This window comes from Salvelinus sp. IW2-2015, linkage group LG2 (genome assembly GCF_002910315.2).
Source record: "Salvelinus sp. IW2-2015 linkage group LG2, ASM291031v2, whole genome shotgun sequence".
Classification (NCBI taxonomy): Eukaryota; Metazoa; Chordata; class Actinopteri; order Salmoniformes; family Salmonidae; genus Salvelinus; species Salvelinus sp. IW2-2015.
In genome coordinates, this window is record NC_036839.1 from 31329926 (window position 1) to 31400831 (window position 70906).

General features: G+C 45.1%; 3 protein-coding genes across 9 annotated transcripts in view; all 3 read right to left on the reverse strand.

Annotated features, from left to right (window-relative positions):
* Window positions 1–7387: 7387 nt before the first annotated feature.
* Window positions 7388–8339, reverse strand: LOC139028556 (uncharacterized). The gene is made up of 2 exons (XM_070446313.1): window positions 8245–8339; window positions 7388–8123 (listed from the first exon to the last, which is right to left on the reverse strand). Exons 1-2 carry the CDS (start codon window positions 8337–8339, stop codon window positions 7388–7390), a joined length of 831 nt encoding a protein of 276 aa, XP_070302414.1.
* Window positions 8340–11073: 2734 nt separating this feature from the next.
* Window positions 11074–42447, reverse strand: LOC111978180 (LIM and senescent cell antigen-like-containing domain protein 1). 7 transcript variants are annotated; one of them, XM_024008146.2, is made up of 11 exons: window positions 42183–42447; window positions 21640–21799; window positions 20797–20863; window positions 19375–19495; window positions 16955–17104; window positions 15136–15286; window positions 13557–13649; window positions 13126–13174; window positions 12941–13016; window positions 12069–12242; window positions 11074–11207 (listed from the first exon to the last, which is right to left on the reverse strand). In XM_024008146.2, exons 1-10 carry the CDS (start codon window positions 42218–42220, stop codon window positions 12113–12115), a joined length of 1035 nt encoding a protein of 344 aa, XP_023863914.1. In that variant the 5' UTR covers window positions 42221–42447; the 3' UTR covers window positions 11074–11207; window positions 12069–12112. The 7 variants fall into 7 exon arrangements, with proteins under 7 accessions (XP_023863914.1, XP_023863896.1, XP_023863904.1 ...); XM_024008128.2 differs by lacking the exon at window positions 42183–42447 and adding an exon at window positions 39502–39636; XM_024008136.2 differs by lacking the exon at window positions 42183–42447 and adding an exon at window positions 36880–37313.
* A 7701-nt stretch (window positions 42448–50148) lies between these two features.
* LOC111978145 (GRIP and coiled-coil domain-containing protein 2-like) overlaps window positions 50149–70906 on the reverse strand; it is a 23431-nt gene continuing 2673 nt past the window's right edge. The window contains exons 4-21 of the mRNA XM_070448433.1: window positions 64796–64863; window positions 64550–64654; window positions 64039–64410; window positions 63759–63916; window positions 61987–63637; window positions 61723–61783; window positions 61299–61498; window positions 57281–57400; window positions 56626–56790; window positions 56210–56314; window positions 55745–55907; window positions 55201–55301; window positions 54935–55012; window positions 54481–54618; window positions 53578–53699; window positions 53315–53493; window positions 52958–53164; window positions 50149–50234 (exon numbers count right to left, since the gene is read on the reverse strand). Of these exons, the coding sequence (XP_070304534.1) occupies window positions 53337–53493; window positions 53578–53699; window positions 54481–54618; window positions 54935–55012; window positions 55201–55301; window positions 55745–55907; window positions 56210–56314; window positions 56626–56790; window positions 57281–57400; window positions 61299–61498; window positions 61723–61783; window positions 61987–63637; window positions 63759–63916; window positions 64039–64410; window positions 64550–64654; window positions 64796–64863 (3764 nt within the window). The 3' untranslated portion in view covers window positions 50149–50234; window positions 52958–53164; window positions 53315–53336. The remainder of the gene's footprint in view (window positions 50235–52957; window positions 53165–53314; window positions 53494–53577; window positions 53700–54480; window positions 54619–54934; window positions 55013–55200; window positions 55302–55744; window positions 55908–56209; window positions 56315–56625; window positions 56791–57280; window positions 57401–61298; window positions 61499–61722; window positions 61784–61986; window positions 63638–63758; window positions 63917–64038; window positions 64411–64549; window positions 64655–64795; window positions 64864–70906) is intronic.

The following is a 70906-nucleotide window of genomic DNA, read 5'->3' on the forward strand; positions in this document are numbered from 1 at the left end:
AAAGGTTGTGACCACTGTCTTAAGAGGCATTCAAGGTCTTTGTATGAATGAGCCTTGTAGAGACAATATTGTCAGAACCACCCCAAGCCACAACCACCTCCAGGTTCCTAGCAGGCAAGATGGACTCTAGGTGTGTTGGTGTCCAGTTTTTGGAGGTCTTCCTGGATGAGCCTGGGGAACAGCTGTTTGAGCCAGTCCCTCAGAGCAGGCCTCTGGGCCATGAGAAGACCACTGGAGACCCAGCCCAACACAGCTGCTGGAAGGTCCCCTCTTTGAGCTGGATGTGAGCCTGAAGACAGGAGAGGAGCAGGGTTACAACAGGGAACTTGTGAGATCAGCTCTTCTCCTGTTTGTGTAAGACCCACACAACATCATACCGTTGTCCTGTTTGATGAGGTCAGATAATTCGCTGGAGCGCCTGTGTGTGTTGATGGAGCGGATGTCGTCGTTTGCGATGACGGAAGTACCGGCCAGATGCCTGAGCCAAACAAAATGCTCAGACAGAGCGCCCTGACCACTAACGGTTACCGAACGCCTCCACACTCTCTGCAAAGGTTATGAGTGTCAGGGTTGAGGTTTAAGCAGCATGTGTCCCGCCTGGCTCTGTCTTTCACTGGCCAGCAGCTCCAGATGCTGAGGAAAACTGGTCCCTTTAGTCGCCTTGATCTTCGGGTCCCGGGACTAAATAGGACGAATTGAAAAGAAGTTTGGATACAAAACATGAAGCCACGTGGTCATTTGCTAAATACAAAGCTTCTAGTTTGTGTGCATTGACCTGGTAAAGCCAGTAGAATAGCAGAGACGCAGCCAAGGTCAATGACAGCCCTCCATGCTGTTCTTTTTCCTGAGCATCTTCAGCCAGCAGAGTGCCAGCAATGCAGGTACAGATGTCCCCGTCATCTCCGGCATAGACCTCAGACAGATTCATCTGTTACAACTGCCGCTGTCTTCTTCAGGCCCTGCATCGCACAGTCCAAAACTACACAGAACGAGAACAGGTGTTAATCCAGGTACAACAACGCACACACTGCTACTAAATCTAGTAGGACTCTACAGAGTGGACCAAACCTCTGTGGTAGAATCTAAGCATGGATTACCTTAGCCAAGTACCAGCAGTCACGTTTTCCCTGCCCTAGCTGGTTCTGAACAAACCACACCTCCCGAGGGCCTTGATGCTAGGCTGCAGTCCTTTTCCCCGACAGGGTCAGTTCTCAGCAGGCTGCAGTGGGCCAAAAGTAGCTTCTCTCTGCAGATGTCTTTAATCATCTTGCTCATTGGATGAAACCACTGGCTGGGCTAGAAATCCCGAGAACACAAATAAGCACTTTACATTGTACATGTAATTCCATAGTTGTTATATTGTAATTTTTTGTGAGCATCCTGCTGACCTGTAGAGTGTGTAAGCCACAGTAAGAGGTACCAGTTCCAAAAAAAAACTGGATCTAAAAGCAGGCCCTCTCTTCTCTTGTAGCCAGACAGTGTTTGACAAGCCTCCTCCAGCCTGCCATCAGAGGAGAAAGCTGACCAGCTTTATGTTGATATGGGCATCTGCCAGGTCTCATAGCCAAGCTCTGCTGCAGCAGTCCAAACAACTGGTTCGCGTCCCTGCTGGCCCCGTCGATTCAGTAGCCCGCTCCTATAGGGGGTAGAAGGAGAGTTGGCAAGGATTGGTTAAAGAGGCAGCTTTTTTTTAAAACAGCTGATATTTTTTAACAGACGTTTTCTAGTCCCCTCGGGACCCAGTTCTGCTGCTCAACAACTGTTCCCTGAGCAGGAGAGAGAGGGCGAGGAAGGGCATATGCATCAAACAGCTGACAACTCCACAGGCAGGTAGTGATCTTATGTCACCCTGTGTCAGTTTCTAAACAATCCTGCCAGTCACAATGCAGGCAGTCCAATTAACCTTGAACAACACTATTTCAAGGTTTAGCCACACAAAAAAAAAAAAAAAAAAAAGCCCAAAAAGCTATTAATACAGGAAATCAATACTGTGTTATAGTTCTTACCTTGAGGTTGAAGACAGGCAGGATTTGCAAGGCAACAACTTGGCAGCTTTCTCCATCCAGAACTGCTGCCTCTGCTGTCTCTCTTCTGTCTTACCTGACCAGCAGCCTCAGCACCTCAAAACCAGGTCCCCCTGGCTGGTTTCAGGTCCACGAGACCGCTGGCACACATACAAAAAGACTTTAATTGCATCTTTAACACTGTCAGATCGTTAGGTTTGCAATGGCATAGCAGACTTTTTTTTAGGGATCTAGCTTTTAATATTACAGATAAGGTATGACTTCTATCAATGTAATAATTTCCAAACCACCACCCCATTTATTTAGCTGTTTCCTTTCAAACAAATAAATTTAATAAACTGGATGACGGAACAAAGCCTAATGGACAGACTAATAGGATACTATATACATTACTCCAGTAAGTGAGCAACTGGCAGGAATATCAGCTTGCCTTGTAACATCCTACGCGCTTGTTGATTATCTCCTTCCCTCTATAAGCTGGCCCAGGACTTGGGGGTGGGTTTTTTTTGCTTTTGGGGATCTTTTCCCTTCCTCCCCTCGGGCCCCACCGTTCCCCAAAGAAAAAAAAATATTCGAACATGTCTATAAAGAGGGGACCAGACATTCTGAACTACACACACAACAGACTGAGATACACACTTCAATATGTCAATATGTTCAAGGCAAAATACGCTTTTAGAGCAAGTTCATACTCCTTAGCCTCGAAGTCTAATTTAGCAAATAAAATCCTTTGTATTGTTTTCTGTGGTAAGAGAACATATGAAGGCCCTAGTTTAAAAATAGGGTTAAACTCATATATAGTACAACAGCTAGTTAGCTAACTACTTAAGACATGGTTACCTATTGTATTTTAAGTACACTAAAAACTTAGGTAGCCAACTAACTTAGTTGCCTATATACATACGAAAATCGTCCTCGCTTCCTGAAGATTCTACAAGCTAGTTTAGCAATTTTAATATTTGAATGGATCCGACTAGCTAACTAGGAATAAAAAAATAATAAAAATAAAATAAAAAAGGCGATCATGGCTATCTTCATAGGAAAGAGTGAACAACAACTAATAAAAGGGCATGAGATGTTCAAAATATAGCCAGCCCTGCTGCCCGCGCGTTTTCACAACACGGAATTCTTCATTACGATGGATGAACTTGAGAAAGTGTCCACATTTCCCAGCGTAGTTAGCGAACCGTTAGTTAGCAATCCAAAAATGAAGGATCTGTTAGCTACTTGTTGTTGTTTTCAGATTTAGTCTGTGGCTAGCTAGTTACTTTCAATGCTTGCAGTACTGCTAGTTATCATACCAGGCCATCATGGCCGTTAGCTTAGCTAGCTAATACAACGCAGGATGAATGTAAGCGGTTGGGACTCACTCTTTGAGTGAAGGAGAGGAACTCTGTACTGAATAAATATAGCGTTCCACATTCGGCCTTACTTCGCCGCATGGCTGTGTAAAGCGTATTTTTCTTGTTTTTCAAACTAGAATTGCACAGAATGACAAAATCGGCAGGAATCCTAATTCTCCACTCTTGCCATGAGAACGTCAAATGGCAAGCGGTACTCACGTGGTGCAGATTCCAACCACGAGCTGTGATTGGTCGAGACTTAAGCCAATCACATTTGAAAAATGAACGTGTACTAGCCGAAGGCTGGATCAGTATATTGAATACAAATACAATAGCCTATACTTCATTATAGCAAAGATGCAATCTGTTTTAGTTATTGCACAAATAATCGCGTTAGTAGGCTGTAGTTATCCAGGCTGTATCACAACGGCCGTGATTGGGAGTCCCATAATGGCCGATGTAGGCGCCATTGTAAAATAGAATGTGTTCTTAACGGACTTGGCCTAGTTAAATAAAGGTTAAATAAAAATAATTACTGTGGAATCTGATGTGATGGTCATATTTGATTTCGCATGCGTTTTTCAGACAGACATTCAGAATTCCTGAAATTAAGAAAATACTTTTTTTAAAACATCAAATGCACAAAGAAAACATGTAGAAGGATTTTTTATTATTCAGAAGTCAATAAGTTGAATATGATGACATCTAAAAACAAACCAAAATTAAAGTAAAACATGCAAAGGCGAACACTAATCAAGGCTTTGAATGTAAGCTGGCATATTATATTGTAGTACGGCAGAGGAATAACATAGGGTTTTAAAATTCCATTTAGCAGTGGAATGTGAAATGTATATGCAAAACACATTTCTTCCAAGTAAAGTTTAACACGGCCGGCAAACTTAAACTCAACAAAGTTCATGTTTTCAACAAGGATATGATGCTTTTCTCTCTAACTGGCAGTTCTGTACTTCCTTATGAGCATCTAGATTAGAAGTCACACTGCCATAAGAGGATAGCTGAGCTTATATACACCTAGGAAAAAACACACTTCACACCATCTTACAGTACTCATCATCTGGCACTTTCATCTAAAGTAAAAGGAAAAATTAACATTGGCAGTTACAAGCAGATCCTAAATCAATGGAATGGTTCTTGTATCTGTGTATGTTCCCAGGTCTTTGCAATACACTTAATGATACATGTATAATGATAGAAGAATGGAGAAAGTATTTCCAGATATTAGTTTGATTCCATTACTGTTTGATAAATAGTGGGTTATTGTTTTTCTGAAAATACTTGTCAAAACGTACAACATCTGTTATCCAACAGTTTACCAAACACCCTTCAGTGACATAATGTCTTGACGATTTTTACTTGTCTGTGTGATAAAGCAGCAAAGGAAATGTGACAATTGTGAAATAATATGAATAGAACAATATACACCACACTCAATGTTGTGGACACACAAAAAGCTCTATATGAATATGCATACACATGAGTACTGAAAAGGTGACACCTTTGAATATTTCAATACATCCTGAAAAATGTACACAACCTCTTGGTCTACGAAATTTGACTTGCTCTATCTGACCTCAACTGCTGGGATGGAGCTAATTCTCTGCTCAGAAGCTGTTTAGCAGATCTGGCTCAAAAAGCGTGTACATACATTAGATACTTTCAAATACTTGGCATGTCTTGATTTAGCTTACCGGTATGCAGGGTGGGAAGAGTTTTGACATTTTGGCATAAATTCCATATCATTCCGTTTTAACCATGCAACTCCTTTAAGAACTGTTGTGGATAAGCATTTCCTCATTTTTCGTTTGTCTTTTGTTCGGTGCTTTTTTCTCTTCGTCGTTGTTTCTCGCTGTTTCTCGGTTCTTTTCTCCTGTCTCCTCGTGTTTTTCGTGCTGCTCGTCTTTTGCTCTGGTGCTTTGTTTTTAGGTTCTTCTTTCCTTTGTCTTCCTCTTCTCTTTGTGCTTTTGTTTTTTCTTCTCTTCTTTTCTTTTTTTTCTGTCTTTTTGTCTTTCTTTTTTTTTCTTTTTTTTTTTCTTTTGTTTTTTCTTTTCTTTTTCTTTTCTCTTTTTTTTTTTGTTTCTTGTTTTTTTTTTCTTGTGTTGTCTTTTTTCTTTTTTGCTCGGCCGTTTTCTGGCCCGTTTGTCGTTTGGCCTTTGGCTTGTTTTTCTTGTTCGTTTTTGTCTTCTTCTTTGTGCTTTTTCTTTTTTGTTTGCCTTCCTCTTGTCTTTTTTGGCTCGTTTTGGTTTCCCGGCTGTTCCTTGTCCTGCGCCCTCTTGCCGTGTGCTGCCTTCCGTTCTTGGGTTGTGGTTGGCTCGCGGGGCTGTTGCCGGTGCTGCGCTGCTGGTCGTGCGCGCGGCGCCGCGCGCGTTTGGTGGGGTGCCGTTGTTGCTGCATTGCTGTTTTCCGGTCGCCTCGTTCTGTTTGTTTTTCGCTTTTGGGGCCTTTTTTTTTTTTTTTGTAGTGGTTGCACCTCGTGTGTCCGGTCCGCTGTGATTGTGTGGGGGTTTTTGCTGGGGTTGCCTCTCTCTGTGTTGCGTTGTCGCTTTGATTTTGCTTGTTTGGTCGCTGCGGGGCGCCCCGTTGTCCCGCTTCCTCCTTGCTTTTTTTGCCTTTTTTCCTGGGGTCCTGCTGCGGGGCGCGGGGCCGGTTGTTTGCTGGCGGGCGCTTGTCTGGCCTGGCGCTGCCTTGCTGTGGTTGTGTTTTGGGTGGGGTGGGGGGCTGTTCCTGTTTGTCGCGCGCGGTCTTCGCTCCCGTTTGCTGGGTTTCTGTGGGCTCTCGGCTGTTTTTCTGTCTGTGTGTCTTTGGTTTGCTTTTGGTTCTTGCTGCTGCTTGCCGCCGTTTTGGTTGCGGTGCGTCTGTGGCCGGCCTGTCCCGGCTGGCGGTGTGTTTGTGCCGGTGGGGTGGTGGTTTGTTGTTTCTTGTTCTTCGTTGATGGTCGTTCTTGTTTGTGTGTGGTGTGTTGGTTCTTTGTTGTTGGTCGTTGCTGTGGCCTGGTGCGGGTGTTGCTGTTTGTTTGTTTGGGTGTTGTTGTTTGTTCGGTGTGGTGGGGTGTTGTTTTGGGGTGTGGTGGTCGTGTTCGTGTGTGTTGTGGTGGGGGTTGTGTCTCGTAGGAAAGCGGGGAGAGAAGGGCAAGAGGGGCAAAGCGGCCAGGCAGGCCATAGGGGGCGACGGGGAAGAAGCGCAAAGAGGAGGGGGAGGGGGGGAACACGGGGGGGGGACGAACATGAAGGCCAGGGGGGGAGGGCAGGGCGGAGGACGGGACCGAGGAAGCGACCAGGGAGAAAAGTAGGACAAGAAAGAAACACAGGGGAAGGAGGAGGGGGGGCCAAACGGGGGACGGGAGCGGAGAGGCACCCCGGCGGCGGCACAGGAAGGGGAGGAGAGGGAAGCAGCAGGAACAGAGCCCCCCAGGGGGGGGTGGTGGGGGGGTGTTGTGGTGGTCCTCGGGCGGTGCGGCGATAATACGTGGTGGGCAGGACAAGGTAGAAAGTGATTAGGGGGAATTTGTTTTTGCCGTAAAAACAGTAACCAGTCACACGGTGTCAGGAACTAACCGCGCGGTATAGACGACTGGAGGCTGGAGGTAGGATAGTTACTATAGTGTACGACTGTGAGCGGCAGGACCGAAAGCTAACATAGGGTGGGGGGGGTAAAGGGCAAGTGATGAGTGTGATATAAGAATCAAGGAATTGAGATGGAGTAGTGCAGGTTCAGTCTTTCTAGAGAAAGAGGAAGATGGTTTGCGGGCGATCAAAGGCACCGGAGGGGCGGGACGTTCGGTCGGTGGGATGGGCGGCGCCGCGGCGCAGGGTCGGGGCATTATGGTGGGCCAAATGCATGGATAAGATGAGGATAGGAACGGTCAAGTGGTAGGCACCAACAACATGTGTAACGGTAACCCTTAAGCTCTAATCCGGACCATGTCAATGAACTAATATGATGCGCATATTGTGGGGCGCAGATAGCAGGCTGGAGGGAGATGCCACGGGGGGTCCATGGCTGTTAGCAGGCAGGTGGTGTACGTATGAGCGCTTTTCGGTCCGTGGTGCTGGGCGGTTGCGCGTGGCAGGCCGCGGCGTCGGCTGCGGGCAGGTCGCGGGTCCAGGGTCCGCGTCTGGGCGGGTCGCGTGGGCATGGCCGCTGGGTCAGTGTTCGCTGGCGGGCGGGCGGCAGGCGCGGGCGGGCGGGTCGGTGCGGGCGGGTCGGGTGCGTGGGCGGCGGGCGGGTCGGGCGGGCTGTCGCGGCGGGCGGGCTGTCGGGCGGTGCGGCGTGTGTGGCGGCGGCGTGTGGGCGGGCCGGCGGGCCGGCGTGGCGGGCGGGCGCCGGTCGGGCGGGTCGGGTCGGGTCGGGCGGCTGGGGGGGGCGGGCCCGGGCGGTCGGGGCGCGTGTGCGGCGGCTGGCGGCTGGTGGGCGGGTCGGGCGGGCGGGTCGTGGGCTGGTGCCGTGCGGCTGGCTGTCTGGCGGGGCGCGCGCGCTCGGGCCGGGCGGGGTGCTCGGGTCGGGCTGGTCGCGGGCGGGCGGCGGGCGGTTGTGGCGCGGGCGGCGGGCGGGCGGGGTGCGGTGGCTGGGCGGTTCGGTTCGGCGCGGGGCGGTGCGGGGCCGTGCGCCGGCGCCGGGCCTGCGGCGGTGAGGGCGGGCGGCGGGCTCGGCGGTCCGGTCGCGGGCCGTGTGCGTGGCGGCGCGGCGGTTGCCGGCGCTCTGTTCGTGCCGCGGCTGGGCGGGCCGCGGGTCGGGTGATCTGGCGTGGGCGGGGTCTTGTCTGTCTGTCTGCTCCTTGGGTCGTGCTCTGCCTCGTCTTTGGTCTTAGTTCTGCGTGTCAGGCCTCTTGTCTTGCTCTGTCTGTCTGGGCTGCTGGTTGCCTCGTGTCTTGTCTGCTGTCGGGTTCCTCTTCGTCCTGTTCTCGCCTCACGTGGGCTCGCGCTACTCTGGTTACATGGGTCCCTGTCTGCTGCATGTTGTTCGTTACTGTCCGTCTGTCTGGGTCTGTCGCAGATACTTGAGAATATGTGTCTGATCAGTGGGTCTTGTCTGTCTCTGTATCTGTCGGTCTCGGTGGCGCTAATGGGCAGTCCTGGTTCTGGCTCGGACTCGCTCCTCGCTACTCAGCTCTGGGTCGGTCTGCTCTAGTCTGAGTCCTCGAGACTCAAAGTAGAGGATATATAAAGGTATTGCAGGACCGCATTCTCGTTCGTGTCGTTCTGTTTCTGTTTACCATATCGATAGAGTCGGTCTGTCTCGTGATTCTGGCATCAGTGTGCTGTCTGCTCTGTCTGTCTGTACTGTCTTTGGGTGCGTCATGGTCTTGTCGGTCTGTCGGTCGGTCTGTCTGTCTGTCTGTCTTTCTGGGTCGGACTCTGTCTGATCTGTCTGCTCGGGATCGGTCTGCTCCTGTTCTGTCTGTCTGTCTGGGTCGGTCTGGTCTGTCTTCTGGGTCGGTCTGCTTGTCTGTCTCGTCCTGTCTGCTCTGCTCTGTGTCTGCGGTCGGCTCTGCTCTCTGTCATAGTCTCTGTACTGCGCTCTCGAGAGTCTCCTGTGCCTGTGTTTCTGTGCTCGGTGGCCCGGCTCTGATTGTCATAGATGACATAGGTGCGTCAGTGTCTGGGGGCTCCGCGCTTCGGTCTTGCTCTGAGCTCTCTGCTTTACCTCGGGTCACTGGCTCTTGTCGTGCTCTGGCTGTTGCATGGGTCATGTCTTGGGTGCGGGTCTGTCTGTCGGTCTGGTCTGTATCTCGTCTGTTCGCGCTAGCTACGACTCTGGGTCTCACAGTCATGAGTCTGTTTCTGTCTGTATCTTGGTCGGTCTTGTCTGTCCTAGATGCTGGGGTCTGGTTCTGTGTCTGAGTCCTGTCTTGTCATGTGGGATATTGGTTTCCTCGTCTCCCCTGTTCCTGTCTGTCCTGTCTCGGAGTCTGGTCTGATCAGCTTCGGGCATGCGGATACGGTGCTTGTCATTGTTCACTGTCTGTAATGCTGTCTTCTGGTTAGGAGATTGCTTAGATCTGTCAGTCCTGGCGTCGGGTATGGTCGAGATAGATCTTGGTAGGTCTGTGCCGTGGTACTGTCGATTCTGGCTTCTCTGTGGTTATCTGTCTGTACTGCTACTGTGGTCGTGTCTGTCTTCTGTCCTGTCTTGGTCGTGTTCATGTCTGTGCGATCGTTGATCTGGTCGTGTCTTAGAGACTAGCGGTCTGTTCTGTCTCTTGTCTGTTCACGGTCGGTCGGTCGGCATTGTCTGCTCTCTGTCTGGTCGGTCTGTCTGTCTGTTCTGTCTGTCTGGGTCTGTCTGTCTGTCTGTCTGGGTCTGTCTGTCTGTCTGTCTGTTTCGGTCTGTCTGTCCTTGTCTGGTCTGGTCTGTCTGTCTGTCTGGGTCTGTCTGTCTGTCTGTCTGTCGGTCTGTCTGTCTGTCTGTCTGGGTCGTCGTCTGTCTGTCTGTTGGGTCTGTTGTCTGTCTGTCGGGTCTGTCTGTCTGTCCTGGTCTGGTCTGTCTGTCTGGTCTGTCTGTCTGTCTGTCTGGGTCGGTCTGTCTGTCTGTCTGGTCGGTCTGTCTGTCTGTCTGGGTCGGTCCTGGTCCTGTCTGTCTGTCTGTCTGGTCTGTCTGTCCTGTCTGTCTGTCTGGGTCTGGTCTGTCTGTCTGTCTGGGTCGGTCTGTCTGTTCTGTCTGTCTGGGTCTGTCTGTCTGTCTGTCTGGGTCGTCTGTCTGTTCTGTCTGTCTGTCTGGGTCTGTCTGTCTGTCTGTCTGGTCTGTCTTGTCTGTCTGTCTGGGTCGTCCTGTCTGTCTGGTCTGGGTCCTGTCTGGTCTGTCTGTCTGGGTCGTGTCTGTCTGTCTGTCTGGGTCTGTCTCTGTCTGTCCTGTCTGGGTCTCTGGTCTGTCTGTCTGTCTGGTCTGTTGGCGGTCTGTCTGTCTGTCGTGTCTGGGTCTGGGTCTGTCTGTCTGTCTGGGTCTGCTCCTGTCTGTCCTGTCTGGGTCGGTCTGTCTTTGTCTGTCTGTCTGTCTGTCTGGGTCTGTCTTGTCTGTCTGTCTTGGGTCCGTCTGTTGTCTGTCTGGGTCGGTCTGTCTGTCTGTCTGGGTCTGTCTCTTGTCTGTCTTCTGTCTGGGTCTGTCTGTCTGTCTGTCTGGGTCTGTCTGTCTGTCTGTCTGTCTGTCTTCTGTCTGTCTGTCTGTCTGTCTGTCTGTCTGTCTGTCTGTCGTCTGGTCGTCTGTCTGGGTCGGTCTGTCTGGGTCGGTCTGTCTGTGTCTGTCTGGGCCTGTCGTCTTGTCTGTCTGTCTGGGTTGGTCTGTCTGTCTGTCTGGTCTGTCTGTCTGTCCTGTCTGGGTCTGTCTGTCTTGTTCTGTCTGGGTCTGTCTGGGTCGGTCTGTCTGTTTCTGGGTTGGTCTCCTGTCTGTCTGGTCTGTCTGTCTGGTCTGTCTGTCTGTCTGTCCTGTCTGTCTGTCTGTCTGTCTGTCTGTCTGTCTGTCGTCTGTCTGTTCTGTCTGTCTGTCTGTCTGGGTCTGTCTGTCTGTGTCTGTCCTGGGTCGGTCTGTCTGTCTGTCTGGTTGGTCTGTCTGTCTGTCTGTCTGGGTCGGTCTGTCTGTCTGTCTGGGTCTGTCTGTCTGTCTTGCGGGTCTGTCTGGGTCTTCTGTCGCTGGGTCGCTGTCTGTCTGTCCTGTCTGTCTGTCTGGGTCTGTCTGTCTGTCTGGGTCTGTCTGTCTGTCTGGGTCTGTCTCGGTCTACTTCCGGGCCACTGTCTCCGCCAGCTTCTTCAGCCTCTTCTTAAGTTCCAGAGGAAACTTCTCGTAACACTTCTTACACACCGGCTTCATGTCAAACTCCACAAACTTGTTCCTGTAAGGGAGAGACAAAGATACTGTATGAGCAGGGTTCTGACTTTCATTGATCTATATCAAGAGGTGAAGGTGAAATAAAGAGTCCTACACTCTAGCACTACTTTCTCTCCTGCTCCCTCTCTTCCAATTCTACACCCTCATGTTCTTTCCCCCTCTCCCTCTTGCTCCTGGAAAGATGTCCTTTGAGCATATTCAACTCTACATTCTACATATTCAACTCTAGTGTTTAGGCTTTAGCAGGGAGAGCACATGTGAAACACATTGGCGTCTGAAAAAAATCAGACAGCAAGTCAAACATCCAGTACACAGAGACAGGAAAGGATTAGTGTTTTAACCATAAACCAGGAACTGGTGAACAAAGCCTTATCTTTACACTGATCTGAGGAAATACACACTACCGTACTGTACATGCCTCTAGCCTCGACCAGCTGATCAGAGAGAACTTCTGGTCGGATTATTACAGCATTACGTTAAACCAAGAGTGTGTCTGGCCATATAGAATAACCATTTCCTGCAGAGTTTCTAAATATGGTCAACATTGCACGGGAAACCGGAACTGACGCAAAGAACAGCTTAGGCGATTTTACCAACCTGTACCGGTAATTATTTATGATCTGTAGCTAATTTCTACTTCTGTTGATTGTTCTTACTCTAAAAATGATAAATTACAGTGATGGTGAAAGTGCTGTAATCAAAAATGCGATTCAAAGTTATTGTTTAACACATATTTGATCTCTGTGTCTAAAACCTTCAACTGACTTGTCAGAATGGACGAATGAAAAACAGATAGGAAACATGAAACCATAAAAAGTAAAATCACAACACATGAAAAAGAGAATGAAAGGAGACGAAAACTAACCAATGAATGGAAAGTGGAAGTGAGGAGAAAGGAAGGACAGGGGTTTACAGACACATGGGCATTTTCTTCTTCTTTTCTTTTTCTTGTTTGGCAAGACGGCGCTTCATGTCGTCTGGCAGGCGCTCGTAGCAGTGTTTACACACAGGCTTCAGATCCACCTCTACAAACTTATCCCTGGTAGGACCAGGAGGGAGGAGGAGAGGAGGAGGAGGAAGGACATGGACAGACAAACAGGGACAAGTGAAACAAAGGGACAGAGAGAATATAGGAATACACAGGTAGGTGGAAAAGCTATAGGTACAGTGTAACAGGTATAGTAGAGACAGATGAGAGACAGAAAAGGACAGTGCTAATGCTTCAGAAACCCTACAGTCTAAAAATTGTCTTACATGGTTTTAGACTGTGTGGTGTTGGGTTCTAGTTTGAAATACTTGCTATACTAGAAGTTAATGGTTACATGTATGAGGAATGTATATGGTGGTGTCAATGGAGACTGGATAAGAGCCATGGGCCTGGAACGTTACTAAGTAAGGGAAAAGGCAATCACATGGTTGCGGTCACTAATAAGGGTAGCTGTGGATTAGCTGGTGGGCCGAGGTCAGGTCATATGAAGGGAGAAGGAACAGTTTATTACCCACATCCCTTAACTTCCTGCCTAGCAACAAAGATGTAGTGTTCAGAGAAAAGCAGGGGACTCCGCCTAAAGGAGAGTATATATACTTGCTGGTGCTGGTGGAAACATGTATTTGTCTTATGCAGCTGTGTGACCCAGTGGATGAATGAACTTGGTTTGAGATTTACTATGTTATTTAGAATCTAACAGTGGGATCACAGGATGTTTTTGCTGTGTTAACACAGTCAGCCTGACTTACTTTAGGGTGAGCTTGGTGTTGCAGGTGGCGCAGGAGAAGCAGTTCACACACCATGCTTTGTTCAGGGCTGACACCACTGGAACACACAACACAAACACGCACTTCATAACAAGTAATGCATACACTAACATGACATACAATATTTTTAATATGACAATATTAGATTATGAAATATAATATCCTACCATCACCCTCAATGACACGGTTGCAGTGGTAGCAGACATCTCCAAAGAGCTGTAGAAGAGGGGAGGAGTCAAAGGCCTCACAAATCACTTGTTTACAAATGACAATTTCTTTACTGTGTTTTCAATAGAACCATGCAATTTACTTAAATGTCTACAGTATTTTGATGCATCAGTACCAATAATATAGAGATAAATACTGTACATTTATACATCTACCACTAGATGGCCCCATAGAACTAAACAAGACTGGAGGTCTCATTCACATTACATACAGCAAGATGCAATCATTCTCCTCAGGCTCATATTCATGTTCAATGATTTGTTCAAAGATAAATAGAATACAGTGCCTGGATTGGATAAAATTACTGAGTAGAGATGTGATTGTGTGACTTCTCTTTCCTTGGGCTGTGTGCAGCCTTCCCCTACATTACCTGGTTGTAGTGAGTCTCACAGTAGGCCAGTCCTTTGCGTTCGTAGTGGCGATGGCCCAGGAAGGGTTTCTCACACTTAGCACACACAAAATGCTGCAAACACACACAACATGGCCCAACACAACAGGTTAGTACAGACAGACCAGCACAGGTCAGCTCAATCCAGTTCCGTCTAGCTCAGTTCAGACCTATTAAGAGTCAGACCAGACCAGTCTAGTCTGAGATTAGTGGGTTCAGAGGGCAGCAGCAGGGCAGGAGCACCCCCATGTGAAGCACTCACCCCTACAGACAGACAGGAGCCTTGTGTGTGTGAGGGGGGTTCCACCAGGGTGCAGAATGGAGCACAGACAGAGCAGGACAGGGTGCAGCCAGAACAGGTCTCCTAACTAACCCCTCACCATGTTAAAGTGTTTTTCACAGTAGGTGTGGTCCCCACGCTCATAATACGGGTGGCCATGAAACGGACGTTCACACAGAGCACACACATGGTGCTGCAGGAGGGAGGGGAGATAGCAAGTAGGAGAAAAGTAGAGAGGAAAGAAGGCAGCAGAGATATGAATAGAGGAGTGGCAGAGGCAAAGAAAGAGGAAGGATGTCCTCCATTCTGAGATAGTCCAAACATGACCACAGAGATGATATGAGAGCAGGGTAGAAATACCACAGAGGAGGCTAGAATAACATTCATTCCACATACAAACTCCCTTGAAAACATTTCTACTTTGATGTTCTGAGGAATTATAGTTATTCAGAGACAATGAAAGAAAGCAGGGCATACCGAAGAATATAAAGTATTCTGCTTTGTAATAATCATGTCATGGCTACAAAATACTATAATCATATACAATACATTTTTATCTAAATGTTCTGTTCCATAACATTGCAACCTTCAGAAAAGTAGTGATGTGCAGTTTGTGAACGATTCGTTCTTTAACTCTTTTTACTGACTCAAAAGCCATGATTCGTTTTTCAGAGTAACTTGTTCATTTGCCATTGGTTTGACCTTCTGGCCGCAATGACTCCTACAGCAGGATTGATACACACACCTCCGGTCCTGCGGCTCCAGAGATGTGCTCCAAACTACAACTGTCTATCATGTGCGCGCAGGAAAATAGATAATGTTGCAGGCAGCATAGAGAAGAAGGCATGTGTAGAACTGATAATTGATCGCATTGTGCACGAATTAATGCAATACATTGATTATTGAGTGTTTTGATGAACACAGCTTTGTAAACATGCACAGCCTTCCAAACTCAAGAATGAATCGTTCCGAGGGGCTGCTGCAGTACGGGAATGATATTGTGCCCATCTCCCTCGCGCACTCAAGTAATTGCCTTTCGCCAAGTGTTGTTCACACTATAGTCCGGTTGCGGCTTGTAGAATCATGGTTCTCATTTGAGTTTTTCAGGTCATTGTTCGCCGGTAAGGGGGTCCTGCGTGGTCTGAGCATTACTGAATCCAATTAATGAAATGAGTCGAAAGATTTGTTCTTATAACAAGTTGAAAAGATGAGTCAGTATAAAGAGCCGAACTTCCCATCACTACTGAATTGGTCCATATTGTAGGAGTGATGTCATCATACCTCGACGTGCCACTGCTTGCCCATGGCATTGACCACGCGGCCCTCGATGGGTCTCCTGCAAGCGCCACAGATGGGAACACCCATCTTGTCATGGCAGGGCAGGCAGTACAGCTCTCCCTTCAGCTCCCTGGCATCAGCAGTCAGCTCCTTACTATAGGGGAGAGGAGGGACCATTACATCATCACTAACTACTTCACTCTTTTCCATCGTTTTAGAGAACAAAGATATTGTTTTAGCTAGTTCCGTTTTGAATACCGACAGTGATCAATCAATTAATGTTAGTGACCTGAGACAGCAGGTTACCCAGGTAGAATAGCTCAAATTAAGACTAAAAGCAAGTGATACAATCTAAAACCAGTAGATATTGCAGCCCCTGAGTAACGGAGTAGTGAAGAATTGTAACATTGGAATGCTGCTGACCACACCTCTCTTCTCAATTTGTGATATTCAATGTGTTAGTATGAGTCATCACTGAGTCAGCTCCTTGCCTAATCTGGTGTTCCCTGGTGTGTGTTTGTGCATGCGTGTCTGTGTGTGATGCTGACTATGCTTGTTTTGTTTAGCATCCTGCCAACAGTGTGCCCCTGTGTCTTGGTGAGTCCTACTTTACTAGGGGATAGTAAGTGCACTGTATTCAAAACACAAACCCAGTGGCAGTGATGCATAGGGGAATGAGTCGCCTGCACTGACTTCCTGACTGAATACTCATTATCACAACCTCTGCCTCAAGCATGGGACAGGCTGACAGCTGTAGGTTTGTTTAAGAACAGACAGTCTTACAGGAAAGGTTTGGTTAGATTGGAGGTGCCTCTCAAGAGCTACTCAGATAATCATTCTTCTATCGTCACTCACTCCCTCTCTGCTCTTCCTCCCTCTGCTCTCTTCCTCCCTCCCTGCTCCTCCTCCCTCCCTGCTCCTCCTCCCTCCCTGCTCCTCCTCCCTCTCGTCTCTCCTTTGGCTGACTTTACAAGGGTAAACACTAGTGAACCCAACCCGGAGAAGTCCCACACTGCTACAGAGAACAAACCATGTCTATAACAGCTCGAGTTTCTACCACTGACAGGCTACAGTACGTGTATAGGTTGCATAGACGTTAGTGTAGAAGTTGTTTATACTAGGTTGTGTAGCAGTTGAGTAAAGATATGTTAGTGGTTATATAGACCACTAGGTTTGTGTAGTGAGTGTGTTAAGTTTGTGTGGTGATTTAGCTTGTATGCAGGTTGTATAAATATTGTGTTTTGGTTGTGTAGTGGTTGTATATAAAGTTTGCGGAGTTGTTTCAAGTGGTGTAAAGTACTTAAGTAAAAATACTTTAAAGTACTAAAGTCGTTTTTTGGGGTACCTGTACTTTACGATATATATTTTTGACAACTATTCCTTTACTACATTCCTAAATAAAATAATGTGCTTTTTACTTCATACATTTTTGCTGACACCCAAAAGTACTCGTTACATTTTGAATGCTTAGCATGACAGGAAAATGGTCCAATTCACGCACTTATCAAGAGAACATCTCTAAATGGATGCCGGAGTGTTGGAGTGTGCCGTTGGCTATCCGTAAATTAAAAAAGAAAAAATAATTGTGCTGTTTGGTTTGATTACTAAAAGGAATTTGAAATAATTTATAAGTATATTTGAGCTATTACATTTACTTTTGATACTTAAGTAGATTTAAAACCAAATAATTAGTAGTATTTTACTGGGTGACTTTCACTTTTACTTGAGTAATTTTCTACGAAGGTATCTTTACTTTTACTCAAGTATGACAATTGGGTAATGTTTTCACTACTGGTTGTTCCTATATTGTTCGCATGTGTACCCGCAGTTGTTGCAGTTGAAGTGATCGGGGTGGTAGGGGTCGTTCTTGAACAGCAGCGGCTGCTCCTCGATGATAGCGTGGCACTTCTGACAGATGTACTTCCCCAGACCACGGGCCTTCTCACGGTTATGACACGGGCGACACAGGTGTCTGAGGGAGAGAGATACATGTTAATAAAGAATGAGATCAGCCTGACCGAGGCTGAAATTATGTTGCTACATTCAGTGGCGTGTATTCATTGATGTCAAGGGAAGCCAGGCTTCCTCAAAATGTACCAAGAAAAAAAATAAGTTTTTTTTTGTCTCTGTGTTTCAAAATTATCCTTCAATTCGCAAGAGACAATGTATCTGACCAGAGAAGGCATCTGAGCGAGCGAAACAGCGCCCATCTGTTTCTGTATGTGTAGGCCATCTATCTGATGCTGTCTGGTCCAAAAGAGTATGACATTGTTGCCGCCCAAAGCACTGAATGCAAGGGAAGCCAGCGAGCATTTCAAATCCAATCCAATTGTATGTCACGTGCACCAAATACAACAGGTATTCACCTTACCGTGAAATGCTCACCTTACCGTGAAATGCTTACTTACAAGCCCTTAACCAACAATGCAGTTCAAGAAAAAGAGTTAAGAAAATATTCACATATTAAAAAAAAAAGCAACACAATAACGACGCTATATACAGGGTGTAACGGTACCGAGTCAATGTGCCGGGTACAGGTTATTCAAGGTCATTTGTAAAGTGACTATGCATAGATAATAAACAGCGAGCAGCAGCAGTGTAAAAAGCCAGTTTGGATTTGGCTTCACTCCAGTCACATTGCATCGAAGGCATACGTCACTGACAGAAACTTATTGTGCATCTTGTTGTGTTGTTGTCCATTTCGTTGTGTTGTTGTTCTCCGGTGGCTAGCTAGCTAAAATTGGCCCTTTCCCGAATTAGCCATGGACGAAGATATGGATTTAGACTTGTGGCTTTACTTAATTCTCTGTACTAGCCAATGATTATAACATCAATTCTGATCCAACCATAAATTCAAAAATTGTGCCCCTGGCCTAAGAAGATGGAAGTTCAATATGTAGCTAGATGTAGAAGGCTAATGTTAACTAGCTAACTGGCGAGCGCTCGCCAGCCTAACTTATTTTCATGGGAAACAGTTTTAGCTAGCTAACTAGCCACCGGAGCACAACAACACAACGAGATGCACAACTAGTTTGTCAGTGACATATGCCTTCGATGCGATGTGACTGGAGTTTAGCAAAATCCAAACTGCCGTTTTACACTGCTGCTACTCGCTGTTTATTATCTATGCATAGTCACTTTACAAATTACCTCGACTAACCTGTTCTCCGGCACATTGACTCCATACCGGTACCCCCTGTTTATAGCTTCGTTATTGATATGTAATTTCTTGTTTTATTTATAATATATATTTTTTTACTTTTGTTTATTTAGTAAATATTTTCTTAACTATTTCTTGAACTGCATTGTTGGTTAATGGCTTTTAAGTAAGCATTTCACGTTGTATTTGGTGCATGTGACAAATACAATTTGATTTGAAATGCTCGCTGGCTTCCTTTGCATTCAATGCTTTAGCCAGGTAGCCTAGGAAAACAAAAACATTAACCGTGTACTGTATGACAGAGTGATAAACCGTTTCTTCAACATGAAAGAAAGGAGGATGGCATTTGCCATTTCTCTACAAGTAAGGTGAGTCAACATGTTTTTTCTACTTGCACGAATGCGCACACACACACACAGAAATCAGAACCATGGTCTGCAGCATCATATTTAGCTTACGTTGATTGGGCTAAATATTTTTGTTGTATATTTTAGTTGTCATGGTATTAGACTAAGCATAGGTGATTATAAGATGTTAAAAAGGTGCTGGAATAGTGAAGGCAGCTCCAGTTCTTTTTGCGACTTGCGGAAACTCTCTGTGGTTCTAAATCAATAGTCGTTTAGTGGTCTGAAAATGTCAGAAACATTAACTTAATTGACCATGCTGTAGCTCATGTAACTGTTTGTTACATACAATATGCTTTGTGGACTTCACTGGACAGAGGTTGCTTTCCAGTTTTGTGATAAAACAAAGGTATGGTTGAATTAATTTTCCCATTGTGTCTTCTTATTGTCTCGGCCTTAGACCTATATATCACAGTCACAAGGCATATGAACTAACAGGTTATAGAGCAAACAACACAATTGTCACAACACACAGGTTTTAATATGGCTTTTTCTTCTGGCTTCCCCAGTGATTATACCCACGCACCACTACTGGCTACATTAAAACTATTGTGGGGTGTAAACAGTGTGTGGGATTTCTCCTTGCTTTCTAAAAGCTATGAAGTGGAAAGGTTGCTGTCCCCTGGTGTTAGATCAGTAATGGCTGATCAATGATACAGCCCAAGTCTCTGGACTGACCTGCCGGCGTTCTTGACGAAGCCTACGTCAGCCAGTACGGCCTGGCAGAGGTCACAGCAGAAACAGTCAGGGTGCCAGCTGTTGTTCATCGCCTTGATCACACGACCAATGATAAACTCCCCTGGGAGGAGGAGGAAGAGAAGAAGGAAGTCAGGGACAACACACTGGCAAGACTACAACATCCCCCGTGCACTCACATATCCACCTGTTAATGTTAGGGCTGGGACAATACCAGTATGGCAATAAACGTTAGTATGGTGGAAAGGAACATTTCTTTTGGAAAACAGCCCTAATGTTGGAAACAAACATAATTTTTACCCCAAGCTAAAGCACACACACCATTTTACATACAGCAGGCTTTTAAAATGACCAAAACGTTTGGTCTGCTTTGTGTTGTCATTTTTGCCAAGTAAAAAAATATTGCGATACTGGTACCGTCCCGGCCCTAGTTAATTTAGAGAGAAAAAACTATTGGCGGTAGAAGTCTACACAGTTGTGTCTAGAGCTCAAGGTGAAGGAAGCAGGGTTAAAAGGAGACCAAACATGACCTTCACACAACACAAACATGTGTGTAATGTAATATATATACATATATATATATATATATATATATATACACATACACACACATACACGTTCAAAAAGTCTAGGCAGAGTTCCTTCTAGGCAGAGTTCCTCTGTCCAGTGTCTGTGTTCTTTTGCCCATCTTAATCTTTTATTGTTATTGGCCAGTCTGAGATATGGCTTTTTCTTTGCAACTCTGCCTAGAAGGCCAGCATCCCGGAGTCGCCTCTTCACTGTTGACGCTGAGACTGGTGTTGCGGGTACTATTTAATGAGGCTGCCAGTTGAGGACTTGTGAAACTTGACACTCTAATGTAGTTGTCCTCTTGCTCAGTTGTGCACCGGTGCCTCAACTAGTCTAAAGGCCAGTTTTATTGCTTCTTTAATCAGGACAACAGTTTTCTGCTGTGCTAACATAATTGCAAAAGGGTTTTCTAATGGTCAATTACCATTTTAAAATGAGAAACTTGGATTAGCTAACACAACGTGCCATTGGAACACAGGAGTGATGGTTGCTGATAATGGACCTCTGTACGCCCATGTAGATATTCCATAAAAAATCTGCCGTTTCCAGCTACAATAGTCATTTACAACATTAACAATGTCAACACTGTATTTCCGATCAATTTGATGTGATTTAAAAGGACAAAAAATGTGCTTTTCTTTCAAAAACAAGGACATTTCTAAGTGACCTCAAACTTTTGAACAGTAGTATATATATTATTTTGTTTCATTCACACCTGCACTGTTGGAGCTTAAGAATTTGACTGTACACTGTAACTACATCTGCAACCCTGTGCATGTGACTACATAAAACTCTAATCTAATGCTGCTGTGTAGGTGCAGCTCCTGTACTCACCACATTGGTGGCAGCAGGGAGCAAACAACATCTGGAAGTCGTGCTCGCAGTACTTCCTGCCCTCAAACTGCAGGAAAAAAAGTTAGTTTCAATATAGTTTAGGTGTAGTCTGGATGGGCTGCCGGGAAGGCAACTGTTGTCTTACAGCCAGAAAATACATGATCATCTTATTTTAGTAGTCACAGTCTATGTGTTTCTGGATCAATCAATACAGAACATAAGCATCAGAACCAGTCATTGATTAGAACATACGGTATTCATAGATACACCTGTGCCTCTACAGATCTGTCTGTGGCTTTGATCTCCCTTTCAGGGAAGAGCTCTGGGATCCCTAGGGTCAGCTGGATGTGTCTGGCCTCCTGTCTATTCTGCTGGCCACTGACCAGCCAGACAAGCCTCTAATGGGCCAGTAATGCATTGGGCGGAGTGCTGTGAGTTTGGGAGTTGATCCAGCTAATACACTATACCTAATATTGAATTTGTAACAGGAGGGAGGCTAATGCAATAATTGTCTCTAAGACAAGGGGCTTAGGGTTTATTTCAGGCTGGACAATGTATAGGATGAGATGGGTGAGAGGGAGAGGTAGAGCAGAAGAGAGGGGCTGATGGTGAGAGGGCATAGACAGTATGATGGTGAGAGGGAATGATGGTGAGAGGGAGAGAAGAGAGAGAGGGTATGATGATGAGAGGGAGAGAAGGGAGAGAGGGTATGATGGTGAGAGGGAGAGAAGGGAGAGAGGGTATGATGGTGAGAGGGAGAGAAGGGAAAGAGGGTATGATGGTGAGAGGGAGAGAAGAGAGAGAGGGTATGATGGTGACAGGGGTAACGTAAGAGAATGTCACCTCATAGAAGAGACCTTCGGGGAACTGTTGGAAGCACTGAGCACAGACGAAGCACCCCTCATGGTACAGCTCCCCGTTGCTGTTGACGATCTTCTCCGCCGGGGCAAAGCCACTCTTACAGCGCTCACACATCGCATTGGCCAGGGCATTGGCCATGTTGCTGAGAAAGGTGAGAAAGGGGGCGAGAGTTATCTTGAAATATCCCTTTTCTCTTTTCTAAAAAAAGGAAAGAACAGGTAATTGAGTAACGTGACAATGTAGAACCCTCTTGGCAAGGTTTTGTCAGCAGCCACACCACGGCTGAAGCACATCCATCACCCATCGTACAGAAAGAATAGTTTCTCTCTGACACAACACACCCAGCTGGAGGCTGTATTCAGGGTTTGGATATCAGGGTGGGGGGAAATGAGTGAGCTGAGATCACACACATTCCTTCACACACACACATATGGATTCTCAGGTCAGTTCCCACAGTAACCTCTGGTGTTTGTTGGTCCGTCTCTGCACACCATCGCTTCAGGCAGAGAAGGAAAAGCAGGACAATCTAGATGCTGTGTTTTGAGAAACAGGGAGAAGCGCCCTCCCATCTGTCCGGAATTAACACATACTGTATCAACAGAGATGCACGCTGTACAGTCACAGCACTGAGTGAGTGAGTGAGTGAGTGAGTGAGTGAGTGAGTGAGTGAGTGAGTGAGTGTGTAGCCCAATCAGAGCCAATATTGCACAAACCCTGCCAAGGAACACCAGGTTCAAAAACTGTTTAAATTGGAACTTGCAGCCATAGTGAAGGGTATGTGAGAGACTCTGTGTACAGTATGTGTCTGCAGGGAGGAGAGAGGAGAGAATTAGTTCAAATAAGGGCATCTCTGTCCATCTCAGAGCTACAGGCCAGCCTGTTACTCCTGGTCCCACACAAACTCAAGCCCACGTTCATGTCACTAGACTTAATGGGTAACAGAGGGGTTTTTCAATGACAGCCAGGGAGTTGTCTCTCCAAACAGCCTGTTGTTATTAGTCAGACTTAACGAAATGAAAGGAGAGAGAGGCAGGAGGTGGAGGAGGGAGGGTTGCTTTGTTTAAAAGGTCAGAATTCCAATGTGTGTCCAGGAGAAACACACGAACCCAAACTCACACACTACATGACCAAAACTAGGTGGACACCTGCTCATCGAACGTCTCATTCCAAAATCATGTGCATTAATATGGAGTTGCCCCCCCCCCCTGCTATAACAACCTCCACTCTTCAAGGAAGGCTTCCCACTACAGTTGAATTCGGAAGTTTACATACACTTAGGTTGGAGTCATTAAAACTCGTTTTCAACCACTCCACAAATTTCTTGTTAACAAACTATAGTTTTGGCAAGTCGGTTAGAACATCTACTTTGTGCATGACACAAGTAATTTTTCCAACTATTGTTTACAGACAGATTATTTCACTTATAATTCACTGTATCACAATTCCAGTGGGTCAGAAGTACACTAAGTTGACAGTGCCTTTAAACAACTTGGAAAATTCCTTTAAACAACTTGGAAAATCTAAAGCCATGATGTCATGGCTTTAGAAGCTTCTGATAGGCTAATTGACATAATTTGAGTCAATTGGAGGTGTACCTGTGGATGTATTTCAAGGCCTACCTTCAAACTCAGTGGCTCTTTGCTTGACATCATGGGAAAATCTAAAGAAATCAGCCAAGACCTAAAAAAATAAATAAAATGTAGACCTCCACAAGTCTGGTTCATCCTTGGGAGCAATTTACAAATGCCTGAAGGTACCACGTTCATCTGTACAAACAATAGTACGCAAGTATAAACACCATGGGACCACGCAGCCGTCATACCGCTCAGGAAGGAGACGCGTTCTGTCTCCTAGAGATGAACGTACTTTGGTGCGAAAAGTGCAAATCAATCCCAGAACAAAAGTAAAGGACCTTGAAAATGCTGAAGGAAACAGGTACAAAAGTATCTATATCCACAGTAAAATGAGTCCTATATCGACAACCTGAAAGGCCGCTCAGCAAGGAAGAAGCCCCTGCTCCAAAACCGCCATAAAAAAGCCAGACTACGTTTTGCAACTGCACATGGGGACATGGTGAAGCATGATTCATTACTCCAGAGAACACGTTTCCACTGCTCCAGAGTTCAATGGCGGCTAGCTTTACAACACTCCAGCCGATACTTGGCATTGCGCATGGTGATCTTAGGCTTGTGTGCGGCTTCTCGGGCCATGGAAACCCATTTCATGAAGCTCCCAGCAAACAGTTATTGTGCTAGTTCCAGAGGCAGTTTGGAACTCGGTAGTGAGTGTTGCAACCGAGGCCAGACTATTTATACGCGCTACGCGATTTAGCACTCGGCGGTCCCGTTCTGTGAGCTTTGTGTGGCCTACTTCGCAGCTAGACGTTTCCTCTTCACAATAACAGCACTTACAGTTGACCGGGGCAGCTTTACCAGAGCAGACATTTCGGAAAGGTTGCCACGTTGTTAGAAAGGTTAGGAACTTTGAAAGTCACTTGTATGTAGATATAAATGCAACATGTAAAGTGGTGATCACGTTTCTTGAGCTGAAAAAAAGATCCCAGAAATGTCTCTACCATAAGCCGACTCCAGAGAATTTGGCAGTACGTTCAACCGGCCTCACAACCGCAGACCACCTGTAACCACGCCAGCCCAGGACTTCCACCTCCGGCTTCTTCACCTTGCGGGATCGTCTGAGACCAGCCAACCGGGTCAGCTTCTGCACAAACTGTCAGAAACTGTCTCAGGGAAGCGTATCTGCGTGCTCGTTGTCCTCACCAGGGTCTTGACGTGACTGCAGTTCGTCTCTTAATCGACTTCAGTGGGCAAATACTCACCTTCGATGGCCACTGGCACGCTGGAGAAGTGTGCTCTTCATGGATGAATCCTGGTTTCAACTGTACCGGGCAGATGACAGACAGCATGTAGGACGTTGTGTGGGCGAGTGGTTCGCTGATGTCAACGTTGTGAACAGAGTGCCCCATGGTGGCGGTGGGGTTATAGTATGGGCAGGCATAAACTACGGACAACAAACACAATTGCATTTTATCGATGGCAATTTGAATGCACAGATATACCGTGACGAGATCCCGAGGCCCATTGTCGTGCCATTCATCCGCCGCCATCACCTCATGTTTCAGCATGATAATGCACGGCCCTATGTCGCAAGGATCTGTACACAATTCCTGGAAGCTGAAAATGCCCCAGTTCTTCCATGGCCTGCATACTCACCAGACATGTCACACATTGAGCATGTTTGGGATGCTCTGGATCGACGTGTACGACAACGTGTTCCGGTTCACGCCAATATCCAGCAACTTCACACATCCATCGAAGAGAAGTGGGCCTGATCAACTCTATGCAAAGGAGATATGTCACACTGCATGAGGCAAATGGTGGTCACAACAGAAACTGACTGGTTTTCTGATCCACGCCCCTACATTTGTTATAAGGTATCTGTGACCAACAGATGCATATCTGTATTTCCAGTCATGTGAAATCCATCGATTAGGGCCTAATGAATTTCAATTGACTGATTTCCTTATATGAACTGTAACTATGAAATTGTTGCATTTATATTTTTGTTCAGTGTATATGGCACTGCCCTCGTCTCAGAGAGACACCTGACCTTCTTTCTCTCAATCTTCTGTCCCTCTCGTGTCTTTCTTCCTCCCGCTCTCATCATATAGTAACTGTATATCCTACAGCAGGATCAACACTACAGTAACTCACTACATTCCAGAGCACACAGAACGTATTGTCACAAGATGTGGAATCAATGCAGAGGTTCAGTCAAGCTATTCTACAGCTCTCATCACACTGTCTGATGTAATGTATGTACGTATGGGGGCCATATTGTCAGGACCCTGATGTGACATCAGACAGAAGGAAGGACAGACGCCCTGTTCTGGCCCTGCTGGAAGGAAGTGACAAAAGCCTCAAGCATTTCCCCCATAGACAGAACGACTATTAAGTCAGTGCTGAACTACTTGGTAAATACTTCATGATACTAACTTAGTGAGTTTGTGTCACAGGGAGAGAGAGGGAGACAGAGCGGTATCATGATGTTTCACTGGGTTTTGATCTTATGACCCCCCGTTGTCTCTAGTGCTCATGTTTATAAAATGACCAGGTTGTCATCACACATCAGAGGGTGACAAGTCAGAGCTTCTGTTTTATTAACCATACTGGAGTATTAATGGCTATTCTGTCCCAATGGTTGAAAGATACTGTATGGTCTGTGCTGGAGTATGAGGCATCTAAGGATCGGACTTAGCCTACCCATATAAGTCAAAGCTTCAAACTGAAACCCTCACTTCCTTATAGACTTGCTAATGATTAGCATTCCAGACATATTCGCTGACTTATTAAGCTTGTTTGAAATGTGAAACATTTTCACTGATAATATACTTTTAATGCTGACAACATTACCCCCAATGGCCAACATTATCTGAGTAACCCTCATTCTCACTATTCACAGAGGCACAACATAAAAAAGCTCACATATATTTAGCCTGCCCTCATCCCCTAGATCTCTTCCTTTCACACACACAGACGAATGCACACACACACTGACACATAGTTATCATGCCTGCCGGCATATTTCACTTTGCATAACAAACTCCCCCAACATTAAAATAGCACAGGGTCTCTGAGCCACTGTCTACTACCTCACCATGGTACCATGACCTGGAGAATGAAACCGGCCAACTGTGTGTTCATGTCAAATAACACTTTAGAGAATTCAGATCATCAACTGTTCCTTAGACTGCTATAATACCAGAATTATTCACATCCTAATACCAGAATTGTTCCTAATCAAACTGTTCCTAATACCAGAATTATTCTCATTCCTAACATTTCCAATACGCTTTTACAAGCAAAGGTCAACGACAGTTAATTGTGATAACCTTAAACCATAAATCAACTGAGTGGGTTTAATCCCAAAATAATGTATACTAGTCAGATGTTATCACTGAATCACTTAGGTGATTTCAGAGATCCACTATATCATGTTACACACACCTCCTCCCCAGTGTGTAACATGTATCCTGGCTCCAGGACTTACAAGCGTGCGTAGAAGTCACAGAACTCCTTGTAGACTTTGACATCGCTTCGTCTCCTCTGAGACTTGGAGACAGGCAGCTCTGCCTCCCCACTGTTGGCATGACGATGACCGTTAACAGTGTGGGGTTCAGGGTCAGGGGCCGCCCCATTCTCCGGGATGGTGGGTGGCATCGGCCGACTCTGGACCTGAACCTCCATAGGACACGACTCGGTAGTCCAAATACTAGTCAGTACACGCTCCCAGTCCAAGACACCCTGCCCCAGGCCTATTCTTCAAATACAGGCTCTTTCCCAAACACTCCCAGAACAATCCAATCCAAAGGGCAGGATTACTAATCCAGAGAGATGGTCTGAGCAGCACAGACTGAGAAGGAGACTGACTGACCTGACTTCACACATATCCCTGATCTACCTCCCTCTTTTTCTCTCCCTTGCTCACACTCTCTCATTCCCTTTCACCCTCCCTCAACTCTCTCACACACCCTGTCTCTAGACGCTCTCTCTCTTGCCCTACCTCTCTGTGTCACCCTTCCTCCCTCCCTTCCTCTCTCCGTTAAGGGGTGTATCTTTCAAACTAAGAGCCCACCCAGCCAGTGGACTAGAGCAGACAGATGTGACTGGACACACACCCACACACAGTGAAGGGGAGGCTTCACGGGGTGCCTGTCAGCTCTATCTAAAAGGGGGCAGAGTATGAGTTGATGTATGAATGCATATTATTAAGTGTTTATCCTTTATTCCACTGGTCAGTAGCTAAATTGGTATCATAATCCATATTTCATCAACATACAGTTATATGCATACTTTCATCATTACACCCCGATCTGTTCTTCTTAAATAAGAATGAATGGGAGTTATGTTATTATCTTGTGTATTCATTTGTTCTCCTCTGTTCCCTCTCTTTCCTCCCTGGATCTCTGATCACAGGTGATGAGCTGAACCTGTGACCGAGGGGAAGTGTGTGTATATATATATATATATATATATATATATATATATATATATATATATATATATATATATATATATATATATATATATATAAAATTGGGTGCTATGGGGTGGGGCTTCAGGTCTCCTGGGTTCACATAGTACTTATTGCCACCAGTACAATGTGTGTTATTTTCAGCCTGAGGGTCATGGATTTGTAATAAATGTCCCTCAACGTTCGCATGAGACAACGTGGTCCTGCAATTCCTTTCATTGACACGGTTCACGCAATGGCCAGTCGTAACACACACATTCTCTCTGTACATTGTCACCTATAGAGATACATTGTGATTTCACAGTTCCAGGAGAGATACAGATGGTTTGGCTCACCACATGGATCCGAGTCAGAAACGCTACAGGCTGAGTTCAGAAACTCAGTGTTTTGCTCAAGGGAGATTAAGGAATGAAAAATGAGCTCTGCCATATGAAAATATTATGAACAGATAAAAGTAATCTCTGCCATTTCTAATCTAGTGAATAAACACTTAGAAAAATGTAAAGTATTATCATTATTATTGTTATTATTATCTGCTCTATGCCATCAGAGTGATTAATAGTTGTTTATGTGGCTAATTTCATCACATCTTACAGCTCTGACTGCCCCTCCTTAAATGAATGACACTCCTACACCACCAAATGGTCAGGAGAAGAAATCTACTGGAGACACTATTCATCCTCTGTAAGAAAAACTATTTGTCCAGCTGAAAACCTCTTCAATTACTTTAAAACCAAGGCAGTGTCCCAGCTCCAAATCTCAATGCTGTGTGTAGTAAGCCTGTGTCGCTCTAGCATGGAGCACTGTGGACATGTGTCTCTCCACAGAGTGTCAGACCATAAACCAGGAGGGCAGGGGCATTCCTCTCTGCTATTCCAATCTCCTGCGTGTTTCCATTATTCTACAAATAGATGCCCGGGAAAGTCTCATCTCCAAACCAGGTTCTGGCAGCTGACGCAAGCCCCAGTGTATGTGGGGGGCCAGCTTTACCCTCCTTCCTGTCCCTGGTGAGAGCGGCTGGTGTGTGACTTACCGCTAGCAGGTTCAGACTCATACACAACATGGGTCCTTCTATTCTCACCACTGATCCAGATAAAGAGTGGATTAAAATGGTCATAGGAAACAGACTGGGAACTACTGGTGTTGACTGACAGGACAATGGGACAGAGGGCGGGACCAAAACAGGAAACACTAAGCTGCCACCCTGATTACAGCATACGGATTATACTGAGGAGAGGAGTAGAGAGGAGTGTTTCCATGTGGTCATGTCTCTGTCGTTCAGGCCCATTCCTATTCCTACGCCTATTCCTGACTACACAGTTTACATTCCACAACAACAGGTGAAGCGTCTCGCTCGCTGACCTTTTCTGAGAGAGGGAGACAGAAAAATGGCGAGAGGAAAATGAGAGAGAAACAAAAAGGGACAGAGAGAGAAAGCATCCAGCGGGCCAAATCACTGCATTTCCCATGAAGCCCATATGAGCAACATGGAGGAGCCGGGAGCCCAAATGGAGGTTTATTATTAGAGAGAGAGAGGTTGTTATGAGTTGCACGGGGTGCATGGGGGTTGTGATCGTAGATTCTGCCAGATCCACTCTACTAAAGCTGTTCACAGGCTGTAGATCCTGTCAGAACTGGAGCTTAGATTTACATGATATCTCTCCCTGTGTATATCAGTGTGTGTGTGCGCCAGTGGAGGCTGCTGAGAGGATGAAGGCTCATTATGTCTGGAACAGAGTGAATGGAATGGCATCAAACACATGGAAACCATTGATACCATTCCACTAATTCCGTTCCAGTCATAACCACAAGCACGTCCTCCCCAATTAAAACTTCTTAAGGCTAGGGGGCACTATTTTCACGTCCGGCTGAAAAGTGTGCCCAAAGTAAACTGCCTGCTACTCAGGCCCAGAAGCTAGGATATGCATATTATTAGTAGATTTGGATAGAAAACACTCTGAAGTTTCTAAAACTGTTTGAATGATGTCTGTGAGTATAACAGAACTTATTTGGCAGGCGAAACCCCAAGGACAAACCATCCAGGATTTGTTTTTCACTCTCTTTTCAATGGGTTTTCAATGGGAATCTAGATTTCTAAGGCACATGCTTGCAGTTCCTATCGCTTCCACTGGATGTCAGTCTTTAGAAATTGGTTGATGTTTTTCCTTTGAGAAATGAAGAAGTACGGCAGTTCAGAACGAGGGTCGAGTGAAGTGTACTGTTTGTTAGAGGCGCGTGACCTGAAAGCACGCTTCACTTTGTTTTTATCCGCTATTGAACGCAGTTTATTCCGTCTTAAATTTGATCAATTATTTACGTTAAAAAATACCTAAAGTTGTATTAGGAAAGTTGTTTGAAATGTCTGGATCAAGTTTACAGGTAACTTATTAGATACTTTGTAGTCATGTTGCGCGAGTTGGAACCGGTGTATTTTCAGAATCAAACACGCCAAATAAATTGACATTTTGGGGATATAACGACAGAATTAATCGAACAAAAGGACCATTTGTGATGTTTAATGGACATATTGGAGTGCCAACAGAAGATCTTCAAAGGTAAGGCATAAATTATATGTTATTTCTGACTTTTGTGTTGTACCTGGCGGGTTGAATTATGATTTTCATGTGTATGTTTGATGGGGTGCTGTCCTCAGATAATAGCATGGTTTGCTTTCGCCGTAAAGGCTTTTTGAAATATGACACAGTGGCTGGATTAACAAGAAGTTAATCTTTAAAACGGTGTATAACACATGTATGATTTATTATTATGAGTATTTCTGTTTTTGAATTTGGCGCCCTGCTATTTTACTGGGTGTTGTCAAATCAATCCCGTTAACGGGATTGGCGCGCGAAGGGATCACTAAGAAGTTAAGGTGCCACCAACCTCCTGTGGTGTGCGCGTGCAGGGCCTGTAGTACAGCCTGTTCTGAGGCAATAGGGGAGAGTAAACAAATACAGTATCTGACTGACACACATCCAGACTGGGAGAGTGTGTGTGAGTGTTAATGTGTAAGTGAGTCAAGATGTGTGCGAATGTATAAATGTCTGTGTGTTCACTTGATATCAGTGTGTGTGTGTGTGTGTGTGTGTGTGTGTGTGTGTGTGTGTGGCCTCACCAGTAGCCTTTAATTAAGTAGGCCACCCAGAGGGGCTAGGGCCTAAAAATGTCCTCAGCAACTGTCACCAGCAGACAGGGTGGCTCTGGAGTGCATTCTCTGCATTGGGACATGGCTTTGCAGGACTCTAAAGAGATGCCATGGTAACAGAATGATGATGAGACTCCAATTCTTCACTTTAAAAGGTATTCCAAACAAAAACCAATGATTGTAAAGTTTAAAAAAACATACAACTCTATGCACCAGGACTACTTTCAAAAATGTCCACTGAAAATTGTACAAAACAAATATGCTTGAAGAACAGTATTTAACCGTCTAACAAACCAACTAAATGTCCTGAATCCTAACCTGAGATCCATGCACATTACTTGAGTATCTGAGAGAAACCCTGCCACCTGGGGGTCTGCAGTACAGCGAGAAACCCTGCCACCTGGGGGGTCTGCAGTACAGCGAGAAACCCTGCCACCTGGGGTCTGCAGTACAGCGAGAAACCCTGCCACCTGGGGGTCTGCAGTACAGCGAGAAACCCTGCCACCTGGGGGTCTGCAGTACAGAGAGGAACCCTGCCACCTGGGGTCTGCAGTACAGAGAGAAACCATGCCACCTGGGGGTCTGCAGTACAGAGAGAAACACTGCCACCTGGGGTCTGCAGTTACAGAGAGAAACACTGCCACCTGGGGTCTGCAGTACAGAGAGAAAACACTGCCACCTGGATCTGCCAGTACAGAGAGAAACCCTGCCACCTGGGGGTCTGCAGTACAGAGAGAAACCCTGCCACCTGGGGGTCTGCAGTACAGAGAGGTGACAAGAAACATTACATGATGCAGGGGTTTAGACTGCACTGTGAGAAAATGCATCTTGTTGTGGTGATGATGAGAAAAGCAGCTTTAGATGCGTTTAACATCAATACAGAGATAATACAATAATACAACCATCTGATAATGCCAAAGGAAGACTTTGCTGTGACCGAATAGGGACAGTCTGATCTTAAAGCCAATATAAACATTTATCCTCTGGGCTATATAAACTAACCCAGGCTGTGGCTACATGATGAATAACAGTTTAGACAGAGGCTTAGTTAGGTATTTTGAAGGGGAAAGTATTACAAACAGTCTCTCTGTGGTTAGTTTGTCAAGTTCTAGAGTAAATACTCTGATTGCCAACACAACACAGGATCACACACAGCACTGGTAGGATGAATAAAGGACCTACATTATTTTACAGATGTGTTGTCAGACAGGCATGGTATTACGAAGTCACACCGAATAGCAGTATAAATCACTATGGTGATGGTATTTCCTGCTGGTGAGAAATTGGTGCAACAGCACAGCTGCAAGGTCTCATTGCTCAACCAGAATACGCCACACCTGGGTCAGGGCCAGAGACAGGGTTATGCCATACCGTCAAACACACTCCCTGGCAACACCAGGCCAGGCCATCCCAAACTACCCCAGCCACAGATCTCCCAAGGCCCCCTATAAACTCAAAATCTTTCCCCAGTTGGCCCAGGCCACCTTACAAACCCTGGCTCCCAAGGAATCCTCTAAGAATCTTCCAGGCTAATTATTATTAAAGTTATTGTTTAGTTGTGATAGCCATACTGTAACACAACTGTAACTGTGTACTTTGCCCTCCCTGCCAGAGGCGAACGTTGAGTTTGACAGGTATGTTTCCTAGACAAAACTGAGGCGGTTATGTCTCAGCGAGGGCTCCGTACACAGATGAGACTGGAGCTACAGGCTAATAAGGCTGCTAGCACTAAGGAGAATGATAACGAAACGAACCCCTCTCTTCCCCTGGCTGTGTCAACAGTAGCCATGGTAGGGGAGAGTGGGGTAAGTTGAGCCATATTTTTTACATTCAGCTTCACTTCATCAAGAGAAATATAGTATTCTTTCTAACAAAGATATCTACATATATTTCAGGATGTTGTGTATCCATGGAAATAAATCAGAATTCATGTAAACATTTCAGATCTAAAAACATAGCTTGTCCAAAAAAAAGTGGTCTCTGGCACAACTTACCCCGGGTATGGGGTAAGTTAAGCCACCTACATATTTCTGTATTGAATTACAGTTTGAAGTCGGAAGTTTACATACACTTAGAGTCATTAAAACTTGTTTTTCAACCACTCCACAGATTTCTTGTTAATTTGGCAAGTCGGTAAGGACGTCTACTTTGTGCATGACACAAGTAATTTTTCCAACAATTGTTTACAGACAGATTATTTCACTGTATCACAATTCCAGTGGGTCAGAAGTTTACATACACTAAATTGACTGTTCCTTTAAACAGCTTGGAAAATTCCAGAAAATGTCATGGCTTCACAAGCTTCTGATAGGCTAATTGACATAATTTGAGTCAGTTGGAGGTGTACCTGTGGATGTATTTCACGGCCTACCTTCAAACTCAGTGCCTCTTTGCTTGACATCATGGGAAAATCAAAAGAAATCAGCCAAGACCTCCACAAGTCTGGTTCATCCTTGGGAGCAATTTCCAAACGCCTGAAGGTACCACGTTCATCTGTACAAACAATAGTACGCAAGTCTAAACACCATGGGACCACACAGCCATCATACCGCTCAGGAAGGAGACGCGTTCTGTCTCCTAGAGATGAACGTACTTTGTTGCGAAAAGTGGAAATTAATCCCAGAACAACAGTAAAGGACCTTGTGAAGATGCTGGAGGAAACAGGCACAAAAGTATCTATATCCACAGTAAAACGAGTCCTATATCAACATAACCTGAAAGGCCGCTCAGCAAGGAAGAAGCCACTGCTCCAAAACCGCCATAAAAATGTCCTCTGGAGAAATGTCCTCTGGTCTGACGAAACAAAAATAGGACTGTTTGGCCATAATGACCACCGTTATGTTTGGAGGAAAAAAGGGGAGGCTTGCAAGCCAAAGAACACCATCCCAACTGTGAAGCACGGGGGTTGCAGCATCATGTTGTGGGGGTGCTTTGCTGCAGGAGGGTCTGGTGCACTTCACAAAATAGATGGCATCATGAGGAAAGGAAAATTAGGTGGATATATTGAAGCAAAATCTCAAGACATCAGTCAGGAAGTTAAAGCTTGGTCGCAAATGGGTCTTCCAAATGGACAATGACCCCAAGCATACTTCCAAAGTTGTGACAAAATGGCTTAAGGACAACAAAGTCAAGGTATTGGAGTGGCCATCACAAAGCCCTGACCTCAATCCTATAGAACATTTGTCGGCAGAACTGAAAAAGCTTGTGCGAGCAAGGAGGCCTACACACCTGACTCAGTTACACCAGCTCTGTCAGGAGTAAATGGGCCACAATTCACCCAACTTATTGTGGGACGCTTGAACTTGAAACATTTTACCCAAGTTAAACAATTTAAAGGCAATGCCACCTAAAACTAATTGATTGTATGTAAACTTCTGACCCACTGGGAATGTGATGAAAGAAATAAAAGCTGAAAGAAATCATTCTCTCATTTCACATTCTTAAATAAAGTGGTGATCTTAACTGACCTTTTACTAGATTTAAATGTCAGGAATTGTGAAAAACTGAGTTTAAATGTATTTGGCTAAGGTGTATGTAAACTTCAACTGTAAATATTACCACTAACTTTTTTTCTATCTTTATTTCCCAAACACAATTCAACATAATCGCTTTTTTGTCTTTTAATAATTTTAAGCATCTTTTAACACAGGCTTAACGCCTAACAAACACTTTGTACTTTTTGAAACACTTTTAACATAGGCCAGGCCCTGTTGTTACCTCATCTCAGCAATAATTCCTAGCATTACACCTGTGAAGAAAACACTTACATTTGCTCAACTTGCCATAAGCTCAACTTAGTCCGTGAAATGATGACCTCTTTATAAATATTTGGTCAAATTATTAATTTGGTGGATGGTTTCCTAGAAACGAGTGCGGCTCAACTTACCCCACTCTCCCCTAATGGAGAAATGTAAAGGCTGTATTGGCATTACCTGCTACACAACAAGGGGAAAGCCTGTGGCTGTGCACCTCAAACCAACGGCACAGAAAAGTGGAAGAAAGTAGAATGTAGGTGATCTTTTTAGACATGTTAGTTATTTTTGTGCAAAGTGTACTGTATCTCACACATTAACCTCCGTGTTTTGCTTTCGTTCCCAACGTCCATAAAACCTTAGCCCTGCCCCTCTGCCCTACTGGCATAATTTCAGATTTCCATTTCCTGCTGAGGGCTGAGCGAAAGGAGGAGGGTTTGGGAGGATGTGTGGCAGCCTGGGATGTGAACCGTGTGTTTGTGGGTCATATGTGAAGGACACATAGCAGGAACACACCACTACAACCAATGATGTCACAGCAGAGAGACCAGGTGACCTCATGTTCTGTTACTAGCTCAGTTCTGCTGACAAAGCACTTCAGTGCATCATGTTTAGCAGTGAAGGCTGGTGTGTGTGTTTGTGATATGACACATGTCTGACCCTTGGGAGAGATGCAGACCTCTAATTACAGCAGGATCAGGGGCAAAGAAAGGGGGAGGATGGGTAGAGAGACAGAAGGAGAGGGAAAAAAGTGTTATTGTCACATACACCGGATAGGTGCAGTGAAATTAGTATTTTTACAGGGTCAGCCATAGTAGTATGGTGCCGCTGGACCAAATTAGGGTTAAGTGCCTTGCTCAAGGGCAGATCGACAGATTTTTCACATTGTCGGCGCAAGTATTTGAACCAGCGACCTTTTGGTTACTGGCCCAACACTAACCTCTAGGCTACCTGCCGCTCTATGGGAAGGTAGAAGCCTGGAGAGAAAGAGAGAGAGAAAGAGAGCAGGAAGAGACAGAGAGAATGGAGATGTTCTATTCCAAAATTGGTACCTTGTTTTAAAAACAGCCTCTCTTTTTCCCTTTCAACATGCCTCCCCATGCCTATCGGTTGGTATTGTTGAAACAGTGAGGACAGGGGTGTATTCATTAGTCTGATTCCATTGCAAAACGTTTTATCTGTTGAAAAATGGTTTGCAATGGAAACCGTTTACTTTAGGAACCAAAAAGAAGCACATAGCAAACGGAATAAAACGGGGAGGGACCTACCTGAATTTGTCCAATAGAAACTCTTGTTTTCGTTGCAAATGTTTTAGGTTTGGAGTAAACGGTTTCCGCTGAAAAATGTGTTGCTGTTCTAAACCCCCCTCAGACAGGATCCGCACACAACCCATAACCAAAATGTACATACACGTTGTCTAAACAGACTGTTACCATGGTTACTCCATGAATATCAGTCTGAAATAAATCGCTGTAAAAAAGACGCAATAGTCTCTATATGCCAGAATATGGAGAGTGGCCCCTTCACAGGCCTGGGATCTGGCGGTAGGAAGTGAAGATATAGGGTAACCACAGGAAAGTGTTGTTTACCCAACTTTTTAAAGCGCCGGTAAGTTTTGTTGCTTGTTTTTTTTCTTCTTCATCTCCTGATGCATTTCACATGATTAACAATATGTAAACAATAGCCGAATGTGATCAAAAGTTGTCGACCAAAGCGTGTTCCCTCGCAATCAGCTGGAAGTGCTTGTGAAATTTGCCAGCTGATTGCGTGGGACAGCCTTTGGACTGTGCTTCGGTTAAACTCGGCCATTGTTGACTTATTGTCCAAGTCGCATGCGAATTACGTCAGCATTGTAAATACAAACCGACATACAGACCAGCGTACTGAAAGTTAGGTGAAAAACACTACTCTGTGGATATTTTGTCTGTGTACCTCGTACATATGGACAAAATCAGCAGACAACAGGTAAAGTAAGTTAATTTGAAGTTTATTCAACAGTCTGACTAGCGATGGGACCGTTCACAAAAAGTGAGCCTACATGTTAGAGACAAGAGAGGAGTCTTCCACTCTCGGATATCTTTGAGGCTAGCATACACAGGCCACACAGACCAGGTTATCTGCCTCTCTACAACACAAAGGACACCAACAGATGGTGACTCATCAAGGATTAACCTTAACCATCCCCCACTACAGTACACTTTGCTGACCTGCTGCCTGTTTGCTCTGCAGTCTGGTCAAATAGAGAGAAATCAGAGCGAGAGAGAGGAGTCTCACCTGAGGCTGTTACTAGCTATGCTTTCATAGCTGTCAGGTCTCTCCTGTCTGCGTCTGTACAGGTCTGAGTTAGACAACTCCTTCAGCCGCAGAGAGTTCATCCCTCCCTCCCTCCCTCCGTCCGTCCACCGGGACACGGATACAAACTCAGTCAGTAATCCTCCTCGTGTGTGTGATCAGTAAGTTCCAAAGCTCGACAGGCCGACAACCAGCACTGACCCCCACCAGTCTCCTCTCCAAGCCCAGAACAGCAGCTCACACCTGGGAAGCCCTTAGCAGAACAGTCCACACGCTCTCCTGGAACAGCCGGCTACTACATTCCACACTCCCTCTATCTCTGACAAACACACACCTTCAGGCACACATCTAGAGGAATGACCTATCAGGGGTGTGGCTCTGATCCAACACACCTATCAGCTCCTCACTCCACCCAAATTCTCAGCCTTAAGGCAGGTGTGTATTCATTACGCCGATTCCGTTGCAAAACGTTTCTAAACGGAACAAAACGGGGAGGGACCTAACTGAACTTGTCCAATAGAAACTCTAATTTTCGTGAGAGATCCCTTCCACTGATCAACCCAACATGACGGTTAGTTGATGTTGATATGTTGTTGATAAGTTGTCTACAGTGCAGCCTCTATCTTCCTGTAGTCTCTCTCTCTGTCCCCAGTCTCTCTCTGTCTCAGTCTGCCTAAGAGAGAGGTCTCTGTGATAGAAGTGTGTTTCCTGCCCATTGTTCAGTTAATTGATAAAAGCATAAACAGTCAGTGGCCCCTTCACAGACCTGGGATCTGTAGTAAATACTAATAAATATCAGCAGAGGTGAACTAAACTGACAATATAGATGTATTCCTAAGGACTATTACGTAATAGAACTTCTCATCCTCTCAGATTTCCTCAGGATACCAAACAGCGCCATTGGAGCCCCAAGTAATGAACCAATCCAACCTGTGTGTGTACTGTGTATTCAGTTTCCTATGTATTCACACCCTCCTTAGCACATTTGTAAAACTGTACACTGAACTCTTCAGACAGGGCAAACACACACACACAGGGCCAGAGCCTTGCCCGAAGAGTTCAGAGTTTACATGGTCACTATGGTGTGGTGACAGAGTGATGGCTGCTCTGACACCACAATAACACCTTTTCCTCTTCCTGTTTGGGACTTTAGTGTGTGTGTCCATTCATGTTACTGCAGCCAATATCACAGTCCCTAACCCCACCCATATCAGACCAGTGTCAATCTCTACACCAACATGAGAACAACCCAATCAAACACTTGCATTAGGGTAAGAGAGCCATACACGACCTGTAACATCACAGCAAATAAAGAGTTGTCACAAACAAATAAACACACAGACAGAGAGGAGCAAAGAGAGTTCTACACAGAGGACCAGAGACACAGGCAGGTCCTGGTGTAGCAGACTACTAGAAAGGCTAAAACATTTGACGGTATGGGTCTCCAGTAACTAAACAATGACCCACACAGGGACAACACAACTGTCCAAAATGACAATTGAAATGCCATAGAGTGGTATACTTGCCTTTTACTCAGTGTTGATGTGATTTGTGAGTCTGCCTTCAGCACATTATGACTAAATGCCTTAATTTGATATTGTTCCTCTTGCTCAGAGAATGTTATTGGCTAATACAATGAGAGAGGTAAGTGTGTGAGTGTGTGCATGCGTGTGTGTAAAGAGAGAGATATAACTATCTTTAGGGCATGGGTGTCTCTAGAGACAACACACCCAGCAGACACACACACACAGAACATTCATTTACATGAAATTCACACATGAACGCAACTATTACATTTATATGACAAACTAGCTGCAACTATAAAATATCTAACCTGTGGGGGGAAGACGTGATGGTGGTGATGATTGCTGTAAATTGATCATAATAATAAAAGCGAGTAGGCTAATGCCCAAAATAACATTCACAGTTAGTGAGAGTCTCTTTAGTATCCTGAGAGGCCTGAGGCTATAAGGATATCAGCTGAGTACGAAAATTAAGCATGTTCAGCAGGAATGTGATGACTGGCTGAAAGACACACACTACACACACCTCCCCTTAGGGTCCTCTTAATGCTGCCTTTGTAGCCACTACATTCCAGTCCTAGTTTAGAGGGTAGAGCTGGGGTGTAGGCCGCCAGCCACTTTCTAACTGACTGACTGCAACACTGACACATTTGAGTACTGTGATCAGCTGTCCATGAGATTTACTTGGTTGATATAATTCATTCTTTCTATGGAACAAAACGTGATTTCTGCATAGATTTCCCAAGACAAACAAGAGTGGTATCAGCCAGAGGAAAGCCAAGTAAATGAATGTCCAAATCCACCAAAACATGAAAAAACTGCCACTTTCTGGATATCACAGGTACTGCAGTCTTATAGACCAATGCTGCCCTCAGATTTCCAGCCATCTGGTTGGAAATATTTTTTGACATTTCTTTCAAAGAGACATTGAATTAACATAACTAAGATGAAGAGTGGGCTACTGAGCTACAAACTCACTAATACTTTATTCAACAATCAAGATCTGAAGATCTGATACTGCAGATTGTGTAGGTTGCATGTAGAAGAAACAGAAAAATATAACAAAATATGAATGTCTTACCAAAGTATTTTGTTAGGCTGCTGTGAGGTTGCTGCTGTTGTTGTTGTCACTGCTGTGTCCCTACTGTGTCTTCTTTTACTGTGTCTGTTGCTATCTCTGCCTCTGCTCACCCACATCACTTCCTATTTGGCTGCCTGGAAGGCCTGCCTGTGGTTGGCGTGATGATGGAGCGTGTGTGTTTGTGTGTGTACATGCATGTGTGTGTGGCTGAGTGTTGGTGGCTGACTGACTCATAGGGTGCAGTCTGTTCAGTGATTGAGGACAGGGATAAGGGTGGAGAGAGCTGGCTGTATGTATCACTGCAGCCATAGTCAGGGCTAGAGTAGGGTCAGGGCTAGGGAGGGAGTGGGCTGTGTGCATTACAAAATATTGTCTTTGTTTATTGTGTGTGTCACAGGAAGATACCAGGAATAGGTTTGTGTTGGATCACTCACAATACCACACTGAGACCACACAGACATTTGGGAAGCAGAGCCACTGCTCCTCTCAACTCATTTCACCAATGCTGTTGTCTACTGTGACCACCGGAGGGCGATATACACATGAACCCACACAGACTGAATAGGAGACTGAAATGTGGGAGTGAGCCAAGTAAGTGCAAATGTAACGGTTTGGTAAACCATCGTTAATGTGATGAGTAACCTTGCCTGAGACCTAAATAGTTACATTAGCTCCAGAAATATTTCATACAATTGTCTCAATGTCATGCTGGAAACTTGTGACTAATAATGTTATATGCCATTCCAATGCAAGACAGAGACTGGGAACCTGCCTGGTAAGCCTTGATTGTGTAAACAGACATGATTCAGTCTAAATCCAGAATCGGATAAGACTTGCCATACTACTATGGCACTAGTTTATTCAGGCTCTGGACAGAAATTCTACTATATTAAAAAGGTCAAAGCTGCTAATAAATTGGGCAGGGAAAGTACAAATATGAACAATTCCAGGAAAAAAACAAGGTATACCAAATGTGTAAATGTACAAATATGTGTGACAGCTAGAGAAGCTATCTGACTGACAGTAGCTCTGATGTCCAATGTTCCCACAGAGCTCATTCCTAGTCAGGATGGAGCACTGAAAGACAGAGAGACTCAGGAGACTAGAGAGACATCCGCTCTCCACATCATGACCTCTCCTCTCTCTCCCCCTCCCTCCCTCCCCAACAGCAGCTCAGGACAGGAAATTATATACGGAGTGTGAGTGTGAATGTTTGTTTGTGGGGGCAGACAGTGCAGGGGAGACAAAATGCATCACAGAGCCTGTTGTACGTATGTTGGGTGAATGTGGCCCGGTGAATGAGTACAGGATAAAACGTTGTCCTTCCTGATAGGAGCAGAGATCCCGGATCTAAATAAAGTAACACACACACACGGGGGTGGGGTGGTAATTAACAAGCCAGGAAGTGGGTCTGCTGAAACGAATGTGTCTCATGGGGCAGAATGGAAGTACAGTAACCACTAACAACTTAATGGTGGGAGATAGTGAATATGATGATGCTGAGACAAACCTGGACAGTATGGATATGCAGCTCCTGCCCTGTACTGTATGTAAGTATACTATGGACTTAGGTCTGGACCTTTATGGCTGCATTTACATTTTCCCACTAATTGTTCTTTTGACCAATCACATCAGCTCTTTTCACATCAGATCTGATTGACAAAAAAAACTATTAGTGAAAAAAGATCAGAATTGGGCTGCCTGTGTAAACACAGCCTAAACACTGTTGTCCTAATGACCACAACAAGGTGTCAAATGGTCCCAGGCCTAGGCTACTTCAGTCTAGTCTCATATACTAGACGTAAATAGTAAATGTAAATCCGGGACACTCAAATTAGTATGATATGTTACATTTGGTATGGTTACATAAAACAGGTTACTTATGGCAAAAATGAAAGTATGGTGGTTGGTCTGGGTGGGCGTATAACGTGAACGTCTAGCAACCCAAAGGTTGCGTGTTCGAATGTCATCACTGTAAAATTTTGCTAATTAGCAACTACTTAATTTTTTTTGCTACTTTGCATGTTAGCTAAGCCTTCAACCTAACGCCTAACCTTAACCCCTACCCTAGCTAACATTAGCCTCCTAGCTAAAGTTCGTGACAACAAATTGGAATTCGTAACATATCCTACGTTTAGCAAATTCCCTAAAATATTGTACTAATTGCAATTAACATATTGTATGAATTGCAATTCGTAACATATCATACAAAATGGATGATGGACATCCACAAATTGTTGCAATTCGTAACATATCATCCGAAGTTTGCAACAAGTAGGTCTACAACTGTAAAGTACAACTCTACAATCTAATTCAGGCTTTAAATGTCAGCAAAGTAGCCCCCCTGCAGAGCAGCAAATAAAATACGTGTTCATATATCTCATTGTGAATAGGCCTAACCAGATTGATCATGATTACTCCATGTTGTTCAGTAGGCTATCCTATAAACTCTATAAACGAAAGTAGGCCGCGTTGTGATTGTTACATTACTTCAGTGGCCACACCCTACACTGCATCAACTCTTCTGTGCGCGACTCGCAGACAGCGCTGATCCAGGTCATTGAATGCAACAGGCTGCATTTTCGTTTGTCAAGAGTCAACAGACGTCGAATAATACTCTACAAACTCTTTATAGAAGCAGATTTGGTTCATCATACAGTTATTTTCTGTCCAGTGCTCACCCGTTGCCGTTGGTCATTTCTTCTACCATCCCCAACATCTTCTGTACTGCAGGAGTTTCGTCTCCACCAGCCTTTCCCCCCCAGATGTTTGCGTCTCGATGGGATGTTTTTAGATAGACTACTGTTAACAAGAGACACTTTCTTTGTAATGGCGAATGAGCCTCGCCTGTTTCTCTATCAGTGTACAGTCTGGCTACTGCGCTAAAATGTAATTTAACAGGACTAGACCCGCCCTCTCGGGAACTTCACATTTTAGTCAAGTCATCCATGTTGGGACCACAGTAGGCTAGCCTTTACTGTAAATACCGACGAGACAGATGCATATCAGGGGGTTAATATCCTACCTAGAAATACATTTACTGGAAACCGTCAACCCTCATGCACTAACTGTTCTTATTTCATTGCGCTGTTTAGGTCCATTTCCAAAATATTTTCCCGCTAAACATGGCGCGATGAAATCTTCCCGAGCAGCACCGGTTTTCCACAGAAGCACCGTTCAGTAAAACATAACATTATATTTGGGAAACTATTTCACAGGAATTTGAGCTCTAAAGTTATCATTCCTGTGTGCCATTGGGGGCTCAGTTGGGCGCTCCTCGAAAGTGTAGCCTAATTTATGTTTTAATAAGCGTTCGATCAAATTAAGAAAACATGAAATTCAACCATAAAATAGACACTAATGTAGCCTATAACTTTGAAATACATAGCCTACTAGTGCTCATTGTGCTTACGTCATGTAATTGGGAATATATTTCCTTAAAAGGAAGTATTTCCCGAATGAGAAAAACATCTGGAAGGTCTTTCTCTAGGCTATCCCTTAGAAATAAAAAGGATACATAATGAGTGTGTGTTATAATGGACATTTTCACTCCAGATCACTTTATTTAATGAACAAAAATCTTTAACACAGTAAATATTTATTTTATTTGACGTGTGTATTCACAGTTAAATAATAAGGATTGTGGTTAGGCTCCTTATTGCAGGTCTCCTCTTCATAAAATGGTAGGTCTAAAACGTAAGCTTATATTTGGACTTATTTGTCCTTTTGTAAAACACTTCTTACCCAGAATACTACAAGACATCAACTTCAACCAAACTGTGAGGACTGGAAACCCTCACCAGTGTACTACAAAAATCAGTAACCATTTTTAATCTTAGGCTATAGCCTAATAAATCTCTTAAAATAAAATGTTCCATCATTAACGCAATACTTTCCCTAACGATTCATTAAAAGTACATTCAGTTATTCCCATGTATTACTGGTCCCCCCAATCTTCCCTCATTCGTTAATAAGAAGCAGAAGCAGCTGCCTTAGGAATGATACAGAACAATGATATTAGCATATAACCCTGGGTAAGAGATGTGCCAGTTCAGATTTGCCCCCTTATTCCCAATATATGGGAAATAGGGTGCAATTTCAGATATAAAGCACTCCCATATGACTACAGAGCAAAGCAGAGACTGGTGTTTTACCCAACCACTGATATCCAGAACCATTTCTGCATGTTTGGTTAAGTTGGAAAAGACGCAGCCCCACATTGTAAAAACATGGTAATTACACAGTAAATACATAGTAATTACTATATACACAGAGTACAAAACACTGGGAAAACCTGCTCTTTCCATGACAGACTGACCAGGTGAAACTAGGTGAAAGCTATGATCTCTTATTGATGTCACTTGTTAAATCCACTTCAATCAGTATAGATGAAGGGGAGGAGACAGGTTAAAGATGGATTTTTAAGCCTTGAGACATGGATTGTGTGTGTGCCATTCAGAGGGTGAATGGGTAAGACAAAATATTTAAGAGCTTTTGAACGGGTTATTGTAGTAGGTGCCAGGCGCACCGGTTTGAGTGTGTCAAGAACTGCAATGCTGCTGTTATTTTTCACACTCAAGTTTGCCATGTGTATCAAGAATGGTCCACTACCCAAAGGACATCCAGCCAACTTGACACAACTGTGTGAAGCATTGGAGTCAACATGGACCAGCATCCCTTGTAGAGTCCATGCCCCTACGAATTGAGGCTGTTCTAAGGGTAAACAATGGTGCAACTCAATATTAGGAAGGTGTTCTTAATGTTTTGTACACTCAGTGTATATTTACATATATTTAAGTTGTTCCCAATTACAGATTATGTACCTACATATTACCAGAGAATCCTTTGGTATGTAATATTGATACATCAAAATAAATGAAATAGGTGTGAATTTGAACATGTGAATATTGTCAATTCATCACATATGTATTTATCATTTAGCAGACACTCATATCCAGAGCGACTTACAGGAGCAATTCGAATTAAGTGCCTTGCTCAAGGGCTCATCAACAGATTTTTCACCTAGTCGGCTCGGGGATTCGAACCACCAACCTTTTGGTTACTGGCACAACACTCTTAAAGCAAATTTATGCTTGATCCAAAGGCTCCCTATGTAGGGTGTGACGCAATTGCGGAACCTCCGGAGGCATGAAAAGGCCAAACTGAGCTCCGTACCACATTTCCGTGCGCCTCCCAAATGTATTAACAATGTGGAGGGCTCCGTATAGCTCCGATATGGCATGAATGGTTGACGGTAGGTGGGGGCGGGAGGTCCTGTATAAACACAAACTCACTTAATTGACAACTTCCTTCACAACAGCTCTGCGAAGCGCAAGAAGTATGAATACCTGACTTCTGCAGAGGCCATATCACCATAAATGCTGCAGGGCAAATGTAGATGTCAGATTGACCATACAGTGCCTTTTAATTGCTAGGCTACCTGCTGCCCTGTATCAGACCTATAATGAGTGAGCAATGAAAACAGATGGTCAAATCTGTAACAACAGTCATAGTTCACTTCATGAATTGTTGTAAAACTTAAGTGTTGCTTGGAATTGATTGTTACAAGCAACAAAAATCTATCGTATAAAAATAATCCCAGTAATGACTGAGGTATTGGTGAATTAACCCACCATAAATGGTTCAGTAACGTACCATCAGCTAAAAAAAAGAGTACTGGCTTACATTGCTGACTACTGGCTTTTTTTCAAGTAGATGGATGATCATCAATATATTAAGACTTTTTAATTACTCAGTTGATCAGACATATGGACCAGATGAAAGTGAAGGCAGGTAGAAAGAGGACATTGGTTGATGTGTGTGTGTTCATCTGATGCCTGACCAACTGTGTAGGTAGGAGGTCCATCCTGAGCCTCTAGCTCCTCCCACCTCCTCCTCACCTGCAGCAGAAAGAGAACGGGTTAGAAATGCAGGGAAGACACTGCAGTATCAACACAGTACCTAGTATACAGTTGAAGTCGGAAGTTTACATACACCTTAGCCAAATACATTTGAACTCAGTTTTTCACAATTCCTGACATTTAATCCTAGTAAAAATGCCCTGTTTTAGGTCAGTTAGGATCACCACTTTATTTTAAGAATGTGAAATAATAATAATAATAGCAGAGAATGATTTATTTCAGCTTTTATTTCTTTCATGACATTCCCAGTGGGTTAGAAGTTTACATACACTCAATTAGTATTTGGTAGCATTGCCTTCAAATTGTTTTACTTGGGTCAAACGTTTCGGGTAGCCTTCCACAAGCTTCCCACAATAAGTTGGGTGAATTTTGGCCCATTCCTCCTGACAGAGCAGGTGTAACTGAGTCAGGTGTGTAGGCCTCCTTGCTCGCACACGCTTTTTCAGTTCTGCCCACAAATATTCTATAGGATTGAGGTCTGGGCTTTGTGATGGCCACTCCAATACCTTGACTTAGTTGTCCTTAATCCATTTGCCACAACTTTGGAAGTATGCTTGGGGTCATTGTCCATTTGGAAGACCCATTTGCAACCAAACTTTAACTTCCTGACTGATGTCTTGAGATGTTGCTTCAATATATCCACCTAATTTTCTTTCATCCTCCTACCTCATGGTGGATTTTGGATGGATTTTGTGAAGTGGATTTTGTGAAGTGCACCAGTCCCTCCTGCAGCAAAGCACCCCCACAACATGATGCTGCCACCCCCGTGCTTCACGGTTGGGATGGTGTTCTTCGGCTTGCAAACCTCTCCCTTTTTCCTCCAAACATAACAATGGTCATTATGGCCAAACGGTTCTATTTTTGTTTCATCAGACCAGAGGACATTTCTCCAAAAAGTACGATCTTTGTCCCCATGTGCAGTTGCAAACCGTAGTCTGGCTTTTTTATGGCGGTTTTGGAGCAGTGGCTTCTTCCTTGCTGAGCGGCCTTTCAGGTTATGTCGATATAGGACTCGTTTTACAGTGGATAGATACTTTTGTACCTGTTTCCTCCAGCATCTTCAGAAGGTCCTTTGCTGTTGTTCTGGGATTGATTTGCACTTTGTGCACCAAAGTACGTTAATCTCTAGGAGACAGAACGCGTCTGCTTCCTGAGCGGTATGGCGGCTGCGTGGTCTCATGGTGTTTATACTTGCGTACTATTGTTTGTACAGATGAACGTGGTACCTTCAGGCGTTTGCTCCCAAAGATGAACCAGACTTGTCTACAATTTCTTTGGGAGGTCTTGGCTGATTTCGTTTGGAAATTGCTCCCAAGGATGAACCAGACTTGTGGAGGTCTTGGCTGATTTCTTTTGATTTTCCCATGATGTCAAGCAAAGAGGCACTGAGTTTGAAGGTAGGCCTTTAAATACATCTACAGGTACACCTCCAATTGACTCAAATTATGTCAATTAGCCTATCAGAAGCTTCTAAAGCCATGACATCATTTTCTGGAATTCTCCACGCTGTTTAAAGGCACAGTCAACTTAGCGTATGTAAACTTCTAACCCACTGGAATTGTAATACAGTGAATAAGTGAAATAATCTGTCTGTAAATCATTTGTTGGAAAAATGACTTGTGTCATGCACAAAGTAGATGTCCTAACCGACTTGCCAAAACTATAGTTTGTTAACAAGAAATGTGTGGAGTGGCTGAAAAACAAGTTTTAATGACTCCAACCTAAGTGTATGTAAACTTCTGATTTCAACTATACATTCCAGTGTTGACCTACATAGAATGTTGACGATATCTCTGCAATTTCACTGACCTCACACTGAGAAATCAATGGGTATGTGTGTGTGTGTATATATATGTGTGTTTGTTTGTTTACAGTGTGTGTACCCACCCATTGCGATAGCAGCCAGTTTATTCTTCTCCTCAGGGCTGAGTTGTAACATGGTGTGTATGACGGGGAGTAGAGCCTGTCTCTCGCTGCCTGACTGCAGGAAGATGAACTGTAAAAGGACATTCTTCAGATACTCCAGGTTGGCCACACTCTTCTCTCTCTCATGGTTACGTTCCAGACGACGCACTTCAGACTTCAACAGCTAGAGAAGAACGAACAGGTACACAAAGAAACAAGTATGAATGTGTGAGCACTGTATATGTAAGCAGTGGCGGCCCGTCATTCAGGGCAGGTGGGGCTCTGAGCCCCACATTTTTAGCAACAATGTTTTGCATGTTATTTTGGCATTAATATGTGTCACATATCAGTTTCCAAACAATGTAAAAATATATATATATTTATCTTTGAGTTAATAAAGCCGCATACAAACATCGTCTCTTTTTTGTTTTGAGTAAAGCAGCTCCAAATACAGGTGCTTCAGCCTAGCTCAGTGCTTTCTGTGGCAGTGGTGCAAGCCAGCAGAAAATACGGATTGAGCCGTATTTGAGCAGTGATTGGCTCAGTGTTCTGTCACTCAAGTAGAACTAGAAAATTGGGTGCTGTCATAGAGTTACATTAGAAGTGTCCATCCGAGAAGGATCAAGGTCATTGGCCACAAATAAAATGACGTCAAATCACATTATATCTACAGTAGCGTTGATTGCCCTGATCATGTCAACATCATACTTTCAAAATCTTAGCTAGCAGTCATCATCATGAATCAAGTCGACAATCTACTGGCAAATCCTTTTTAATCCTTGTCATATGAAGATAAATAATGAAGATAAGAGCGTCTGCTAAATGACTTAAATGTAAATGTAAATGTAAGAGAAATTTTAGATAAAATGTATCAGTGCTCATCGGCCATTGGACATAAAATTACACAACAAGTTGGAAATCGCAAACTCAACAATGGTTTGGAAGGAATCAGTGAGGCTAACTGCAAGCATTGCAAATCAACCATTAGCCTGCTATTCAGTGGAGTGGCTGTGTGGTCCAAAGTATAAGATTAAGGGTATTTTTGGCCATGCTGTCAATGAAGCATTTTTTTAAACATTTTAAGTCATTTAGCAGACGCTCTTATCCAGAGCGACTTACAAATTGGAAAGTTCATACATATTCATCCTGGTCCCCCCGTGGGGAATGAGCCCACAACCCTGGCGTTGCAAGCGCCATGCTCTACCAACTGAGCCACACGGGACCGCATGATGTGCCGCGCTCAAAGCAACTGTTAACACAGAACTGCAAAATCTGAGTTCAAGACAACTGGGAACTCGGGAAAAATGAGCTACGACTGGGAAAATACGTTTTGAACTTTCATCCAACTCGGAATTGTAAATTCGGAACGTGGGCCTCTTTCTAGAGCTACGACCTGAAGATCATGGACGTCATCATGATTCTCCCCCCCCCCCCCGAGTTCCCAGTTGTCTAGAAAGCACCATAAATCCAGAGAATGCCTGACTTTGATGACAAGTTTGATGACAAAATTTGCCCACGAAGGCCCGCCGCGCCACCTTCCTGTTCAAGTGAGCACAACAAGGTGAGTCCAAAAAAGTATTGTATGCTGCTGCATAAATGATATGTATACTCTAGCTAAGAAAGTAATACTAAGTGTATGTTGTGTAGTAAGCTGTTAGTAGCCCATGTGCCTCACCCTAATAATTTGCTCTATTTTCACCTCTTAATTTCACCTACTGTTCTGACTTGGTGGTGCACATGTAGCCTATAACCTGTTTTTGAGAAATGTAATCATTGACTATTTTAAGAGCTTTCATTGTCTGCTTATATGCCCCCTTTATGTTGCCGTACATTTCAAAAGTGGTGAACAAATAGTTATATTGACTACGTCCATCCTAGCTCACTCATTAATGTCTTAATCCAAATGATGGATTGCTTTTTATCCGCTTGTCGTCCCCTTATGCCATAGATTGTAAATCTCAATTGTCATTAGAAACCACATTTGTTTCAGCAAGTCAGCCATATCAGCAGTTTTTTTAAAAGGCAGTAAATGAGCTGAATGAACTGTTTCACTGACCGACAAGGCTCCGCTGATAGCCAGGTAGAGCAGTGGTAAGATGTTGGGACTGCTGTTGGAACAAGCTTATGATGTATGGCCAACGAACCGTTTGCTCGATGTCAACCGTTTGTACCGTTTTTACGACTGCATTTCATCATGTTTAGCATTTGTCTTCAGTGAATTGCCATAGCTAGTGGCATTTGCTTGCATGCCAATTACCCACATACATTTATTCTTCTTGTCCCACCAAGGACTCTTACATGTTAAAAAATCGGCCACTGTCTCGGCACCGTTAAGTGGGGACGAAAGAGTCTGTGAAAAGAGAGCACTATCTGTTTCCAAATCCAGTCACTGTGTGTGGTACAGTTCGTACATTGCACTGTTCCAACAAGAACCCAGCGTTGGTAGCCTCGGTCGTCATGCAGTTAGACTGTCAGTTGTCCATACATGCGTGTAGCTTGGTCAACTTCTGATTTCAACTCCCTTTAGTCGGTCTCCACCTGCCACACAAACGGCTCTGCAACCAATCACACAAACAAAAAGGTCCTTTAGCAGACAGTTGTATTCGAAGACACAGTTCACAGTATGTAAAAAAAAAAAGTGTCCCTTGTGGGAATCATCCAACAACTCCGTAGCCTTTGGAACATGCATGTATACACATGTACCCTGTTTGGGGTCTGGGGAGGTGAGTAGTTGCTCCAGTGAGGGTAGGTATGTGGATGACAGGGACTCTGTCTCGGAGGTCTCTCATTGCCCTCCCCTCCTCTCTAGCCATGGACGGAGATCACCGAGGCCCAGCCCCCCCATTCCCCCCTGGTCACGGGCCGGCTCCACCGCTGACTTACGACTGGTCTGGACTGGAGCTGGACCTGGAGGGAGACAACACATCTCATACATCATGCTGGGCAGAGAGCAACAATGTCATTCCCGATTTCACAAGTGTGAATCCAGAAGCGTAGAAGACCGGGGGATAATCATTATAAACAGACAAAACTTCTTCTTTTTAACGGTGCTGAAAAGAGCAGATTTCACATAGGTAGGTGTGTTTGAGTGTGTGAGAGGAGAGACAGACAGGCAGAGAAATGGCAGGTGCCGGTGGGCAGACGGTGTCTGATGTATGGAATAGAGCATGAGAAACCTGTGGGTACAACCACCTGCAGCCTACCTTGCCCTCTCACACCCTAGAGAACACACAACACACAGCTTTGTCTACTATACTTGTTAGGACTTTTTGTGGGACCAACAATTGATACCATTAAAAATTCTATTTCCCTAAACCTAAATAGCCTTTTTACAAGTCAGGACTGGCAAAATGTCCTCACTTCTTTTATTTTAGTTGGTTTACTTTTCTCGGTGAGGACTTCTGGTACTCACAAGTATAGTAAAAATGTGTCCACACACACACAGCCCTGGAACTTTTGACTATAATTTGCACTGAGATTCAATCAAATCTAGAAACATTTTACAGTTCAGATGAAGGAAGGAGAGACAAGGAGAGGAAGCTTTATGACTATAGGAAGGATCCAGCCCTGCTGTCTCCAGAAGTACTGCTTGGCCCAACTCTGTGTGTTAGTGGCACTAATGACCAGGTTCTCCAGATGCCAGTGTGCTAGTGCCACCCAGAGGGGGGGAGAGCTGGTTAAGGCTGGATGGGCTCTCTGTACCTTCACACTAACTAACACCTGGCTAGGCTGCTGAGAGATGAAGTGTGTCCCATCTTTACACAGCTGCACTACAACACTGGCGACGTAAGATGAAAAGACAGCGACCGAGGGAGGGAGGGGGAGGAGCGAGACAAAAAGAGTGTGTGTGTTTACTCCAAGTGGCTCCAGAGAGCAGGTGTATGGGAGGTGATATAGGCAGAGCTGATAGCGATAATCTCTCATACTCAACTCACAACTAGGGCTGTATCAGTGACAGTATTAGCGCCACACGGCGCGGTCACGAATCATAACGGCAGTCAATTCTACTGACCGTTTAGTCATGGTAATTACGCTTCTCCAAGCTCTGATGCTTCTGATGGTCATTAGAAGCCTACCAAACTTGCTAACTGCCGTGTAATAGGCACTCTAAATGTATTTTAAAAACTAAACACTTCATGAGAGCCCATGAGCTCATATTGCGCAACATTTCTATAGGCTATGCATTTGCTGATAAAAAACTGTTTTGATGGCCTCTATTAAAAAGAAGAGCATCCCACCAGCTTACGATATTTATTTATCAACTTTCCCAATATTAAGCACAATGCTTCACTTCTACAACAGGAGTATAGCCCACCTGGCTGGCATGAAAATGAACCACGGTTAAAGCGTCTCCAGTTGCTATTTAAGTGCACAGATGACATTTTATTTTTTGTAAAAAAGAAGAAAAAAGAATGGTCCATTCTAAATCAAAACAAATTCCACATATATTATTTAGATATGTAAAGAACATTAACTGAAGAATAGTCTGATGGGTGACAATATGAGTGAATATGTATTTCCCAAAGTTAGCCCATTGCGTACAGAGTTGTGGTAGGCGTGAATAGTCAGTGACTGCTACTCCTACTCCTAAACAGTGTGTTTTGTGAGTGAAGTAATGTCGTTGTATTTATTTCTCAGCTGCTCATATTAAGCACATGACAGCAGCTATAAAACCCAAGTAGCCTACAAAACAGACGGTGGGAAAGCTGCTGCCTCCATTCTCTATTCCAGTGCATACAGATGACATGTATTTTTTCTCGGCCCTCGTTCCTGACCATTTAATAATGGGCCATTCTAAATCAAAACAAAATTTGACATATTAGTAAAAGAATAATATTACATGAGAATAGTCTGATGGTAAAAATCACTTGAGAGAAACAGCTGTGCAGTCTGAGGAAAGGGACAGAGTCGGAAGTTTTTTTTCTTTTCTACTTTCTCAAATCATCAATAGCATTTAATCGCACCTGCAGCCCATATGTTTGGATTTTTAAGACATTCTAAGGTTTGTATCATTAACAACTACAGTTGCCAATAACTCTAAATCATGCATATAGGACCTGTTTCAAGTGATCACTTTTAATCTCAATATAGCCACGTCATATGCGCAAGTTCAATTATACTCTTCTTCTATAAAATCATAATATAAAATAATGGCACGGACTTATAAGCATGTCTTGTCAGCTTAATGTACAATCCTACAGCCTATGGCATGGAGTATAGCCAGATAACATACAGTAGGCCAACTCATATTCTGTGTTTTTGAAATACATTTTTCTCATATCATGTTTCTTTAGACCTGACTAAAATAAATAATGGATTAATTTGATGGTGTATTAAATGGATTTGTTCCAAAGGCGCACCTCAGCAGCTTGTATGTATGGAGGTCTGGAGTGCCAAACGTGTTTATGTTAATTAACGGTCAATTACCTTGAGACCGGCAGTCTTCTGCTAGACTGCCACAGCCCTATCCACAACCACCGCCTACCTTTCCCCTGGCCTCCATCCATCTCCCACTCTCCCTCTTTAACCCAACACTCACCCCCTCCTCTCCTTTCCAAAACCCACTCTCCTCTTTCCATCTCTCAACCCAATCCTGTTCTCTCTCTACTCTCCTCTTCCTCCCGTCTTACTGGTCTGTTTCTGCAGTGTAAACAGTTGGTTCTCCAGCCTGGTCATCTGGTTCTGCAGGTCTCTACTGTAGTTCTGTGTTCATCCTGAAGGTGCGCGATCTGCTCCCTGAACCCTGGACGCTGGGCCACGGCCTGCGAGGTTAGCTGACCCACCGTCTGAGCTGCTCTGTCAGCAGTGACATAATCTCAGCCTGGAGAGACATGAGTCTGGGGGGGAAGGGGAGGGGGGAGTATGAAATAAAGGAGAAGGGGGAAACAGATTTAGGCTTTACTATGGACTTGAATGTTAACAGACTGAGATAAAAACTATTAGCTCTGAGAGGTAATACAAGTATTCAGGCACACATAAGCCCGTACCTCTCTCTGAGTTCTGGCCTCTTTAGCGACGGTTCTCCTGCAGTATCTTGTTGTGTCGTTCCAGCAGTGTGTCATGTTCCATCTGGAGCTGTTGTAGTTCCGCAGTGCTCGCCGCCAGACTCTGCTGACTGTCCTGCAGCTTGGCTTTATACTGGTCCACCATGGACTCCATCTGCTCTCTGTCACACACACATTATCATCATATGACACACACACACACACACACACACACACACACACACACACACTATCTGTAGATATACCTGTCCTGTTTAGTGGCGTCTCCATCACTCTGTGCTGAGGTTTTGTTCTTCTGTTGTTTGAGGACGTTGTGAACTCTGACCTTATAGCTGTCAAACTCAGCAGTGACAGATGACAGCTCAGCCTTTGAAATAACATTCACATCACACAATAATTAATGTTTCACTTAATTAAAAGCCAAACAAACTGTTTGTAAGCACACATATTAGAAGCACATATTAGGCGGTAGCGGTTTTCATATTACATCTCTATTTTCACCCTGAACCGCATGTGGTTGTGTTTCTGCAGACCAGCAGTAAATTAATATGATGGTGTATTGTGTGCCAGTGTATCGGTATTGTAATGAATAGTACAGTGTTAGTGTGTATGTCCCTGAGGTAGGAAACCCAGCAGCACTTCCTCTAACGTGGAGCCAGACCGTACCATTCATCATCACCCACTAGACCCCAGGGGGACACCCCCATAATAAAATGTTTGGTTTCAACCATTTAGCAAAGCTGCACACTAACACTTAACTGATGAGATATCCATAGCGATATTTCTACTGCCTGAGCTGAGAGAGGGGATGGAGAGAGAGAGAGGTTCAGACAGAGGTTGGAAGAGGGAGAGGAGAAAGGAGAGGAGAGGGAGTGCGAAGGAGAGAGAGAAGGAGAGAGAGAAGGAGAGAGAGAAAGGTTCAGACAGGTTGGGAGAGGGAGAGGGGAAAGGAGAGGAGAGGGAGTGAGAAGGAGAGAGAGAAAGGTTCAGACAGGTTGGGAGAGGAGAGAGAGAAGGTGAGGGAGAATCAGAGAGAGAGAGATGGGGTTTAGGGTAGAGGAACGGAGAAGAGATAAAGGGAAGGCAGAGAGAGAAAATAAAATGAGAGAGGGAGGAGAGAACTGGATGATGTGTGTGCGTGTACCTACCTTGGCAGTGTTAGCCTCCTGCTGTAGTGTGGTCAGTCTCTGTTGCAGGGAGCTGCTTGTTCTCTGCTGTTGTTCAGTCAGTGTCCTCAGCTGCTCATGCAGTCTGTGGCGCTCCGCAGTCAGGTCACAGCACTGGATCTATACAAGAACACAAGAGCCACTGATAACTGATAGAACATTTAGGGACAGATAACATTGTGACACAGTATGTATTCGTCCATTACCCCTTTCAGACAGAGGGCGTTACATTGAAAGTACAGTCATGTTGCAGGCTCAGATGTCTATTTGTATTTATTATAGATCCCCATTAGATGCTGCCAAGGCAGCAGCTACTCTTCCTGGGGTCCAGTAAAATTAAGGCAATTATACAATTTTAAAAACATTACAATAGATTCACAACAGATTTCACAACAAATTAAGTCTGTCTGAATGGGTTCAGGGGCTGCCATCTTACCTTGTTGTTCTCTAGTTGCTGTTGATGTGCCTCCAGCTCTCCCTTCAGAGAGGCCAGCGTCATCATCTGAATGGCTTCCTGCACACACACACACACACACTTATTAATACACTACTTACCTTCACAGACACTACACATTCAAGGAAACCCCAACTCCAATGTATTACAGAACACTGCAAACACTCATTTGACTAAAGTAGTGATGTAGGAAGAGGTCCACTGGGACCCTCTCTGTACTCCAGGTAATCAGGTCCCTCGGGTCTGACCTGTCTCTTGGCATCAGCCAGGTCTTTCTTGGTTTTCACCAGCAGCTGTTTCATCTTGGAGCTCTTATCCTCCCCCTGGTCCAGCTGGGACTTCAGAACCTCTGGGAGAACACACAGAAACAGGTTAGAAGAATGGATAACAGTAGAAAGGCCATTGTTATAATGAATGAAACACATTATAGAGACGTATACACTTTTGATTTGCAGTAAACTTAGATTGTTAGACCGCTGCGCCACTCAAGGAACCTCTAAGGCACTGCATCGCAGTGCTAGAGGCGTCACTACAGACCCGGGTTCGATCCCAGGCTGTATCACAACTGGCCGTGATCGGGAGTCCCATAGGGCGGCGCACAATTGGCCCAGCGTCATCTGGGTTAGGGGAGGGTTTGGCTGGCATTGTAAATAATAATTTGTTTTTAACTGACTTGCCTAGTTAAATAAAAAGGTACAACATTTTAAAAAGATTTAGTGCTTTCGTTAGTGGGTTGGCTGTAAGGAAAGTATGTCAGAGGGGCAAATGGTAGGGATCAGTATTTGTGGTTACCGATCTCCTGGTTGAGTGCGTCTTCTTCCTGTGTGTGTGTGTGTATCTGTGTTTTCAGCTCCTCCACACACACGTCCTTCTCTGACAGTTTGGTGTTGAGTTCTTTGACCAGGCGTTCATAGTCTGCCATCTCCATGTCCAACAACGAGCTTTGCTGGGCCTCCTGGAAGAATAAACACACACATTCACAACAGACACACACTGTCTGCATCGTAACATATAAACACACTGAATCCCATTTCTACACATATCTTAGTATGAGTAATAGAAAAGCAGATTCCAGTGCTTGAGGGTAAAATGTTACTTTGACATCCTGCTAGATTCTGAGTGTTGTTTTTTAGGACTAGAGGCAACACGACACACAACTCCCAGTGAAGGTTAAAAGTAAGGGCTTTACCACCTCTTTATTTAAGTGGCCTTGCCATGTTTGTGCGTGTGTATGCATGCATGTGTGGTATTGTGTACCTTGCGTAGCTGCTCTAGCTCCTGTGTTGTCTGCTGAGACTGCTGCTTCTGTCTGCGGAGCTGAACTGTCAACTCCTCTACCTCCTTCTGCAACGACGACAGCTCCTGGAGACACAAAACACGATTATACTTGTGAGGAATTTTTGGGGACCAACAACTGATTCCAAATTCCAAATCCTATTTTCCCTAACCTTAAACATAACCCTTAAGTCTAAAATAGCCTGTTTAGAAGCGATGACTGGAAAACATGTCCTCACTTCTCTGAATTTTTGTTACTTTACAATTCTTGTGAGGACTTCTAGTACTAAGAAGAATAGTAAAACGTGTACACACATTTAGGTAATTTAGCAGACGCTCTTATCCAGAGCGACTTACAATCAGTGCATTGAACAAAAATAGTTCTCTCTCACACACACCTTAGTCTTTTGCTCCTTCAGTAGTCTCTCAGCCTGCAGGTCTCTGTTCAGGGTGTCTGTCTGTCTGTGTAGTTCTGCTGTCTGTCCTTCCATCTGTCTCACCGTGCTCCTCAGAGTCTCCAACTCGGTCATCAGGTCCTCACTCTCCGACCACAGCTGTTCATGCTGGACACAGAACACACACACAATCAAACTTCACTCATGAGTTCTTGGCAAACACTAGTCCTCTTGGCCATATAAATAGCCAGGGATACAGAATACACTTCAACAATAATATCACATCAGGTAAACATATCTAACATAGAGACATCCAGGGATGTCTCAGACACTGTTATGAGTTTCTCTGTCTGTATTTCCAGTCTGTATTGTCCCAGGGGAGCTTTCAGCTCACACAGCATCTGTCTCAGTAGACTGACAACGCCACAACAGCAGATGGAACCAGCCACTGGTTCATTTACACACACTCCGTTACTTCACAAGAAACAGACAATTAGGAAGAGAAAAATTTAATCATAAGAAGAGGAGGAATGAAAATAATGAACTAATGGACAGTTTGTATTTGGACTGAGGGGGAAATAGTCAGTTTGGTTGAGCATGCTAGATGACATCTGAGCATGGTTTGTGTGTGAGACTGTAGTGAGTGTGTCTGTGTTACCTGTTGTACTGCGGTGTTTAGTCGTTTGGTCAGCTCGGAGATCTGTTTCTCAGCTCCCTCCACCGTCTCTCTCTCCTTATCCAGCTGCTCTGTCTGCCTGTCGTAGTCCAGCTGCAAGTTCTGTAACACACACACTTAGTATTAAACACATTCACTATTGAATAGGCGTTGTGCAGTTTAATTAAGCAATAAGGCACGAGGTGGTGTGGTATGTTTTTTCGCACGACGCAACACGGAGTGCCTAGATACAGCCCTTAGCCGTGGTATATTGGCCATCTACCACAAACCCCCGAGGTGCCTTATTGCTATTATAAACTGGTTAACAACGTAATTAGAACATTAAAAATAGATGTTTTCTCTATATATAGGGTCTGATATACCACGGCATGCAGCCAAATCAGCATTCAGGGCTCGAACCACCCAGTCTATAATGCAGATTAACACCAGCGCATATATCAAGCTGCCTGTTCTACAGTGACAGGATATTCAAACTTTATTTGTCACATGCGCCGAACACAACAAGTGCAGACTACCGTGAAATGCTTACTTACAAGCCCTTAACCAACAGTGCAGTTCAAGAAGAGTTAAGAAGATATTTACCAGGTAGACTAAAGTAAAAAGTAATAATAAAGAGTAACACAATAAGAATAACGAGGCTATATACAGGGGGCACCGGTACCGAGTCAGTGTGCGGGGGTACAGGCTAGTTGAGGTAATGTGTACATGTAGGTGGGGGTGAAGTGACTATGCATAGATAATAAACAGCGAGTAGCAGCAGTGTACAAAAGGGAGGGAGGGGGGGGTCAATGCAAATTGTCCAGTGGCAATTGTATTAACTGTTCAGCAGTCTTATGGCTTGAGGGTAGAAGCTGTTGAGGAGCCTTTTGATCCTAGACTTGGCGCTCCGGTACCGCTTGCCGTGCGGTAGCAGAGAAAACAGTCTGTAACTTGGATGACTGGAGTTTCCGACAATTTTATGGGCTTTACTCTGACACCGCCTAGTATATAGGTCCTGGGATGTCAGGAAGTTCGGCCCCAGTGATGTACTGGGCTGTTCGTACTACCCTCTGTAGCACCTTACGGTCAGATGCCGAGCAGTTGCCATACTAGGCGGTGATGCAACTGGTAAGGATGCTCTCAATGGTGCAGCTGTAGAACCTTTTGAGGATCTGGGGACCCATGCCAAATCTCTTCGGTCTCCTGAGGGGGAAAAAGTTTTGTTGTGCCCTCTTCGACTGTTTTGGTATGTTTGGACCATAATAGTTCATTGGTGATGTGGACACCAAGGAACTTGAAACTCTCGACCCGCTCAACTACAGCCCCGTCGATGTTAATGGGGGCCTGTTCGGCCCGCCTTTTCCTGTAGTCCACGATCAGCTCCTTTGTCTTGCGCACATTGAGGGAGAGGTTGTTATCTTGGCACCACACTGCCAGTTCTCTGACCTCCTCCTATAGGCCGTCTCATCGTTGTCAGTGATCAGGCCTACCACTGTTGTGTCGTCAGCAAACTTAATGATGGTGTTGGAGTCATGTTTGGCCACAAAGTCGTGGGTGAACAGGGAGTACAGGAAGGGACTAAGTACACACCCCTGAGGGACCCCAGTGTTAAGGATCAGCGTGACAGACGTGTTGTTGCCTACTCTTACCACGTGGGGGGCGGCCCGTCAGGAAGTCCAGGATCCAGTTGCGGAGGGAGGTGTTTAGTCCCAGAGTCCTTAACTTAGTGATGAGCTTCGTGGGCACTATGATGTTGAACGCTGAGCTGTAGTCAATGAACAGCATTCTCATGTAGGTGTTCCTTTTCTCCAGGTGAGAAAGGGCAGTGTGGAGTGAGATTGAGATTGCGTCATCTGTGGATCTGTTGGGGCGGTATGCGAATTGGAGTGGGTCTAGGGTATCCGGGAGGATGCTGTTGATGTGAGAAATGACCAGCCTTTCAAAACACTTCATGGCTACCGACGTGAGTGCCACAGGGCGGTAATCATTTAGGCAGGTTACCTTCGTTTTCGTGGGCACAGGGGCTATGGTGGTCTGCTTGAAACATGTAGGCATTACAGACTCGGTCAGGGAGAGGTTGAAGATGTCAGTGAAGACACTTGATAGTTGGTCCGCGCATGCTTTGAGTACACGTCCTGGTAATCCGTCTGGCCCAGCGGCTTTGTGAATGTTGACCTGTTTAAAGGTTTTTGTTCACATTGGCTACCGAGAGCGTTATCACACAGTCATCCAGAACAGCTGGTGCTCTCGTGCATGCTTCAGTGTTGCTTGCCTCGAAGCGAGCATAAAAGGCATTTAGCTCATCTGGTAGGCTCGCGTCACTGGGCAGCTCGAGTCTGGGTTTCCCTTTGTAGTCCGTAATAGTTTTCAAGCCCTGCCACATCCGATGAGCGTCAGAGCCGGTGTAGTAGGATTCAATATTGATCCTGTATTGACACTTTGCTTGTTTAATGGTTCATCTGAGGGCATAGCGGGATTTCTTATAAGCGTCCGGATTAGTCTCCCGCTCCTTGAAAGCGTCGGTTCTAGCCTTTAGCTCGATGCGGATGTTGTCTGTAAGCCATGGCTTCTGGTTGGGATATGTACGTACAGTCACTGTGAGGACGACGTCGTCAATGGACTTATTGATGAAGCCAATGACTGAGGTGGTATACTCCTCAATGCCATTGGATGAAACCCGGAACATATTCCAGTCTGTGCTAGCAAAACAGTCCTGTAGTGTAGCATCCGCGTCATCTGACCACTTCCGTATTGAGCGAGTCGCTGGTACTTCCTGCTATAGTTTTAGCTTGTAAGCAGGAGGATATAATTATGGTTAGATTTGCCAAATGGAGGGCGGGGGAGAGCTTTGTATGCATCGCTGTGTGTGGAGTAAAGGTGGTCTAGGATTTTTTCTTCTCTGGTTGCACATGTGACATGCTGGTAAAAATTTGGTAAAACCGATTTAAGTTGGCCCGCATGAAAGTCCCCGGCCACTAGGAGCGCCGCTTCTGAGTGAGCAGTTTCTTCTTTGCTTATGGCCTTATAGAGATGGTTGAGAGCGGTCTTAGTGCCAGCTTCGTGGTAGTAAATAGACGGCTACGAATAATATAGATGAGAACTCTCTTGGTAGATAGTGTGGTCTACAGCTTATCATAAGGTACTCTACCTCAGGCGAGCAACACCTCGAGACTTCTTTAATATTAGACATCGCGCACCAGCTGTTATTGACAAATAGACACACACCTCCACCCCTCGTCTTACCAGAGGTAGCGTCTCTGTTCTGCCGGTGCATGGAAAATCACACTAGCTCTATATTGTCCGTATCGTCGTTCAGCCACGTCTCGGTGAAACACAAGATGTTACAGTTTTTGTCCCGTTGGTAGGATAATCTTAATCGTAGGTCATCCAATTTTATTTTCCAATGATTGCACATTAGCAAGAAGAACGGATGGCAGTGGGAGTTTACTCGCTCGCCTACGGATTCTCAGAAGGCTGCCCGATCTGCGGCCCCTTTTCCTGCGTCTTTTCTTGACGCAAAAGACAGGGATCTGGGCCCGATCCAGTGAAAGCAGGATATCCTTCTCGTCGGACTCATTAAAGGAAAAAGTTTCTTCCAGTCCGCGGTGAGTAATCGCTGTTCTGATGTCCAGAAGTTATTTTCGGTCATCCATTCAGGTCTAGAACAAAACTCCCATTAAACACAGCAGAGTGATTTGATCTCTAATGGCTTCCAGAGCCAATTCATAAAGACAACCGTCTGATCCCATTTAATGTGGCTGTTGTGCATTATACTAACTGAAACTCAAACAGAAAGTTCTCTGCTGAACAGACACAGTTAGTAGCTATGGCCAGAAAGCTAGAGCATTGGGGGAAAAGCCACTGTTATTTTCCGCATCATCTCTTTAAGCGTTTTTTGCAATAAAACAGATTTGTACCACCGGCTAAATAAGCAATTCACTATCGATTTCTGTGTTGTTCATTCTGTATAAGGAAGGGATGTAGTGCGGGGTCAGGGCTAGGGGTCAGGGGTGAGTAGTACCTTGTATCCCTCTGCTCCATGGATGATGTCTTTCATTGAGCTGGTCACTCTCTCTCTCTCAGCCTTCAACACCTCCACTTCCTCCTTCAGAGACACAGCCTCTTTCCTGCTGGTGTCCAGCTCCTTCCTGGCTTTCACAGCCACMGCCTTGATCTTATTCATCCTCTCATYCTTCYCTTTGCTTTCCTTCTCCAGCAGGGCTGAGATGGAGGGATGGGACATCATCACACACAGATCATTGGAGGAATCAGTATCCCTCAATGATTGGCACTTTGTATCTGTCATTCTTAAATGAGCTTAATAAACATCTAGGAAGATCATCTCAAAACAAACAATAATTACATGTGTTGTATTGCTCATCTGTCATAGTATTATTACACAGAGTTTCCCGTTCTACATTGGACAGTAGTAATTAGGAACGTACCGATTTTCTCAGTGAACTCATTGGCTGTGTTCTCCTCTGAGACAGGAGAGGGGGCTGTAGACTGGTGGGGGGAAAGAGGGAGGGAGGGAGGGAGAGAGGGAGGGAGGGGGAAAGTCAATCTGTAGAACTAATGAAAAATACCACAGCAGTCACTTTGACAAACCATGGCTTGGGAAAAAAGCGGTGGGCAAAAAAGCAATCCCTTTATGTTCTTTAGATGGTGTGTAGATGTTTTGAAGGAAAGACGCCAGAAGAAGTACTTACCTGTAAGCCAGCCATCTCACTTCTCAGCTGAGATATCACTGTGTCCTTCTCTGTTAGCTGCTGTTGTAGCTCTCTCCTCTCCTTCTCCGCCTGTTCTTCCTCCTCCTCTCTCTCCGTCTCTCTTCCCTCCTTTTCCTCCCTCTCTCTGTCTGACAGTGTCTCTGTAGCCTGGCTGACCTGTGTCAGTAGTTCTTGGTTCTCTGTTCTCATCTTCTCATTGGCCAGTTTCATCTCCCTCAGGTCTTTCTGTAGAGCTTCAGTATCTCCCACCACCTCCCCCAGATTACTCTTCAGCAGGCTCCTCTCCTTCTCCAGCTCCTCTATACGAGCCTGCAGCTCCTCCAACTCTTCCCCTGGGCTCCCCTGCACATTCTCAGACCTCTCCCTCTGCACCTCCTCTAGATTACTCTTCAGCAGGCGCCTCTCCTTCTCTAACTCCTCTATACGAGCCTGTAGCTCAGCCACCTCCCCTCTTTGGCCTTGACTCTCCTCCACCTCCCTCTCTCTTTCCTCCCACAGCCTCATCACCTCCATCTCTCTGTCCTGCAGTGCTGACAGTGTTCTGTCTCTCGCTGTGCTCACCACATTGACTGTCTCCTCTAACTCCTGAACAGCACTCTCCTTCATCTGTAGCTGAGAGAGGATCTCCCCGTTCTGCTTGCTCAGATCCTCCACTGAAGCCCTTAGCTCTACAGCTAACACTGTCTGCACCTCAAGAGATGCCTTTAGCTCAGAGGCTAACACTGTCTGCGCCTCTACTGAGTCCTTTAGCTTGAGGGCTAACGCAGTCTTCTCCTCCAGAGACGTCTGCAGCTGCTTCTTCAGCCCCTCGGCTGCCTGTGTCTGCTCCAGGAAGCTCTCCAGCCTCTTCTCCAGGCCCTGGACCTTTTCCAACAGGCTGTCTCTGTCTTCATCCAACCCTTTCACCCTCTCCACCAGACTATCTCGCTCCTCAGTAAGCCCTCTGACGCTCTCCTGTAGCTCCTGGACTGCAGAAGCCGCCTGTTCCTTCATAGCTTCATACTGTCTGGTGAAGTCCCCGGTCCTCTGACCTAGCTCAGTCTCCAGGCCTCTCAGGATGTCTCTGGTGTGTTCGTACTCAGCCACCGCCTGGCTCCTGTCTAGGGACTCACACTGGGACCTCAGCTCCTGAGCCTGACCCTGCTTTTCTTGCAGGGTCAGGCTCTGGTGGGCTGCACCAGGGACAGGGCTGGACAGGCTCTGTCTGGGGCTGGAGGGGCTAGCAGGGCTGGCAGGTAGGCCGTCCACTGAATCTCTCTGAGGGCCGCTCTGCTGGAGCTGAGTGAAAGCTTGAGCCTCCTGAAGGTCACGGTTAGGGGTCGCAACCTCCCGGGTCATCAGCAACTCTTCGATTTTAAACTGTAGTTCCTCCTTCTCTGTCTGAAACTCCTCCCTCACCCTCTCAAGCTCCGCCTCCAGTTCAGTCTTCACATTGCCCAGGAAGGTCAGCTCATCTTGCAGCATGGTATTCTGGGATTGCTGGTCCTCCAGGGCGGATCGTAGCTGTCCGCTCTCTGTCTCTCCATCACTGGCATTAATCTGACTTACACCAGACAGCTCCAACATCCTGGCTATCCCTGAGCTGCGGCCGCTAGGCTCCTCCTCTTCTTCCTGCACATCCTGCAGGAAGCTGTCATAACAAGAGGAAGAAGATTGGATTAATAAAGCACTTTTTCTAGCTGCTCAAAGCATTTTACTGTACATTGTATGACTTAGCTCGTCCATCACCAATGTGTAGCACTAGGCCCCACCTGTCTTTGAGAGCCAGCTGCTCACTGAGCTCCTCTTGGAGGAGTAGCAGTCTCTCTCTCTCCTTCTCAAAGTCCTCTTCCAGAGCTCTCAGCTCCTCTTCATGTTGCACACTATGCTGAGCCAACTCCTCTCTCAGGTTCTCTACTTCCTGCTGGGCCTGAAAGGAAAGGAAAATAAACACACACACTTTATTGCAACATTTAAAGCAGGTGGTCTTCATCAACTATCAGCTTACAACAGTGTAATGGTTTTTCTTTTGTGACATTTTTCATACACTACCTTTGAACTAACCTCTGTCAGCGCCCTCTGGTGGTCTTCTTGCATCGCTGAAGCCACCTGGGCGCTTCGCTCCAAGGCTGCAGCTAGCTCCGTCTGCAGACTCAGGATCTGTGACTCCAGGCTGCGGCTAATGGCTTCTACACTCTCGTTTGAGTGTTCCCTTTCTCTCTGCTTTTCTTGCTCTCTTTCGCTCTCTTTCTCTCTGTCATTCTCTTCTTTCTTCCTCAGAAGCCTCTGGAAGAATTCGACTTCTTCTTTGTGTTTGGCTTGGGATGAGTCTAGGCTCTTCTCCAAGGCTGCAATTTTCTTCTGGTGGTCTTCCTTGGTCTGGTCCAACTCTCCCAGCAGGGTGGCCAGTTTCCCTACTGCATCCTGGTCATATTCAACAGAAAACATCAAGTTAGAACTGGACTGGAACAAAAGGCTAAACACCCTGTAGTTATCAAGGGCCAGGGTAGGTGACTACTGGTCTGGCCTACACAGACAGATGACATGGTCTACTATAGTTCACCTGTTCCCGGTGCTTGATCTTCTCATTCTCCTTCCGCAGCAACACCGCACTCTGCTGGGTCTCAGCCTTTTCCAGCAGCAAGGCACTCATCCTCTCGGTCAGCTCCTAGTAGAACAGAATGGAAAACACATTACTGACAAACACTCATGAATAAAATAGAAATGAACAGAACACCTTTACACTTCCAAAGCACTTCAGCAGCATGAGATTATACATTTTCTCATGTAAGATTTTAAGACCACAAACCTGTATGATGGAGTCACCTGAATTGCCTTTTGGCTGACATTTTAGGTTATCGACCTCCTTTTCCAAATCTGTAAAAAAAATATTGAGAAACAGAAAGGACAACAATTATTAAAAAAGGAAATCCAACCAGCTACTGTATTAATATTATCAACGATTACAACATTGAATGGTAAACCGTGGAGAGATGGCAGCATTCGCACAAAACTGAAAGCGCAAACCACCGCATTTACCCATGGTATGGTGACTGGGAAAATGGTTGAATGCTAACAATGTATTTATTCCCTCCATAAGGCAATCAAACAGGCAAAACGTCAGTACAGAGAGAAAGTGGAGTCGCAATTCAACGGCTCAGACACAAGACATTTGTGGCAGGGTCTACTATCACGGACTACAAAGGGAAAACCAGCCACGTTGTGGACACCAACGTCTTGCTGCCAGACAAGCTAAACACCTTCTTCGCCTGTTTTGAGAACAACACAGTGCCACCGACGCGACACGCCCCCAAGGACTGTGGGGGCTCTCGTACTCCGTGGCCGATGTGAGTAAGAAATTTAAGCATGTTAACACTAGCAAGGCTGCCGGCCCAGACGGCATCCCTAGCCACGTCCTGAGAGCATGTGCAGACCAGCTGGCTGGAGTGTTTTTACAACTGTCCCCACTTGTTTCAGGATGTCCACCACTGTTCCTGTACCCAAGAAAGCAAAGGTTACTGAACTAAATGACTATCGCCCCGTAGCACTTGTCATCATCACCCCCCCAACCCCTCCTTTTACGCTGCTGCTACTCTGTTTATCATATATGCATAGTCACTTTAACTATACATTCATGTACATACTACCTCAATTGGGCCGAACAACCAGTGCTCCCGCACATTGGCTAACCGGGCTATCTGCATTGTGTCCCACCCACCACCCCCTCTTTTACGCTACTGCTACTCTCTGTTCATCATATATGCATAGTCACTTTAACCATATCTACATGTACATACTACCTCAATCAGCCTGACTAATCGGTGTCTGTATGTAGCCTCGCTACTTTTATAGCCTCGCTACTGTATATAGCCTGTCTTTTTACTGTTGTTTTATTTCTTTACCTACCTATTGTTCACTTAATACCCTTTTTGCACTATTGGTAAGTAAGCATTTCACTTCAGCGCACGTGACAAATAAACTTTGATTTGAAGTGCTTTGAGAGGCTAGTTAAGGATCATATCACCTCCACCTTACCTGACACCCAAGATCCACTTCAATTTGCTTACCGCTCCAATAGATCCACAGACGATGCAATCGCCATCGTACTGCCCTATCGCATCTAGACATGAAGAATACCTACGTCAGAATGCTGTTCATTGACTATAGCTCAGCCTTCAACACCATAGTTCCCTCCAAGCTCATCATTAAGCTCGGGGGCCCTGGGTCTGAACCCCGCCCTGTGCAACTGGGTCCTGGACTTCCTGACGGGCCACCCCCAGGTGGTGAAGGTAGGAAACAATACCTCCACTTCGCTGATCCTCAACACAGGGGCCCCACAACGGTGAGTGCTCAGCCCCCTCCTGTACTCCATGTTCACCCATGACTGCATGGCCAAGCACATCTCCAACTCAATCATCAAGTTTGCAGACGACACAACAGTAGTAGGTCTGATTACCAACAATGAGGAGGTGAGGGCACCGCCTACAGGGAGGAGGTGAGGGCACTGGCAGAGTCGTGCAAGGAAAATAAACTCTCCCTCAACAAAACGAAGGAGCTGAATTTGGACTTCAGGAAACAGCAGAGGGAGGAGCACGCCCCTATCCACATCGACGGGACCGCAATAGAGAAGGTGGAAAGCTTCAAGTTCCTGGTCGTACACGTCACTGACGATCTGAAATGGTCTACCCACACAGACAGTGTGGTGAGGAAGGCGCAACAGCGCCTCTTCAACCTCAGGAGGCTGAAGAAATTCAGCTTGGCACCTAAGACCCTCAGAAACTTTTACAGATGCACAATTGAGAGCATCCTGTCAGGCTGTATCACCGCCAGGTACAGCAACTTCCCCGCCCGCAACCGCAGGGCTCTCCAGAGGGTGGTACGGTCTGCCCAACGAATCACTGGGGGCACACTGCCCGCCCTCCAGGACACCTACAGCACCCGATGTCACAGGAATGCCAAAAACATAATCAAGGACATCAACCACACGAACCACAGCCCGTTCACCCACTATCATCCAGAAGGCTTGCTCCCAGACAGACTAAATAACTTTTTTGCCCGCTTTGAGGACAATACAGTGCTACTGACACGGCCCGCTACCAAAACCTGCGGGCTCTCCTTCACTGCAGCCGAGGTGAGTAAAACATTTAAACGTGTTAACCCTCGCAAGGCTGCAGGCCCAGACGGCATCCCCAGCCGCGTCCTCAGAGCATGCGCAGACCAGCTGGCTGGTGTGTTTAAGGACATATTCAATCAATCCTTATCCCAGTCTGCTGTTCCCACATGCTTCAAGAGGGCCACCATTGTTCCTGTTCCCAAGAAAGCCTGAGCTAAACGACTACCGCCCTGTAGCACTCACTTCCGTCATCATGAAGTGCTTTGAGAGACTAGTCAAGGACCATATCACCTCCACCCTATCTGACACCCTAGACCCACTCCAATTTGCTTACCGACCCAATAGGTCCACAGACGGCGCAATCGCAACCACACTGCACACTGCCCTAACCCATCTGGACAAGAGGAATACCTATGTGAGAATGCTGTTCATCGACTACAGCTCAGCATTTAACACCATAGTCCCTCCAAACTCGTCATCAAGCTCGGACCCTGGGTCTCGACCCCGCCCTGTGCAACTGGGTCCTGGACTTCCTGACGGGCCGCCCCCAGTTGGTGAGGGTAGGTAACAACATCTCCACCCCGCTGATCCTCAACACTGGGGCCCCACAAGGATGCGTTCTGAGCCCTCTCCTGTACTCCCTGTTCACCCACGACTGCGTGGCCATGCACGCCTCCAACTCAATCATCAAGTTTGCGGACGACACTACAGTGGTAGGCTTGATTACCAACAACGACGAGACGGCCTACAGGGAGGAGGTGAGGGCCCTCGGAGTGTGGTTTCAGGAAAATAACCTCACACTCAACGTCAACAAAACAAAGAGATGATTGTGGACTTCAGGAAACAGCAGAGGGAGCACCCCCCTATCCACATCGACGGGACAGTAGTGGAGAAGGTAGAAAGTTTTAAGTTCCTCGGTGTACACATCACGGACAAACTGAATTGGTCCACCCACACAGACAGCGTTGTGAGAAGGCGCAGCGCGCCTCTTCACCTCAGGAGGCTGAAGAAATTCGGCTTGTCACCAAAAGCACTCACAAACTTCTACAGATGCACAATCGAGAGCATCCTGTCGGGCTGTATCACCGCCTGTACGGCAACTGCTCCGCCCACAACCGCAAGGCTCTCCAGAGGGTAGTGAGGTCTGCACAACGCATCACCGGGGGCAAACTACCTGCCCTCCAGGACACCTACACCACCCGATGTCACAGGAAGGCCATAAAGATCATCAAGGACAACAACCACCCGAGCCGATGCCTGTTCACCCGCTATCATCCAGAAGGCGAGGTCAGTACAGGTGCATCAAAGCAGGGACCGAGAGACTGAAAAACAGCTTCTATCTCAAGGCCATCAGACTGTAAAACAGCCACCACTAACATTTAGTGGCCGCTGCCAACATACTGACTCAACTCCAGCCACTTTAATAATGGGAATTGATGGAAATTATGTAAAAATGTATCACTAGCCACTTTAAACAATGCCACTTAATATAATGTTTACATACCCTACATTACTCATCTCATATGTATTGTATATACTGTACTCTATATCATCTACTGCATCTTGCCATCTTTATGTAATACATGTATCACTAGCCACTTTAAACTATGCCACTTTATGTTTATATACCCTACATTACTCATCTCATATGTATAGACTGTACTCTATACCATCTACTGCATCTTGCCTATGCCGTTCTGTACCATCACTCATTCATATATCTTTATGTACATATTCTTTATCCCTTTACACTTGTGTGTATAAGGTAGTAGTTGTGGAATTGTTAGGTTAGATTACTTGTTGGTTATTACTGCATTGTCGGAACTAGAAGCACAAGCATTTCGCTACACTCGCATTAACATCTGTTAACCATGTGTATGTGACAAATAAAATTTGATTTGAAGGCGAAGTCAGTATAGGTGCATCAAAGCTCAGACAGATATTTTTCAGTCTCTCTGTCTCAAGGCTATCAGACTGTTAAATAACCATCACTAGCCAGCTACCACCCGGTTACTCAACCCTGCACCTTGGAGGCTGCTGCCCTATATACAGTACCAGTCAAAAGTTTGGACACACCTACTCATTCAAGGGCTTTTCTTTATTTTTTACTATTATCTACATTGTAGAATAATAGTGAAGACATCCAAACTATGAAATAACACATATGGAATAATGTAGTAACCAAAAAAAGTGTTAAACAAATCAAATGTATTTAGAATTTCATATTCTTCAAAGTAGCCACCCTTTGCCTTGACAGCTTTGCACACGCTTGTCATTCTCTCAACCAGCTTCACCTGGAATGCTTTTCCAACAGTCTTGAAAGAGTTCCCACATATGCTGAGCACTTGTTGGCTGCTTTTCCTTCACTCTGCGGTCCAACTCATCACAAACCATCTCAATTGGGTTGAGGTTGGATGATTGTGGAGGCCAAGTCATCTGATGCAGCACTCCATCACTCTCCTTCTTGGTCAAATAGCCCTTAGACAGCCTGGATGTGTGTTTTGGGTCATTGTCCTATTGAAAAACAAATGATAGTCCCACTAAGCCCAAAACAGATGGGATGGCGTATCGCTGCAGAATGCTGTGGTAGCCATGCTGGTTAAGTGTGCCTAGAATTCTAAATAAATCACAGTGTCACCAGCAAAGCACCCCCACACCATCACACCTCCTCCTCCTTGTTTCACGGTGGGAACCACACATCAGGAGATCATCCGTTCACCTACTCTGCATCTCACAAAGACACGGCAGTTAGAACCAAAAATCTCACATTTGGACTCGTAAGAACAAAGGGCAGATTTCCACCAGTCTAATGTCCAATGCTCGTGTTTCTTGGCCCAAGCAAGTCTCTTCTTATCATTGGTGTCTTTGCAGCAATTCGACCATTAAGGCCTGATTCACGCAGTCTCCTCTGAACAGTTGTTGTTTAGATATATCTGTCACTTGAACTCTGTGAAGCATTTATTTGGGCTGCAATCTGAGGTGCAGTTAACTCTAATGAACTTATCCTCTGCAGCACAGGAAACTCTGGGTCTTCCTTTCCTGTGGCGGTCCTCACGAGAGCCAGTTTCATCATAGCGCTTGATGGATTTTGCGACTGCACTTTAAGAAACTTTCAAAGTTCTTGACATTTTCCATATTGACTGACCTTTATGTCTTAAAGTAATGATGGACTGTTGTTTCTCTTTGCTTATTTGAGCTATTCTTGCCATAATATGGACATGTTTTTTTTTTTTACCAAATATCTTCTGTATACCACCCTTACCTTGTCACAGAGTGTGCAAAGCTGTCATCAAGGCAAAGGGTGGCTACTTTGAAGAACCTCAAATATAAAACATATTTTGATTCATTTAACACCTTTTGGTTACTACATGATTCCATGTGTTATTTCATAGTTTCGATGTCTTCACTATTATTCTACAATGTAGAAAATAGTACAAATAAAGAAAAACCCTTGAATGAGTAGGTGTGTCCAAACTTTTGACTGGTGCTGTACATAGATATGGAATCCCCGGCCACTTTAATAATGGAACAGTAGTCACTTTAATAATGGAACAGTAGTCACTTTAATAATGTTTACATACTGCTTTACTCATCTTATATGTACAGTTGAAGTTGGAAGTTTACATACACTTAGGTTGGAGTCATTAAAACTCGTTTTTCAACCACTCCACAAATTGTTTGTTAACAAACTATAGTTTTGGCAAGTCGGTTAGGACATCTACTTTGTGCATGACACAAGTAATTTTTCCAACAATTGTTTACAGACAGATTATTTCACTTATAATTCACTGTATCGCAATTCCAGTG

What these genes read in the sequence shown, in the direction of transcription:
- LOC139028556 (XM_070446313.1), bottom strand. Translation starts at nt 8,339, where the DNA reads ATGCAGCAGACAGGGACCCATGTAACCAGAGTAGCGCGAGCCCACGTG. An exon ending in GACAGCAGACAAGACACGAG is followed by an intron (nt 8,124 to 8,244) that starts GCAACCAGCAGC and finishes CGCCCACGCCAG; the next exon opens with ATCACCCGACCCGCGGCCCG.
- LOC111978180 (XM_024008104.2), bottom strand. Translation starts at nt 26,921, where the DNA reads ATGGAGGTTCAGGTCCAGAGTCGGCCGATGCCACCCACCATCCCGGAG. An exon ending in TGTGACTTCTACGCACGCTT is followed by an intron (nt 21,800 to 26,724) that starts GTAAGTCCTGGA and finishes CACCTTTCTCAG; the next exon opens with CAACATGGCCAATGCCCTGG. An exon ending in TTCGTCAAGAACGCCGGCAG is followed by an intron (nt 17,105 to 19,374) that starts GTCAGTCCAGAG and finishes TCTCTCCCTCAG; the next exon opens with ACACCTGTGTCGCCCGTGTC.